This window comes from Oncorhynchus kisutch, linkage group LG26 (genome assembly GCF_002021735.2).
Source record: "Oncorhynchus kisutch isolate 150728-3 linkage group LG26, Okis_V2, whole genome shotgun sequence".
Classification (NCBI taxonomy): domain Eukaryota; kingdom Metazoa; phylum Chordata; class Actinopteri; order Salmoniformes; family Salmonidae; genus Oncorhynchus; species Oncorhynchus kisutch.
In genome coordinates, this window is record NC_034199.2 from 40,737,060 (window position 1) to 40,809,148 (window position 72,089).

Sequence of the window (72,089 nt, forward strand, 5' to 3'; positions counted from 1 at the left end):
TTCACTGTCCCTGAAAGAGGAGAAGGCAAAAAAAGAGAACAAGATATTTTTCTCCCACTGGCTGCCATACATATAGGGCTGTTTCCAGATTAGGACATCACCTAAGAACCCCAGCTACCACTGACGCCACCTCAGAGTGAAACCTAAAGCCTTTAGAATTTTCTACAAAGTCGACTTCATTTTCGCCGCGGAGTCCATATGCGGTCGGAAGTAGGACAAAGGCCCCAGGATATTAACCCCAGACTCCCCTGGAGATCTATCCAACTGGGGTCATGTTCCCAAACAACGCCTCACTATGGGAGCAGTCTGAGTCCACTGGGACCAGACCATAACTCACCATGGAGGACATCACCCAGTCCCAACAGATTTTACTGTTGTATTGTATTTGACCACTTGTTTTGACTGTTTGTTTTGACTGTTTGTTTTGACTGTTTGCTCAAGTAATTTGGATCTGAATTGGAACAAAGCACCACAATTCACTTTATTTTCAATGTTAAACCGTCAATTTGTCATATTTACTCTTGAATGCCTTCTCTTGAATGATGCACTTTTACCTAAAGCCTATTGCTTATACTGTTGCATTCCATCCCTTTGTAGTCCAATACACCAGGTTGAGGAATGGTTGCTATGCTGATCCTCAGGGCAGGGTAGCCCTACTGGTAGTATACAGTATACTACCAGTAGGGCTACCCTGCCCTGAGGATCAGCATAGCGACCATTCCTCAACCAAGGGGGACATAAACACTGTCCAGACTGAAGGGTTGTTTGTTTGCTTTGCCCCCGGGGCGGCAGGGTAGCCTAGTGGTTAGAGCTGACAAGGTACAAATATGTCGTTCTGCCCCTGAACAGGCAGTTAACCCACTGTTCCTAGGCCGTCATTGAAAATAAGAATTTGTTCTTAACTGACTTGCCTAGTTAAATAAAGTATTAGAACGGGGAATCAGGGGCCTGTCAGAGGCACACAGGGGCCCGATCAACACTCCAGAGATGGCTTATCAGGAACTGCTGCCGATTCTACTGATGACATGGGTCTGCTCGGTTCCAAGGAGTCATCCTCAGATGTCCCTTTTATATTTATGACCACTGAAAGTTGGACGGGTAGAAAAACAAACAGATTTATAGGCACCACACTGGGGCTGGGGGCTGGGGCTGGGGGCTGGGGCTGGGGGCTGGGGCTGGGGGCTGGGACTGGGGGCTGGGACTGGGGGCTGGGACTGGGGGCTGGGGATGGGGCTGGGGGCTGGGACTGGGGGCTGGGGCTGGGGCTGGGGGCTGGGGCTGGGGCTGTGGGCTGGGGCTGTGGGCTGGGGCTGGGGCAGGGGCTGGGACTGGGGGCTGGGGCTGGGACGAAGCGTAGTGATTGAATGCTGATTCTCTTGTCTGACTCTGAATGGGTATTCAGGCCTAGTTTGGTCAGACCATTGGTTGAATTGGTATCCAGCACTACAGTAGTATTGTTTTGTTGCTCAAATAACACTTATCTCATACGCCATTGACTAAGTGGTCATGTCTTCATCTTTAATATGAAGTTACAAAGTCATTCACATCTATATATACAGTTATTTACAAAAACATTGCATGTAAAAAAACAGAGATGATATTTACATAATATCAATTGGCACAACATAACATGCAACAGCCACATTATCAATGTTGATAAACTCATGCAAATGCACTTGTACGGTGCTTCTCTAGAGTCAGACTAAGGCAACATCTGGCAAGATATGTTGGCTCTCAGGTCACAATGCAAAAGACCTTGTGAAATATTTTAAAGATAAACTCTAGTATTGCCTGATTGATTTAAAGGGGAACAACATGTTCTAGCCCTTAAAGGGATACTTCGGGATTTTGGCAATAAGGCTCTTTATCTACATACCCAGAGTCAGATGAACTCATGAATACCATTTTTATGACTCTGTGTCCAGTATGAAGGTTAGAGGTTATTTCGCGAGCCAATGTGAAGTAGCTTTAGCACAATGACTGGAAGTCTATGGGTATCTGCTAGCATGCTAACAGCGAAACTACCTCTAACGTCCTTCGTACTTGACACAGAGACATAAAATGGTGTTCATGAGTTCATCTGACTCTAGGGAAATAGATAAAGGGCCTCATTGCCAAAATCCCAAAGAATTCCTTTGTTTACCCCATAAATAGGACCCTGTGTTTTGAGCAATCGCCACATGACCTGGATTTGAACCTTTATTTAAAGCTGCCCCCTTTTTCTGTTTATTTCAGATGGTCCAGAACCCTCCTCAGACAAATGCAAATCGGGTGCAATTCTCATTTCTGGATGAACTCAGAATACAGGATAAAATCTTGCTGTGATAGTGGACAACACAAGGCCCGCCATAAAAAAACTGAATGAAATTTATCAAATGTGAACAGAGCAGACTACAGTAGATAAAAACGTTCGCCATCTGTAATTCACACTTCACTCTTTTCCTCTCAGCATTTGCCTGTAACTGAACAGACAGCAGAGATGGAGGCTTGCACACCTTGGTTCAGGCGGGCGGTCAGCCTAAACAAATCATAAAAATCTGGAGAACAATAACACTGTATCTGCTTACTCTGCATTTGTCTGGGCCAGCCAGGCAGCCACGCCGGCCAACAAAGAGTGATGGATGACAAACATGTCACGAAACACCGTATAAACACCAGAGGTATGTGTCACGAGAACGGAAAACATTAAAACAGGGGTGAGTAAAAGACTGAAGAGCATCCTGTGTGGCTCAGTTGGTTGAGCAACGCCAAGGTTGTGGGTTTGATTCCCACAGGGGACAAGTATGAAAATGTATTCACTTCCTACTGTAAGGAGCTCTGGTTAAGAGCATATGTAATGTAGTATCAGTAAATAATGGTGTCATGCATTGTTTCCTCTCACTAAAACTGCAGTTAAGTGTTAGAATTACAGTACAGCTCCAGCTCCCGAAGCCTAGCCCAAGTGCTGTGCTTAGCTATGGGGGTAGCTTACTGTACTGTGCGGAAAATCAGATTTGTTTTTCATCATCGGAAAATGTTAAGCCAAAATAGACCTGTAATTAACTTGAATCCTTTTTAAGGTTTGAGGAAATAGTTTTTCCACAACAGAAACACCACCTCATGCAAAGCGTTCTCCGTTTGTTTGATGGGCACCAGGCTCTCATTCCGTTGTTAAAAAGACTCTCCACATCTGTTCCACTTGACCTAAATGCTAACATTTCACACATACATATTCACTGTCTAACAACCATGTTCCTTAAAAAAATAAATACTATGTATATGTACATAATGTGTCAAACATACAACATGGGGAACTGACTCACAAACGTGAAAACATAAAAACACAAAAAAGGTTCAAGCAGACTATTCCTCACAGAAGCTGCTGTCTGTCTGTTATTCTTCCTCATCACTGGAAAATATTGCAGCTTTTACAATGACCTATAGCCTACTGACGAGTCCAGACACGCCACCGTTTCACCTCCTTCTGTCCCTGTGCAGAAGACTAGTAGGGGGAGAATGATGCAATGTCATACTGTGATATTTAGTATGTTTGATCCTTCACGATTGACAGCCATATTGCCTATTTCAGAAGCAGTGTCGAGCTCTAAGTGCTTGTTTTATTGAGGCCCTGCATAACGATGAAAGGTATTCAAAACAGGTTTCCTATTGAAATAAATTGTCCAAAACCTGCAGTGAGTCCTATCTCCATCGGGTGTATATTGAGTCCATCTAGTCGTATCAGACTTTCAACTGTTAAATAAAATGCTATATATATATATATATATGTGTGTGTTTCTCTCCACTGGTCAGACATAGGTGGAGATGAGCAGGGTGAAGTAGAGCAGGCTGGATGTTAGTGTGTAGCACTGTGAGAGCCCTGTGGTGCCGCTGAGGGGTGAGGTGGTGGCGAACACAGCCTCCGTCACGTTCCAGGGGAGAGGAAGGTTACAGATATTCCCCTCACAGCATGCTGTGCAAACCTAAGGAGAAAAGTTTCACTATTAGAGACTCTCTCTCTCTCTCTCTCTCTCTCCCTCCTCCCTCTTCCCTCCTCCCAGTGGAATCAATTTCAGTTTTCCATTTTTACTAACAGACATCGGGCCTTTAGCCTTTGACAGACATATAGTCTATAGTATTGAATATGGCGTTTACTTCTAAAGGGAATGCTCCTTATGAAATGATTTACACATCCTTTCATAAAGTTAATGTCCAACTTTTATATAAGGGTCAAGCTCTATCTTTTCCTGTTGCAGGCTTCTCTCTCTGCTCTCTCTCTCCCCTCTCTCTATCTCTCTGCACTCCCTCTCTCCCCCTCTCTCTCTCTCTCTCTCTGCTCTCTCTCCTCTCTGTCTCCCCTCTCTCTCTCTCTCTCCTCTCTGTCTCCCCTCTCTCTCTCTCTCTCCTCTCTCTCTCTCTCTCCTCTCTCCTCTCTCTCTCTCCTCTCTCTCTCCGCTCTGTCTCCCCTCTCTCTCTCTCCTCTCTGTCTCCCCTCTCTCTCTCCTCTCTCTGTCTCCCCTCTCTCTCTCCTCTCTCTCTCTCCTCTCTGTCTCCCCTCTCTCTCTCCTCTCTCTGTCTCCCCTCTCTCTCTCCTCTCTCTGTCTCCCCTCTCTCTCTCCTCTCTGTCTCCCCTCTCTGTCTCTCTCTCTCTCTCCTCTCGGTCTCTCCTCTCTCTCCAGGGGAATCATGCAGACTTCCCAGGTTGTGAGGACACACCTTTCACCAGGGATTAGAATGGCAGTGTACTGGAGTGAGAACTGTGGTGGTGACATGGACTGGGCCGTAACATAAAGGGCCATGTTCACATAGTCTGACCCTGGGTATTGACCCCCCGGCCAATATTAAGTAAATATTATTTAAAGTACTACTTAAGTAGTTTTGGGGGAATCTGTACTTGACTTTACTATTTATATTTTTGACAACTTTTACTTTTACTTTACTATATTCATAAAGAAAATAATGTACTTTTTACTCTTATAAATTTTCCTTGACACAAAAAAGTAGTCGTTACATTTGTAATACTTTGCAGGACAAGAAAATGGTCCAATTCATACACGTATCAAGAGAACATCCCTGGTCACCCCTACTGTCTCTGATCTGGCATACTCACTAAACAGAGAACATCCCTGGTCACCCCTACTGTCTCTGATCTGGCATACTCACTAAACAGAGAACATCCCTGGTCACCCCTACTGTCTCTGATCTGGCATACTCACTAAACAGAGAACATCCCTGGTCACCCCTACTGTCTCTGATCTGGCATACTCACTAAACAGAGAACATCCCTGGTCATCCCTACTGTCTCTGATCTGGCATACTCACTAAACAGAGAACATCCCTGGTCATCCCTACTGTCTCTGATCTGGCATACTCACTAAACAGAGAACATCCCTGGTCACCCCTACTGTCTCTGATCTGGCATACTCACTAAACAGAGAACATCCCTGGTCACCCCTACTGTCTCTGATCTGGCATACTCACTAAACAGAGAACATCCCTGGTCACCCCTACTGTCTCTGATCTGGCAGACTCACTAAACAGAGAACATCCCTGGTCACCCCTACTGTCTCTGATCTGGCATACTCACTAAACAGAGAACATCCCTGGTCACCCCTACTGTCTCTGATCTGGAGGACTCACTAAACAGAGAACATCCCTGGTCATCCCTACTGTCTCTGATCTGGCATACTCACTAAACAGAGAACATCCCTGGTCACCCCTACTGTCTCTGATCTGGTGGACTCACTAAACAGAGAACATCCCTGGTCACCCCTACTGTCTCTGATCTGGAGGACTCACTAAACAGAGAACATCCCTGGTCACCCCTACTGTCTCTGATCTGGCATACTCACTAAACAGAGAACATCCCTGGTCACCCCTACTGTCTCTGATCTGGAGGACTCACTAAACAGAGAACATCCCTGGTCACCCCTACTGTCTCTGATCTGGCATACTCACTAAACAGAGAACATCCCTGGTCACCCCTACTGTCTCTGATCTGGCATACTCACTAAACAGAGAACATCCCTGGTCACCCCTACTGTCTCTGATCTGGCATACTCACTAAACAGAGAACATCCCTGGTCATCCCTACTGTCTCTGATCTGGCATACTCACTAAACAGAGAACATCCCTGGTCATCCCTACTGTCTCTGATCTGGCATACTCACTAAACAGAGAACATCCCTGGTCACCCCTACTGTCTCTGATCTGGCATACTCACTAAACAGAGAACATCCCTGGTCACCCCTACTGTCTCTGATCTGGCATACTCACTAAACAGAGAACATCCCTGGTCACCCCTACTGTCTCTGATCTGGCAGACTCACTAAACAGAGAACATCCCTGGTCACCCCTACTGTCTCTGATCTGGCATACTCACTAAACAGAGAACATCCCTGGTCACCCCTACTGTCTCTGATCTGGCATACTCACTAAACAGAGAACATCCCTGGTCACCCCTACTGTCTCTGATCTGGCATACTCACTAAACAGAGAACATCCCTGGTCACCCCTACTGCCTCTGATCTGGCATACTCACTAAACAGAGAACATCCCTGGTCACCCCTACTGTCTCTGATCTGGCATACTCACTAAACAGAGAACATCCCTGGTCACCCCTACTGCCTCTGATCTGGAGGACTCACTAAACAGAGAACATCCCTGGTCACCCCTACTGTCTCTGATCTGGCATACTCACTAAACAGAGAACATCCCTGGTCACCCCTACTGCCTCTGATCTGGAGGACTCACTAAACAGAGAACATCCCTGGTCACCCCTACTGTCTCTGATCTGGCATACTCACTAAACAGAGAACATCCCTGGTCACCCCTACTGTCTCTGATCTGGCAGACTCACTAAACAGAGAACATCGCTGGTCACCCCTACTGTCTCTGGTCTGGCAGACTCACTAAACAGAGAACATCCCTGGTCACCCCTACTGTCTCTGATCTGGCAGACTCACTAAACAGAGAACATCCCTGGTCACCCCTACTGTCTCTGATCTGGCAGACTCACTAAACAGAGAACATCCCTGGTCATCCCTACTGTCTCTGGTCTGGCAGACTCACTAAACAGAGAACATCCCTGGTCACCCCTACTGTCTCTGATCTGGCAGACTCACTAAACAGAGAACATCCCTGGTCACCCCTACTGTCTCTGATCTGGCATACTCACTAAACAGAGAACATCCCTGGTCACCCCTACTGTCTCTGATCTGGCATACTCACTAAACAGAGAACATCCCTGGTCACCCCTACTGCCTCTGATCTGGCATACTCACTAAACAGAGAACATCCCTGGTCATCCCTACTGCCTCTGATCTGGCATACTCACTAAACAGAGAACATCCCTGGTCACCCCTACTGTCTCTGATCTGGCAGACTCACTAAACAGAGAACATCCCTGGTCACCCCTACTGTCTCTGATCTGGCATACTCACTAAACAGAGAACATCCCTGGTCACCCCTACTGTCTCTGATCTGGCATACTCACTAAACAGAGAACATCCCTGGTCATCCCTACTGCCTCTGATCTGGCATACTCACTAAACAGAGAACATCCCTGGTCACCCCTACTGTCTCTGATCTGGCAGACTCACTAAACAGAGAACATCCCTGGTCACCCCTACTGTCTCTGATCTGGCATACTCACTAAACAGAGAACATCCCTGGTCACCCCTACTGTCTCTGATCTGGCATACTCACTAAACAGAGAACATCCCTGGTCACCCCTACTGTCTCTGATCTGGCAGACTCACTAAACAGAGAACATCCCTGGTCACCCCTACTGTCTCTGATCTGGCATACTCACTAAACAGAGAACATCCCTGGTCACCCCTACTGCCTCTGATCTGGCATACTCACTAAACAGAGAACATCCCTGGCCACCCCTACTGTCTCTGATCTGGCAGACTCACTAAACAGAGAACATCCCTGGTCACCCCTACTGTCTCTGATCTGGCATACTCACTAAACAGAGAACATCCCTGGTCACCCCTACTGTCTCTGATCTGGCATACTCACTAAACAGAGAACATCCCTGGTCACCCCTACTGTCTCTGATCTGGCATACTCACTAAACAGAGAACATCCCTGGTCACCCCTACTGTCTCTGATCTGGCATACTCACTAAACAGAGAACATCCCTGGTCACCCCTACTGTCTCTGATCTGGCATACTCACTAAACAGAGAACATCCCTGGTCACCCCTACTGTCTCTGATCTGGCAGACTCACTAAACAGAGAACATCCCTGGTCATCCCTACTGTCTCTGGTCTGGCAGACTCACTAAACAGAGAACATCCCTGGTCACCCCTACTGTCTCTGATCTGGCAGACTCACTAAACAGAGAACATCCCTGGTCACCCCTACTGTCTCTGATCTGGCATACTCACTAAACAGAGAACATCCCTGGTCACCCCTACTGTCTCTGATCTGGCAGACTCACTAAACAGAGAACATCCCTGGTCACCCCTACTGTCTCTGATCTGGCATACTCACTAAACAGAGAACATCCCTGGTCACCCCTACTGTCTCTGATCTGGCATACTCACTAAACAGAGAACATCCCTGGTCACCCCTACTGTCTCTGATCTGGCATACTCACTAAACAGAGAACATCCCTGGTCACCCCTACTGCCTCTGATCTGGCATACTCACTAAACAGAGAACATCCCTGGTCACCCCTACTGTCTCTGATCTGGCATACTCACTAAACAGAGAACATCCCTGGTCACCCCTACTGCCTCTGATCTGGAGGACTCACTAAACAGAGAACATCCCTGGTCACCCCTACTGCCTCTGATCTGGAGGACTCACTAAACAGAGAACATCCCTGGTCACCCCTACTGTCTCTGATCTGGCATACTCACTAAACAGAGAACATCCCTGGTCACCCCTACTGTCTCTGATCTGGCAGACTCACTAAACAGAGAACATCCCTGGTCACCCCTACTGTCTCTGATCTGGCATACTCACTAAACAGAGAACATCCCTGGTCACCCCTACTGTCTCTGATCTGGCATACTCACTAAACAGAGAACATCCCTGGTCACCCCTACTGTCTCTGATCTGGCAGACTCACTAAACAGAGAACATACCTGGTCACCCCTACTGTCTCTGATCTGGTGGACTCACTAAACAGAGAACATCCCTGGTCACCCCTACTGTCTCTGATCTGGAGGACTCACTAAACAGAGAACATCCCTGGTCACCCCTACTGTCTCTGATCTGGCATACTCACTAAACAGAGAACATCCCTGGTCACCCCTACTGTCTCTGATCTGGAGGACTCACTAAACAGAGAACATCCCTGGTCACCCCTACTGTCTCTGATCTGGCATACTCACTAAACAGAGAACATCCCTGGTCACCCCTACTGTCTCTGATCTGGCATACTCACTAAACAGAGAACATCCCTGGTCACCCCTACTGTCTCTGATCTGGCATACTCACTAAACAGAGAACATCCCTGGTCATCCCTACTGTCTCTGATCTGGCATACTCACTAAACAGAGAACATCCCTGGTCATCCCTACTGTCTCTGATCTGGCATACTCACTAAACAGAGAACATCCCTGGTCACCCCTACTGTCTCTGATCTGGCATACTCACTAAACAGAGAACATCCCTGGTCACCCCTACTGTCTCTGATCTGGCATACTCACTAAACAGAGAACATCCCTGGTCACCCCTACTGTCTCTGATCTGGCAGACTCACTAAACAGAGAACATCCCTGGTCACCCCTACTGTCTCTGATCTGGCATACTCACTAAACAGAGAACATCCCTGGTCACCCCTACTGTCTCTGATCTGGCATACTCACTAAACAGAGAACATCCCTGGTCACCCCTACTGTCTCTGATCTGGCATACTCACTAAACAGAGAACATCCCTGGTCACCCCTACTGCCTCTGATCTGGCATACTCACTAAACAGAGAACATCCCTGGTCACCCCTACTGTCTCTGATCTGGCATACTCACTAAACAGAGAACATCCCTGGTCACCCCTACTGCCTCTGATCTGGAGGACTCACTAAACAGAGAACATCCCTGGTCACCCCTACTGTCTCTGATCTGGCATACTCACTAAACAGAGAACATCCCTGGTCACCCCTACTGCCTCTGATCTGGAGGACTCACTAAACAGAGAACATCCCTGGTCACCCCTACTGTCTCTGATCTGGCATACTCACTAAACAGAGAACATCCCTGGTCACCCCTACTGTCTCTGATCTGGCAGACTCACTAAACAGAGAACATCGCTGGTCACCCCTACTGTCTCTGGTCTGGCAGACTCACTAAACAGAGAACATCCCTGGTCACCCCTACTGTCTCTGATCTGGCAGACTCACTAAACAGAGAACATCCCTGGTCACCCCTACTGTCTCTGATCTGGCAGACTCACTAAACAGAGAACATCCCTGGTCATCCCTACTGTCTCTGGTCTGGCAGACTCACTAAACAGAGAACATCCCTGGTCACCCCTACTGTCTCTGATCTGGCAGACTCACTAAACAGAGAACATCCCTGGTCACCCCTACTGTCTCTGATCTGGCATACTCACTAAACAGAGAACATCCCTGGTCACCCCTACTGTCTCTGATCTGGCATACTCACTAAACAGAGAACATCCCTGGTCACCCCTACTGCCTCTGATCTGGCATACTCACTAAACAGAGAACATCCCTGGTCATCCCCTACTGCCTCTGATCTGGCATACTCACTAAACAGAGAACATCCCTGGTCACCCCTACTGTCTCTGATCTGGCAGACTCACTAAACAGAGAACATCCCTGGTCACCCCTACTGTCTCTGATCTGGCATACTCACTAAACAGAGAACATCCCTGGTCACCCCTACTGTCTCTGATCTGGCATACTCACTAAACAGAGAACATCCCTGGTCACCCCTACTGTCTCTGATCTGGCATACTCACTAAACAGAGAACATCCCTGGTCACCCCTACTGTCTCTGATCTGGCATACTCACTAAACAGAGAACATCCCTGGTCACCCTACTGTCTCTGATCTGGCATACTCACTAAACAGAGAACATCCCTGGTCACCCCTACTGTCTCTGATCTGGCAGACTCACTAAACAGAGAACATCCCTGGTCACCCCTACTGTCTCTGATCTGGCATACTCACTAAACAGAGAACATCCCTGGTCACCCCTACTGTCTCTGATCTGGCATACTCACTAAACAGAGAACATCCCTGGTCACCCCTACTGTCTCTGATCTGGCATACTCACTAAACAGAGAACATCCCTGGTCACCCCTACTGTCTCTGATCTGGCATACTCACTAAACAGAGAACATCCCTGGTCACCCCTACTGTCTCTGATCTGGCATACTCACTAAACAGAGAACATCCCTGGTCACCCCTACTGTCTCTGATCTGGCATACTCACTAAACAGAGAACATCCCTGGTCACCCCTACTGTCTCTGATCTGGCATACTCACTAAACAGAGAACATCCCTGGTCACCCCTACTGTCTCTGATCTGGCAGACTCACTAAACAGAGAACATCCCTGGTCACCCCTACTGTCTCTGATCTGGCATACTCACTAAACAGAGAACATCCCTGGTCACCCCTACTGTCTCTGATCTGGCATACTCACTAAACAGAGAACATCGCTGGTCACCCCTACTGTCTCTGATCTGGCAGACTCACTAAACAGAGAACATCCCTGGTCACCCCTACTGTCTCTGATCTGGCAGACTCACTAAACAGAGAACATCCCTGGTCACCCCTACTGTCTCTGATCTGGCAGACTCACTAAACAGAGAACATCCCTGGTCACCCCTACTGTCTCTGATCTGGCAGACTCACTAAACAGAGAACATCCCTGGTCACCCCTACTGTCTCTGATCTGGCAGACTCACTAAACAGAGAACATCCCTGGTCACCCCTACTGTCTCTGATCTGGCATACTCACTAAACAGAGAACATCCCTGGTCACCCCTACTGTCTCTGATCTGGCATACTCACTAAACAGAGAACATCCCTGGTCACCCCTACTGCCTCTGATCTGGCATACTCACTAAACAGAGAACATCCCTGGTCACCCCTACTGTCCTCTGATCTGGCATACTCACTAAACAGAGAACATCCCTGGTCACCCCTACTGCCTCTGATCTGGAGGACTCACTAAACAGAGAACATCCCTGGTCACCCCTACTGTCTCTGATCTGGCAGGACTCACTAAACAGAGAACATCCCTGGTCACCCCTACTGTCTCTGATCTGGCATACTCACTAAACAGAGAACATCCCTGGTCACCCCTACTGTCTCTGATCTGGCAGACTCACTAAACAGAGAACATCCCTGGTCACCCCTACTGTCTCTGATCTGGCATACTCACTAAACAGAGAACATCCCTGGTCACCCCTACTGTCTCTGATCTGGCAGACTCACTAAACAGAGAACATCCCTGGTCACCCCTACTGTCTCTGATCTGGCAGACTCACTAAACAGAGAACATCCCTGGTCACCCCTACTGTCTCTGATCTGGAGGACTCACTAAACAGAGAACATCCCTGGTCACCCCTACTGTCTCTGATCTGGAGGACTCACTAAACAGAGAACATCCCTGGTCACCCCTACTGTCTCTGATCTGGCATACTCACTAAACAGAGAACATCCCTGGTCACCCCTACTGTCTCTGATCTGGAGGACTCACTAAACAGAGAACATCCCTGGTCACCCCTACTGTCTCTGATCTGGCATACTCACTAAACAGAGAACATCCCTGGTCACCCCTACTGTCTCTGATCTGGCATACTCACTAAACAGAGAACATCCCTGGTCACCCCTACTGTCTCTGATCTGGCATACTCACTAAACAGAGAACATCCCTGGTCACCCCTACTGTCTCTGATCTGGCATACTCACTAAACAGAGAACATCCCTGGTCATCCCTACTGTCTCTGATCTGGCATACTCACTAAACAGAGAACATCCCTGGTCACCCCTACTGTCTCTGATCTGGCATACTCACTAAACAGAGAACATCCCTGGTCACCCCTACTGTCTCTGATCTGGCATACTCACTAAACAGAGAACATCCCTGGTCACCCCTACTGTCTCTGATCTGGCAGACTCACTAAACAGAGAACATCCCTGGTCACCCCTACTGTCTCTGATCTGGCATACTCACTAAACAGAGAACATCCCTGGTCACCCCTACTGTCTCTGATCTGGCATACTCACTAAACAGAGAACATCCCTGGTCACCCCTACTGTCTCTGATCTGGCATACTCACTAAACAGAGAACATCCCTGGTCACCCCTACTGCCTCTGATCTGGCATACTCACTAAACAGAGAACATCCCTGGTCACCCCTACTGTCTCTGATCTGGCATACTCACTAAACAGAGAACATCCCTGGTCACCCCTACTGCCTCTGATCTGGAGGACTCACTAAACAGAGAACATCCCTGGTCACCCCTACTGTCTCTGATCTGGCATACTCACTAAACAGAGAACATCCCTGGTCACCCCTACTGCCTCTGATCTGGAGGACTCACTAAACAGAGAACATCCCTGGTCACCCCTACTGTCTCTGATCTGGCATACTCACTAACAGAGAACATCCCTGGTCACCCCTACTGTCTCTGATCTGGCAGACTCACTAAACAGAGAACATCCCTGGTCACCCCTATGTCCTATGATCTGGCATATCCTAAGGAATCCTGGTCCCCCTACTGCTCTGATCGGACTCACTAAACAGAGAACATCCTGGTCACCCCTACTGTCTCTGATCTGGCAGACTCACTAAACAGAGAACATCCCTGGTCACCCCTACTGTCTCTGATCTGGCAGGACTCACTAAACAGAGAACATCCCTGGTCATCCCCTACTGTCTCTGATCTGGCAGACTCACTAAACAGAGAACATCCCTGGTCACCCCTACTGTCTCTGATCTGGCAGACTCACTAAACAGAGAACATCCCTGGTCACCCCTACTGTCTCTGATCTGGCATACTCCACTAAACAGAGAACATCCCTGGTCACCCCTACTGTCTCTGATCTGGCATACTCACTAAACAGAGAACATCCCTGGTCACCCCTACTGTCTCTGATCTGGCAGACTCACTAAACAGAGAACATCCCTGGTCATCCTACTGTCTCTGTCTGGCAGACTCACTAAACAGAGAACATCCCTGGTCACCCCTACTGTCTCTGATCTGGCATACTCACTAAACAGAGAACATCCCTGGTCACCCCTACTGTCTCTGATCTGGCATACTCACTAAACAGAGAACATCCCTGGTCACCCCTACTGCCTCTGATCTGGCATACTCACTAAACAGAGAACATCCCTGGTCACCCCTACTGTCCTCTGATCTGGCATACTCACTAACAGAGAACATCCCTGGTCACCCCTACTGCCTCTGATCTGGAGGACTCACTAAACAGAGAACATCCCTGGTCACCCCTACTGCCTCTGATCTGGAGGACTCACTAAACAGAGAACATCCCTGGTCACCCCTACTGCCTCTGATCTGGCATACTCACTAAACAGAGAACATCCCTGGTCACCCCTACTGTCTCTGATCTGGCAGACTCACTAAACAGAGAACATCCCTGGTCACCCCTACTGTCTCTGATCTGGCATACTCACTAAACAGAGAACATCCCTGGTCACCCCTACTGTCTCTGATCTGGCATACTCACTAAACAGAGAACATCCCTGGTCACCCCTACTGTCTCTGATCTGGCAGACTCACTAAACAGAGAACATCCCTGGTCACCCCTACTGTCTCTGATCTGGCATACTCACTAAACAGAGAACATCCCTGGTCACCCCTACTGCCTCTGATCTGGCATACTCACTAAACAGAGAACATCCCTGGCCACCCCTACTGTCTCTGATCTGGCAGACTCACTAAACAGAGAACATCCCTGGTCACCCCTACTGTCTCTGATCTGGCATACTCACTAACAGAGAACATCCCTGGTCACCCCTACTGTCTCTGATCTGGCATACTCACTAAACAGAGAACATCCCTGGTCACCCCTACTGTCTCTGATCTGGCATACTCACTAAACAGAGAACATCCCTGGTCACCCCTACTGTCTCTGATCTGGCATACTCACTAAACAGAGAACATCCCTGGTCACCCCTACTGTCTCTGATCTGGCATACTCACTAAACAGAGAACATCCCTGGTCACCCCTACTGTCTCTGATCTGGCAGACTCACTAAACAGAGAACATCCCTGGTCATCCCTACTGTCTCTGGTCTGGCAGACTCACTAAACAGAGAACATCCCTGGTCACCCCTACTGTCTCTGATCTGGCAGACTCACTAAACAGAGAACATCCCTGGTCACCCCTACTGTCTCTGATCTGGCATACTCACTAAACAGAGAACATCCCTGGTCACCCCTACTGTCTCTGATCTGGCAGACTCACTAAACAGAGAACATCCCTGGTCACCCCTACTGTCTCTGATCTGGCATACTCACTAAACAGAGAACATCCCTGGTCACCCCTACTGTCTCTGATCTGGCATACTCACTAAACAGAGAACATCCCTGGTCACCCCTACTGTCTCTGATCTGGCATACTCACTAAACAGAGAACATCCCTGGTCACCCCTACTGCCTCTGATCTGGCATACTCACTAAACAGAGAACATCCCTGGTCACCCCTACTGTCTCTGATCTGGCATACTCACTAAACAGAGAACATCCCTGGTCACCCCTACTGCCTCTGATCTGGAGGACTCACTAAACAGAGAACATCCCTGGTCACCCCTACTGCCTCTGATCTGGAGACTCACTAAACAGAGAACATCCCTGGTCACCCCTACTGTCTCTGATCTGGCATACTCACTAAACAGAGAACATCCCTGGTCACCCCTACTGTCTCTGATCTGGCAGACTCACTAAACAGAGAACATCCCTGGTCACCCCTACTGTCTCTGATCTGGCATACTCACTAAACAGAGAACATCCCTGGTCACCCCTACTGTCTCTGATCTGGCATACTCACTAAACAGAGAACATCCCTGGTCACCCCTACTGTCTCTGATCTGGCATACTCACTAAACAGAGAACATCCCTGGTCACCCCTACTGCCTCTGATCTGGCATACTCACTAAACAGAGAACATCCCTGGTCACCCCTACTGTCTCTGATCTGGCATACTCACTAAACAGAGAACATCCCTGGTCACCCCTACTGCCTCTGATCTGGAGGACTCACTAAACAGAGAACATCCCTGGTCACCCCTACTGTCTCTGATCTGGCAGACTCACTAAACAGAGAACATCCCTGGTCACCCCTACTGTCTCTGATCTGGCATACTCACTAAACAGAGAACATCCCTGGTCACCCCTACTGTCTCTGATCTGGCATACTCACTAAACAGAGAACATCCCTGGTCACCCCTACTGCCTCTGATCTGGCATACTCACTAAACAGAGAACATCCCTGGTCATCCCTACTGCCTCTGATCTGGCATACTCACTAAACAGAGAACATCCCTGGTCACCCCTACTGTCTCTGATCTGGCATACTCACTAAACAGAGAACATCCCTGGTCACCCCTACTGTCTCTGATCTGGCAGACTCACTAAACAGAGAACATCCCTGGTCACCCCTACTGTCTCTGATCTGGCATACTCACTAAACAGAGAACATCCCTGGTCACCCCTACTGTCTCTGATCTGGCATACTCACTAAACAGAGAACATCCCTGGTCACCCCTACTGTCTCTGATCTGGCATACTCACTAAACAGAGAACATCCCTGGTCACCCCTACTGCCTCTGATCTGGCATACTCACTAAACAGAGAACATCCCTGGTCACCCCTACTGTCTCTGATCTGGCATACTCACTAAACAGAGAACATCCCTGGTCACCCCTACTGCCTCTGATCTGGAGGACTCACTAAACAGAGAACATCCCTGGTCACCCCTACTGTCTCTGATCTGGCATACTCACTAAACAGAGAACATCCCTGGTCACCCCTACTGCCTCTGATCTGGAGGACTCACTAAACAGAGAACATCCCTGGTCACCCCTACTGTCTCTGATCTGGCATACTCACTAAACAGAGAACATCCCTGGTCACCCCTACTGTCTCTGATCTGGCATACTCACTAAACAGAGAACATCCCTGGTCACCCCTACTGTCTCTGATCTGGCAGACTCACTAAACAGAGAACATCGCTGGTCACCCCTACTGTCTCTGGTCTGGCAGACTCACTAAACAGAGAACATCCCTGGTCACCCCTACTGTCTCTGATCTGGCAGACTCACTAAACAGAGAACATCCCTGGTCACCCCTACTGTCTCTGATCTGGCAGACTCACTAAACAGAGAACATCCCTGGTCATCCCTACTGTCTCTGGTCTGGCAGACTCACTAAACAGAGAACATCCCTGGTCACCCCTACTGTCTCTGATCTGGCAGACTCACTAAACAGAGAACATCCCTGGTCACCCCTACTGTCTCTGATCTGGCATACTCACTAAACAGAGAACATCCCTGGTCACCCCTACTGTCTCTGATCTGGCATACTCACTAAACAGAGAACATCCCTGGTCACCCCTACTGCCTCTGATCTGGCATACTCACTAAACAGAGAACATCCCTGGTCATCCCTACTGCCTCTGATCTGGCATACTCACTAAACAGAGAACATCCCTGGTCACCCCTACTGTCTCTGATCTGGCAGACTCACTAAACAGAGAACATCCCTGGTCACCCCTACTGTCTCTGATCTGGCAGACTCACTAAACAGAGAACATCCCTGGTCACCCCTACTGTCTCTGATCTGGCATACTCACTAAACAGAGAACATCCCTGGTCACCCCTACTGTCTCTGATCTGGCATACTCACTAAACAGAGAACATCCCTGGTCATCCCTACTGCCTCTGATCTGGCATACTCACTAAACAGAGAACATCCCTGGTCACCCCTACTGTCTCTGATCTGGCAGACTCACTAAACAGAGAACATCCCTGGTCACCCCTACTGTCTCTGATCTGGCATACTCACTAAACAGAGAACATCCCTGGTCACCCCTACTGTCTCTGATCTGGCATACTCACTAAACAGAGAACATCCCTGGTCACCCCTACTGTCTCTGATCTGGCAGACTCACTAAACAGAGAACATCCCTGGTCACCCCTACTGTCTCTGATCTGGCATACTCACTAAACAGAGAACATCCCTGGTCACCCCTACTGCCTCTGATCTGGCATACTCACTAAACAGAGAACATCCCTGGTCACCCCTACTGTCTCTGATCTGGCATACTCACTAAACAGAGAACATCCCTGGTCATCCCTACTGCCTCTGATCTGGCATACTCACTAAACAGAGAACATCCCTGGTCACCCCTACTGTCTCTGATCTGGCATACTCACTAAACAGAGAACATCCCTGGTCATCCCTACTGCCTCTGATCTGGCATACTCACTAAACAGAGAACATCCCTGGTCACCCCTACTGTCTCTGATCTGGCAGACTCACTAAACAGAGAACATCCCTGGTCACCCCTACTGTCTCTGATCTGGCATACTCACTAAACAGAGAACATCCCTGGTCACCCCTACTGTCTCTGATCTGGCATACTCACTAAACAGAGAACATCCCTGGTCACCCCTACTGTCTCTGATCTGGCATACTCACTAAACAGAGAACATCCCTGGTCACCCCTACTGTCTCTGATCTGGCATACTCACTAAACAGAGAACATCCCTGGTCACCCCTACTGCCTCTGATCTGGCATACTCACTAAACAGAGAACATCCCTGGTCACCCCTACTGTCTCTGATCTGGCATACTCACTAAACAGAGAACATCCCTGGTCACCCCTACTGTCTCTGATCTGGCATACTCACTAAACAGAGAACATCCCTGGTCACCCCTACTGTCTCTGATCTGGCATACTCACTAAACAGAGAACATCCCTGGTCACCCCTACTGTCTCTGATCTGGCAGACTCACTAAACAGAGAACATCCCTGGTCACCCCTACTGTCTCTGATCTGGCAGACTCACTAAACAGAGAACATCCCTGGTCACCCCTACTGTCTCTGATCTGGCAGACTCACTAAACAGAGAACATCCCTGGTCACCCCTACTGTCTCTGATCTGGCATACTCACTAAACAGAGAACATCCCTGGTCACCCCTACTGTCTCTGATCTGGCATACTCACTAAACAGAGAACATTCCTGGTCACCCCTACTGTCTCTGATCTGGCATACTCACTAAACAGAGAACATCCCTGGTCACCCCTACTGTCTCTGATCTGGCATACTCACTAAACAGAGAACATCCCTGGTCACCCCTACTGTCTCTGATCTGGCATACTCACTAAGCGCACATTCTTCATTTGTAAATAATGTCTGAGTGTGCCTCCAGTTTATCCATTTAAATGGTGCCTGTCTGGTTTGCTTAATATAAGAATTTTTCTTATTTTCCAAGTAAGAAAATGCCATGCCCTAGGTCAACCAGAATACTTACGCCAGAGAAACCCCTACCCCACATCATTCCATTCTATCCTCCCAACACCAGGCCAAACTATTCCCCTCTTCCCATCTCGAATCTAACCTCCCAACACTATTCCCCTCTTCCCATCTTGAATATAACCTCCCAACACTATTCCCCTTATTGAATACTCCCCACTCCTTACCCTGGTTCCTTCATTGTCTTCTTCAGAGCATCCAGTAGAGAGGCAGTCTCCCAAAGCCACACAACGCTTTGTCACAGAGACACTGTCCCCCTCCATGTCCATCTTGTGCCACGTGTAACAGTATCTAGCCTCTGTTGAGAATAATAAAGATAGTAAATAAGACATATTGACCTGGTAGCTACAATACCACTTTTTGGTTAGCATGGATGGATACTGAGTTAACTCAGGGACTAAGAATTGAGAGAAAAACGGTTGTTATTTTTTTTCTGTTCAGTTTGTGGGATAAAAACACCACAGACTAACTCCATCTAACGCCTCTGCCAAACGGCGTCTAAATTGAAGCCTCTGCCATACGGTATCTGAATTGACACCTTTACCATACGGTATCTGAATTGACACCTCTGCCATACGGTATCTGAATTGACACCTCTGCCATACGGTATCTGAATTGACACCTCTACCATACGGTATCTGAATTGAAGCCTCTACCATACGGTATCTGAATTGACACCTTTACCATACGGTATCTGAATTGACACCTCTGCCATACGGTATCTGAATTGACGCCTCTGCCATACGGTATCTGAATTGAAGCCTCTGCCATACGGTATCTGAATTGAAGCCTCTGCCATACGGTATCTGAATTGACGCCTCTACCATACGGTATCTGAATTGAAGCCTCTGCCATACGGTATCTCAATTGAAGCCTCTGCCATACGGTATCTGAATTGACGCCTCTACCATACGGTATCTGAATTGACACCTCTACCATACGGTATCTGAATTGAAGCCTCTGCCATACGGTATCTGAATTGACGCCTCTACCATACGGTATCTGAATTGACACCTTTACCATACGGTATCTGAATTGAAGCCTCTACCATACGGTATCTGAATTGACACCTCTACCATACGGTATCTGAATTGACACCTCTACCATACGGTATCTGAATTGACACCTCTACCATACGGTATCTGAATTGAAGCCTCTTCCATACGGTATCTGAATTGACACCTCTACCATACGGTATCTGAATTGACACCTCTGCCATACGGTATCTGAATTGACACCTCTGCCATACGGTATCTGAATTGAAGCCTCTGCCATACGGTATCTGAATTGACGCCTCTGCCATACGGTATCTGAATTGACGCCTCTGCCATACGGTATCTGAATTGAAGCCTCTGCCATACGGTATCTGAATTGACGCCTCTGCCATACGGTATCTGAATTGAAGCCTCTACCATACGGTATCTGAATTGACGCCTCTGCCATACGGTATCTGAATTGACGCCTCTACCATACGGTATCTGAATTGACACCTCTACCATACGGTATCTGAATTGACGCCTCTACCATACGGTATCTGAATTGAAGCCTCTGCCATACGGTATCTGAATTGACGCCTCTACCATACGGTATCTGAATTGACGCCTCTACCATACGGTATCTGATATACTCCAAAGTGACACATGACTGTAGGTCACCTTGGTCACTTTTAGTATCAAACCCACTAAAACCTGGAGGAAATGCCAATCATACCATGTTACACAGTGCATTCCAGGCAGTTAAGGTCAAGCACAGCATCTCTCTATCCAACAATCTATGAAGTTGTTATTCATACAAAGAATGTGTCTTGTCTAGGGCTCGGCCACAGTAACTTATTAGTCCTTAAGAGAGTGCTGTAAATCTGGCCTGATTGTGGTCGCGACACGCTAACTCTCTTGATGAGGTTAGCTATTTATGAGCTAAACATGTCAACAGCAGGGTGACATTATACTCAATAATACACAGGTACAGAGGCCTCCATTGAACCAATAGAGTGTTAATTTACAACTTTGTTGGAAGCACTTGGAGAAAGAACACCTCATGAGAACACCTAATCTAAATACAATATAAGAGTAGGCCTATCCGAGAGCAGAGGGAGTGTAGAATTTACACATTGCGTATTACTTCCTGAGCTTAAAGTCATAATGTAATCATCAACAGTGCTGAGAAGAACAATGGTTTGTCCTAGTGGTCTGACTCACCTTGTGGGCAGTACAGGTCTGGCGCCCAGCGATTACACTCATAGTTGTCAGGTGCTTCTTCACAGGTGAAGCACTTGAACCCGCCTGGGAATGGAGTAGCTGCGGAAACATACACACACTTAGAAGGGGTCATGCACAGGGCACTGGGACAGCCATAATGAATCACCTTAACAGACATGAATAAGCTATATACAGAGGTTCTGAAACATTTAATAAGTTATACACTGAGTGTACAAAACATTAGGAACGTGATCGACTGACCAGGTGAATCCAGGTGATCCCTTATTGATGTCACTTGTTAAATCCACCTCAATCAGTGTAGATGAAGGGGAGGAGACAGGTTAAAGAAGGATTTTTTAAGCTTTGAGACAATTGAGACATGGGTTGTGCCATTCAGAGGGTGAATGGGCAAGACAAAATATTTAAGTGCCTTTGGTAGTAAGGGTCAGGCGCACCGGTTTGAGTGTGTCGAGAACTGCAACGTTGCTGGGTTTTTCACGCTCAACAGTTTTCTGTGTGTATCAAGAATGGTCCACCACCCAAAGGACATCCAGCCAACTTGACACAACTGTGGTAAGCATTGGAGTCAACATGGGCCAGCATCCCTGTGGAACACTTGACATCTTGTAGAGTCCATGCCCTGACGAATTGAGGCTGTTGAGAGCAAAAGGGGCTGCCACTCAATAGTAGGAAGATGTTCCTAATGTTTTGTACACTCAGTGTATACAGAGGTTCTGAAATGTTGAATAAAATTTGCGAGTTCATACCATAAACTGTGTTAATAACATTAGTTTAGGAAATCTGGCCAGAAAAACATGAAACATCTGGATAATAAGATGGATAAAAAAGGTTTGGAATGCATCGAAGGCCTTATTTTGGATTGGTTTAATATAGTCACACTTCTAATATGGACTCTGAGAAACCATTGTCTGGGGGAACTCAGTCCTTCCAAACATATACTGTAGTTTAATCTCTCTCTCTTTATAGCTGTTATCACCAGCCAAGCCATTTATCTCTCTCCCACAATTGTTCTCACATAGACCTATAGTGTCAAGTACAGTTTAACCCATCATGCACTCTGCTAATCGAGTAAAACACTAAGAATAAGAGCATGTTGCTCCCTTCCCTTCTCAATTATTGGTCCCCAGAGGGGGTTGGAAAATGTCCATGGAGGCCATATGTTGTGAGCAAACAGACGAGGAAGCTGTTAGTCTTTCCAATTTCGCACCATTACATTCATCTAATTGGCCAGGTCCACACCCTTCTCTAGTGACAGCTGAAGGTCTGCAGAGCAGGCAAACACCATTTAGAACACAAAGTATGTTGCCAATCACCATGGCTACATCTCCAATGGCACCCTATTCCCCATGTAGTGCACTATATATCCTAAAGGGCTCTGCTCAAAAATAGTGCAGTTCATAGGGAATAGGGTCCCCTTTGGGACGCATGCCATGATACTGCCATGTTATGTCTAGCTAGACCATGATACCACCTTGCCATGGTTAGCTAGACCATGATACCGCCTTGCCATGGTTAGCTAGACCATGATACCGCCTTGCCATGTCTAGCTAGACCATGATACCACCTTGCCATGTCTAGCTAGACCATGATACCGCCTTACAATGGCTAGCTAGACCATGATACTGCCTTGCCATGTCTAGCTAGACCATGATACCGCCTTACAATGGCTAGCTAGACCATGATACCGCCTTACAATGGCTAGCTAGACCATGATACCGCCTTGCCATGGCTAGCTAGACCACGATACTGCCTTGCCATGGCTAGCTAGACCATGATATCGCCTTGCCATGGCTAGCTAGACCATGATACTGCCTTGCCATGGCTAGCTACACCATGATACCGCCTTGCCATGGCTAGCTAGACCATGATATCGCCTTGCCATGGCTAGCTAGACCATGATACCGCCTTTGCCATGGCTAGCTAGACCATGATACTGCCTTGCCATGGCTAGCTAGACCATGATACTGACTGGTCATGGCTAGCTAGACCATGATATTGCCTTCCCATGGCTAGCTAGACCATGATACCGCCTTTGCCATGGCTAGCTAGACCATGATACTGCCTTGCCATGGCTAGCTAGACCACGATACTGCCTTGTCATGGCTAGCTAGACCATGATACTGCCTGGTCATGGCTAGCTAGACCATGATATTGCCTTCCCATGGCTAGCTAGACCATGATACTGCCTTGACATGTCTAGCTAGACCATGATATCGCTTTGTCATGGCTAGGTAGACCATGATACCTCCTTGCCATGGCTATCTAGCTAGACTACTCCTTCATCTCCTCAGGAAATCTGTCTCATAACCATATCACTCCCTAGCAGCCCTCACACACACACACACACACACACACACACACACACACACACACACACACACACACACACACACACACACACACACACACACACACACACACACACACACACACACACACACACACACACACACATCTACACAATTACACAATTACCCTTCCACATGCTCACATGTATACACTCACGCACACACACAGCTACCCACACAAGCCAACTAACTTGCGTACACACACACACCAAATCCCCAGTGGGGCTAGAGGGTTGGCCTCGAGCCGACACAGATATCTCCAGTATCCCGGAAACCTGATCCCGGGAGTTCTGTCTCTCTGTGATGAAAGAGACACAGATCTTAAGAGTTTGCTTTCTGGCTATGCAGGGGCCTGTTTCTGAGACGTGGGAGGGCTGACCTCTAACATGCCCGCGCCCTGGGGAGAGTTAGGGTTGTTTCAGACCATAATCTAGCGGCTTATACCTGGCATATGTCCTTCTCAGAGGCCTACAGTATAGTGACCCCGTCTGTTGTTGCACACTGACTGGGGTGAGGGGAGGGCCAGGGGAGAAAGAGAGAGTGAGAGGGAGAGAGACAGATTGACAGAGAGAGATTGACAGAGAGAGCGTGAGAGAGAGCGTGAGAGAGAGAGAGAGAGAGAGAGAAGAGAGACAAAGTTGTGGCTTGGGAACATGATCTAATTGACACTGAGGACCAATTAGTGAGCGTCCACATTCTGGCCACGCTGGAACATTCTGTTTGAGTCATAAGGACAGCCAAAGGACAATAATCAATCAGTTACCCTCAGCTGGGTCTTGTTGATCATCATCACATTGCTGGTTCATGCCACTAGAATTCTAATCCACATGACAGTTATTTGCTGTTAGAATTGTCTTGGATTTGTTGATAATGGAAGTCATAAATATCATACACGATAAGAGACAAAGCCACAGTGCTGTAAAAAAAAAAAATTGTCCCTTTTCAGATTTTCTCTACTTTTGCATATTTTTTATACTGAATGTTATCAGATCTTCAAGCAAAACCTAATTTTAAATAAAGGGAACCTGAGTTTACAAATAACAAATATATATATATATATATATATATATATATATATATATATATATATAAAAATATACTTATTTTATTTAGTCAATAAACAATGTTATGCAACACCCAATTCCCCTGTGTGAAAAAGTAATGACCCCCTCACACTCAGTAACTGGTTGTACCACCTTTAGCTACAATGACTGCAACCAAATGCTTCCTGTAGTTGTTGATCAATCTCTCACGTTGCTGTGGAGAAATTTCGGCCCACTCTTCCATTGCAGAACTGGTTTAACTCAGCGACATTTGTGGGTTTTCAAGCATGAACTGCTTGTTTGAAGTCCTGCCACAACATCTCCATTGGGATTAGGTCTGGACTTTGACAAGACCATTTCAAAACATGACATTTGTTGACCATTTTCATGTCGACTTGATTGTGTGTTTTGGATCGTCTTGCTGCATGACTCAGCTGAGCTTCAGCTCACAGACAGATGGCCTGACATTCTCCTGTAGAATTCTCGGATACAGAGCATAATTCATGGTTCCTTCTATTAAGGCAAGTTGTCCAGGTCCTGAGGCAGCAAAGCATCCCCAAACCATCACACTAGCACCACCATGCTTCAGCGTTGGTATGAGGTTCTTACTGTGGAATGCAGTGTTTGGTTTTCGGCAGACATAATGGAACCCACCTCATCCAAAAAGTTAACTCAAGTTTGCCAAAAAGCACCTGGATGATCATCAAGACTCATGGAAGAATGTTCTATGGGCAGATGAGACAAAAGTATAACTTTTTGGACGACATGGAAATATTAAATAGCCATCAATAACATATAGATGCTAATATACAGTGTGTAAAATGTTGCTAATGGGTGGATGAGACTAAAGAGGGCAGAAAGCATTGACAACATGGGGCGTCTCACTGCCCAGTAGCTATGCACGGAGTCACGTGACCCTACACCTCAGATCAACGAGACGTGCCTGGTGGTGCAGAGGGGTGGGGGGTGGAGAAGGGTGTGGCGGGGTGCAGAGGGGTGGGGAGGCAGCAGACAGTTGCTGTGCCAGCTGTGGATCTGTCTGGTTAGGCTGGGGATCACAAGTTCACTGGATACCCCTAACTGCTATTCATGCATAGCCTCTGACCCACTTTTTCATAACCCTTAAAGAGATTCTCCGGTACTTTTGTTTACTTTTTTTTAGCAAATAGTCCTGAAAGTAGGCTCCCGAGCCAAAGGTGGTCCCCAAAAATATAATAATAAAAACTATTACTTGAGGGATGGAGGTAGATGATATCCTGTTCTGTGAAGTCCTTTGATTGTGTCATTTTCAGCCAATCAGCGAGGACCATCAGCAGTAGGACCCAGGCCACTGCAGGCCAGGGTTCCATTGCTGGCCGCGGCTTCACACATGCAGGTCTCTGATTGGACAACAACACGATGACACCTGCAGAGGAAAAGAGAGCCCACATGTAACCCGATTCTTAGTTAAAGTATCTGTTTGAGTCTATATAAAATCATGCTTCATTTTGCACAATGCAGACAATCCCTTTGGATGTCTAATCAAGACTTCCTGACTGCCTATCCCAACTACATGCCATGGAACAGTGACCCATGGGTGTCTCCAGCCCTATTGGAGAACACAGAGGAAAGCCACTAGACATCCACCAGACCAGAAACAACAGAGTAGTGTTCCTCATTACAGCTGCGTCCGAAATGGCATCCTTTTCCTATGTAGTGCACTACTTTTGACCAGGGCCTGTACGTCTTTAGTCAAAAGTAGTGGACTGCGTATGGAATTGGGTGCCAGTTGGGACGCAACCTACATCTATTATCCCCCCAGTCAAACATCTCCTCACTAGTTCCAAGGACAGTCTGCCAGGGACCAGGCCAGATGCATCATCAGCCCTCATACAGTTTTCATTCTGATCGAGCTCAGTCTTAGCGCAGGGAGAAAAGAGTAACAGAGCTAGACATGGATTAACAGTTGGGAGAGTAATAAACAGTGGATGCACGCAACAATGTCTTGCAGGCCAAGGATGTCACAGATGACACCTAACATATTTTGAATAAGATATTTCAAGGTATCAATTGAGAATAGTCAAATCTTGGGCACATTAAAGACACACCCCTCTACAGAAAGTCATTTTTTCAGTGTTTTTTAAAATGTATTTATTTATTTATCCTTTATTTAACTAGGCAATTCAGTTAAGATAAAAATCTTATTTACCTTTGTCACGTTCTGACCTTTATTTCCTTTGTTACAATCTCCACCCGGCACAGCCAGAAGAGGACTGGCCACCCCACATAGCCTGGTTCCTCTCTAGGGTTCTTCCTAGGTTTTGGCCTTTCTAGGGAGTTTTTCCTAGCCACCGTGCTTCTACACCTGCATTGCTTGCTGTTTGGGGTTTTAGGCTGGGTTTCTGTACAGCACTTTGAGATATCAGCTGATGTACGAAGGGCTATATAAATCAATTTGATTTGATTTGTCTTTATTTAGTATGGTCAGGGCGTGAGTTGGGGTGGGCAGTCTGTGTGTTTTTCTATGTTTTTCCATTTCTATGTTTGGCCTGATATGGTTCTCAATCAGAGGCAGCTGTTTATCGTTGTCCTTGATTGAGAACAATATTTAGGTAGCCTGGGTTTCAATGTTGGTTTGTGGGTGTTTGTTTCTGTGTCTGTCACCACACGGGACTGATTCGGTTTGGTTTTCGGTCATGGTCACAGTTATTGTTTTGTAGTTCTTAGAGTTCAGTTTATGTTTTATAATAAAACGATATTGACACTTACCAAGCTGCATTTTGGTCCGATCCAGACAAAGAGGAGGAATTCTGCCGTTACAACCTTTTATTTAATTTATTTAGGCAAGTAGGTTAAGAACAAATTCCTATTTACAGCCGACAACGGCCAAACCCTAACGATGCTGGGCCAAATGTGCACCACCCTATGGGACTCCCAATCAGAGCCGGTTGTGAAATGGCCTGGAATCGAACCAGGGTGTCTGTAGTGGCATCTCTAGCACTGAGAAGCAGTGCCTTAGACCCCTGCGCCACTCGGAAGCCCCAGTGTGTAGCAGGTGCAGTGTTGATTAGTTATGATACTCAGCTCTAACATTCATGTGTGTGGAAAAAAAGGATTTGACAGCATCTCAAATGATTTTGATTTCGTGGAAAATGAGCAGTTTATTATTTTATCTTGTTCCGTAGAGTAAGAGCAGAAAGCTAATCAGAGGAAAGATTAGAAGACAGCGCTTTCAGAAAGTGTTCACACCCCTTTACTTTTTCCACATTTTGTTGTGTTACAACTTGAATTAAAAATGTATTAAATTGAGATTGTGTCACTGATCTACACACAATACCCCATAATGTAAAATGTTGTTTATAGAAAATGTTAGAAATTAATTTAAAAAATGTAATGCTGAAATGTCTTGAAGCAATAATCCCTTTGTTATGACAATACATTGTTGAGTAAAAATGTGCTTAACAAATTGCTAAAAAGTTGCTTGGACTCAATCCGTGTTCAATAATAGTGGTTAACATGATGACTGCCACATCTCTGTACCCCACACATACAATGATCTGTAAGGTTCCTCAATCGAGTAGGGAATTTGACGCACAGATTCAAGCACAAAGACCAGGGATGTTTTCAATGCCTTGCAAAGAAGAGCACCTATTGATAGATGGGTAAAAAATTAAAGTAGACATTGAATATTTTGAGCATGGTGAAACTATTATTTACACCCCGTCACTACAAAGATACAGGCCAATGGTGATTTTAAAACAGTTACAGAGTTTAATGGCTGTGATGTGAGAAAACTGAGGATGGATCAACAACATTGTTCTTACTCCACAAAATTAACCTAATTGACAGAGTGAAATGAAGGAAGCCTGTACAGAATTTTAAAAAACATGCATCCTGTTTGCAACAAGGAACTTAAGGAATACTGCGAAAAATGTGGCAAATAAATTAACTTTTTGTCCTGAATTTTAAAAAAAGTTAGGTTTTTGGGAAAATCCAACACATCACATCAATGAGTAACACTATTCATATTTTCAAGCATGGGGGAGGCGGCATCATGTATTGGGTATGCTTGACATTGGCAAGGGAGTTTTTAAAAATTAAAATAAATGGAATACAGGTCGCTATAAGCACAGGCAAAATCCTACAGAAAAACCTGGTTCAGTCTGCTTTCGAACAGATACTCGGAGACAAATTCACCTTTCAGCAGGAGAATAACCTAAAACAGGCCAAATCTACACTGGAGTTGCTTAACAAGACAACATTGAATGTTCCTGAGTGGCCTAGTTACAGTTCTGAGTTAAATGTCTTGAAAATCTATGGCGAGACTAGAAAATGGCTGTCTAGCAATGATCAACAACGAACTTGATAGAGCTTGAAGAATTAAACAATAATAATAATAGGGAAATATTGTACAATCCAAGTGTGGAAAGCTCTTAGAGACACCCAAAATCACAGCCAAAGGTGCTTCTACAAAGTATTGACTCAGGGGTGTGAATGCTTAAATGAATAAGATATTTCTGTATTTCATTTTCAATATATTTGCAAAAAATTCTAAACACATGTTTTGACTTTGTCAATATGGGGTATTGTGCGTAGATGCGTGAGAAAAAAATAATCCATTTTGAATTCAGGATGTAACTCAACTACTCTGTCAATCACCACATTCTTATTGGCAGACTCAACAGCTATGGTTTCTCAAATGATTGTCTCGTCTGGTTCACCAACTACTTATCTGATAGAGTTCAGTGTGTAAAATGGGAGGGCCTGTTGTCTGGACCTCTGGCAGTCTCTATGGGGGTGCCATAGGGTTCAATTCTCGGGCCGACTCTCTTCTCTGTATACATCAATGATGTCGCGCTTGCTGGTGGTGATTCTCTGATTCACCTCCACGCAGAGGACACCATTCTGTATACTTCTGGTCCTTATTTGGACACTGTTAACTAACCTCCAGACGAGCTTTAATGCCATACAACTCTACTTCCGTGGCCTCCAACTGCTCTTAAATGCAAGTAAAACCAAATGCATGCTTTTCAACCGATTGCTGCCCACTCCTGCCCGCCTGTCCAGCATCACTACTCTAGACGGTTCTGACCTAGAATATATGGACAACCACAAATACCTAGGTGTCTGGTTAGACTGTAAACTCTCCTTCCAGACTCACATTAAGCATCTCCAATCCAAAATTAAATTTAAAATCGGCTTCCTATATCGCAACAAAGCATCCTTCACTCATGCTGCCAAACATACCCTTGTAAAACTGACCATCCTACCGATCCTCGACGATGTCATTTATAAAACAGCCTCCAACACTCTACTCAACAAATTGTACGCAGTCTATCACAGTGCCATTCGTTTGTCACCAAAGCCCCATACACTACCCACCACAGCAACCTGTACGCTTCGTTGGCTCGCCAAACCCACTGGCTCCAGGTCATCTATAAGTCTCTGCTAGGTAAAGCCCCGCCTTATCTCAGCTCACTAGTCACCATAGCAGCACTCAGCCGTAGCACGCACTCCAGCAGGTATATCTCACTGGTCACCCCCAAAGCCAATTCCTCCTTTGGCCGCCTTCCCTTCCAGTTCAGGAACGAACTGCAAAAATCACTGAAGTTGGAGGCTCATATCTCCCTCACTGGCTTTAAGCACCAGCTGTCAGAGCAGCTCACAGATCACTGCACCTGTACATAGCCCATCTGTAAATAGCCCATCCAACTACCTCATCCCCATTCTGTATTTATTTATTTATCTTGCTCCTTTGCACCCCAGTATTTCTACTTGCACATTCATCTTCTGCACATCTACCATTCCAGTGTTTAATTGCTATATTGTAATTACTTCGCCACCAATGGCCTATTTATTGCCTTACCTCCCTTATCTTACCTCATTTGCACTCACTGTATATAGCCTTTTAAAAATTTTATTTTTGTTATATTGTGTTATTGACTGTATGTTTGTTTATTCCATGTGCAACTCTGTGTTGTTGTATGTGTCGAACTGCTTTGCTTTATCTTGGCCAGGTCGCAGTTGTAAATGAGAACTTGTTCTCAACTAGCCTACCTGGTTAAATAAAGGTTAAATAAATAAAATAAAAAAAATACAACTAAAAGTGAAATAAGTCAAGGGATATTAATACCTTTAAAGGCACCGTATGAGTTTCCAGGTAAGTTATGAGAAAGAAGCAGCATTGCGATTCTCAGCTGACACCCACACAAACATGTTTCCCTAAAAGACATTCCAACTGATACAATCTAACACTGCACATTTCTGGTTGACAAGGTATCAAGAGATGAGCACATAATGGATTTCAACACCACGAGGTCACTAGAGTCATTGAAATGAAATATATTTGAGGGACAGTAGATACCAGAGCATTGGTGTAAGCAACTAGTAGACAAACATCTTCGAACGGAATGGCTCCAATCACAAAGCTAGTCATTCTACTGGTTGTTCTAGACGGGACTTTCCTTGCAGGCCAAGAAACGAATCATATTCTTGTGGAAGGTGATGTTTTGTCATTTGAAACTCCGTCAGAGGTACTGTGTGATCTTTAAATCCACTGGTGAAGAAAGCCTGCTGTTGTGGAACACGTCTAACCCTTCACTTAGTAATTACTAAATTAAAAGCTTGTTCAATCTGGATTGTACAGGGTGGAGTGCTGGACAGCTGGCAATATTTCCCACCAACAATGTATTAGTCTCTCAGTTTTCAGGCATAATAGTCATGGAATAGTCTGCCATTTAGGATGGACAGTAGACCTGTAATGTAAAGGTGCAAGTGGTGGTGACAGCATGACGGTTCAATGGTACACACAGGCAAATTCAAGATACATTAACCCGGAAGCCTCTCACAGGGGACCCAACTGGCTGAATCCAATTCATTGAGAATAACTCCTCTCTCCACATTACCAACTTTACCACGGAGGACATAGGCATTTACATCTGCACTGTAGAGGAAGGATATCATTGTAGTAGTAACCTGATATTGACGTATGTTAAGGATCTGTATATGCATGGCTTTGTGGGAGAGAGGCTTGCACTACCTTGCTTTAATACTGACTCGAATATGACACAGATATGGTGGGACACCTACAAGAAGGGAAAAGGCATCACATCATTGCCATCTGAAAACCATTGGAGTGACCTCGCTGACCTCGGAAAGCAGATGCATGTGGTGGATGGAAGAGAGACTGGGAATTACTCGCTGGTCCCATTCCTGATGCTGAACCACTCTGAGGTTTACTCCTGTCTGAAGCATCACAATCAAGTGAATAATCTCATCCAAAAGGTATATGCTAGTGGTCTGCCCAAAGTCTGACCAGCTCACACAGTTCTTCTCAGAAGGAGAGGAGGTTGCTCTCCGCTGTAACTCTAATTCTAGTCTAACCGGCTTGAGTGGAAAAGAAAGACTGCTGAAGGGGACGATGTCATTCTGGTCAAATCTACTTGACAAATCAGAAAAGCAACCCGTATCGGAGGATTTGAATGGCCAAATAAATGCATCTCAACCTCACATCTCTCTGGTCCTCTCTAACCTGACAGTGGGGAGAACTATGTCTGAACGGGGAGGTGAAGGGGTGTGTGTATGGATAACTACTACCTTCTTAATTCATGAGGAGAAAGACCCCTTTGGCATCGACTACGCTTTCTACACAATGTGGTCTTCATTGATGATCTGTGGTCTGCTGGTGATGGTCTGTGATGTGATCGCTATGAACCTGAAGACCAGGAGAAGAGACCAGGCTTCTCAAAAGAGCAGGAAGGTCCAGCCTTATGGAATGCCTGAAATATTATTGGATTCATGAGAGGGAAATCTGATTTAATCAAAAGTTATTCCGGAAGGCTTATGGAATGCCTGTGGCTGTCTGTCTTCAAAGCCTGAGGCATTGTGACGTACAGTAGGGTGACTGCCATTGGATAGACGTATCAAGACGAGGCTTGTCCATCAACCCCGAGGGAAATGTAGGGGTTGGCTGGTGTAATTGTGTTCTCCTCACCCTGAGAAAGACCTTGGTCCATTCTGTCAGAGAGAGAGCTGACAGGGATACAGAAGAGAGCCTTGTCAGGGGACAGCCCTGTGGTTGTTTTTTATTCTTTAAACATAGATTGAAACTATTTATGTATTTGTCACATACAATTGAATCAAGCCCTAGGTATGGAGGTACAAGACACAGAGAGGGGTACAAAGCAAACTGATTAAGAAACTGTATTTGAGTAAGAAATTGTATTTGGCTCATTCCTGAGATCAATACAAACAAGAAACAACAACAAATACATTCCACTTAACTTCACATTCAGTTCAATTTAATCTGGTAAAAATCTGACACCCCCAGTCATAAGTCAAACTGATTCTTATTAGAAGATTTACCTCTGAGGCTCACTGGGTAATTTTAGGATTACCTCTCAAAGTCAGGTGACCCAAACTGAGCAGTGAATTCACCAAACCAAATCAAATATTGCTCACAAATGGCAGCAACTCCTTGAGACGTTACACTTTAAAGTCTCCTGTAAGCCATCTTTTATACATCCCATTGGCTCTTCAGTTAACCGGTGATGTTATTAAGGACAGGCGTACAGAAACCATTAGCGCTTCTGTCGCCCAGGGCGACCAGGCCGCTGTGGTTGGGGGGTGATAAAGCACTTTAATGTATTTAACCAAGCAGCACCATCTAAGAACACAGCCAAACCACAACTTTTTACTCTGGACTTATAAGCTTTAATATTTGACATTGTTATATCAAAGCTGCTAAACCAAGTTTACTGTGGATTAGGATTTGGATTGTGTATGAACCTAGAGGCAGGTAGCTAAAGTAACATGGGCCAAAGAAATCTAAAAGACTAAGGAAATTATCTTTATCTTATTGACGCACTGTTTGATTTTCAGCATACCAAAACAAAACATCTTTCATTTTCTGGGCTCTGGCTCATAGCGTACTGTGAGTGTTTTCCCTTCTTTACGGCAAGCTGTTGTTGGAAAGATAAGATACGTTTGTTTATCTTATCATGTTAAATCAGATTTATTTTTTTAACTAATGACCCAGAGCAAATATTTTCATTTTAGTCTGAGCTATTGGCAGGGTACCTGATTTATAAAAACAACAGAACCGTTTGGTCTAGGGATGTTTCTGTGACAGAGAAGATAGGGCTGGAGGTTGTGGTTGTGTTCGAAATTGGCATATGAAATATAATAAAGCCTTATGGGAATGCAGAAACCATCGTAATACTCAATGTAAGTCCGCAATAATGGATTTGATTTGAATAGATTAAGCAATAACTAAGAGCACAAAACGTTCCAACAGGGAGCCCTCACGACGGCAGAGCCCTCACGACGGCAGAGCCATCACGACGGCAGAGCCCTCACGACGGCAGAGCCCTCACGACGGCAGAGCCCTCACGACGGCAGAGCCCTCACGACGGCAGAGCCATCACGACGAGAACAAGTGTGTTCAGACAACAGATATGTAATAGTAGAACACTTTATATACATGTAACTACCAAAATAAAGGAAACACTTCAGTAAATGAAGGATACAGATTATATTGAAAGCAGGAGCTTCCACACCGGTGTGGTTCCTGAGTTAATTAAGCAATAAACATCCCATCATGCTTAGGGTCATGTATAAAAACGCATGCATGTCTCCCATTATTTTGACTACCATGGCTAGAAGAAGAGATCTCAGTGACTATGAAAGAGGGGTGTCAAAAGGAGCATAGGGGGTTTAAAGTGTGTGTGTGTGTGTGTGTGTGTGTGTGTGTGTGTGTGTGTGTGTGTGTGTGTGTGTCTCAGTCACCAGATCTCAACCCAATTGAACACTTATGGGAGATTCTGGAGCGGTGCCTGAGACAGCGTTTTCCACCACCATCAACAAAGCACCGAATTTATTGTGGAAGAATGGTGACACATCTCTCCAATAGAGTTCCAGACACTTGTAGAATATATGTCAAGGAGCATTGAGCTGTTCTTGTTCATGGTGGCCCAACACCCTATTAAGACACTTTATGTTGGTGTTTCCTTTATATTGGCAGTTACCTGCAGGTTGTCAAATTTATCAGAAAAAAAGGGGAATTCAAAAAAATTCCTGCATTTGCTGAACGGTGGCATTCAAGCCTGAACTAATCTCTACAATCACACGGACTCTTCCCTTCAGCAGCACACTAACCTGACTGGAGAGAACCATGTAGGATCATTTGTTAAGGTAAAGTACGTCAAGCCCCAAACGATACCAGCACATCAGGTAAGGGTGCTCTCGAGCCAAATGTTCTTTACCATTTGGCCATCAGATTTGCCACCAATGCTCCTTCTAGGACACATCACTGCACTCTATACTTCTCTGTAAACTGGACATCTCTGTATAACCATCGCAAGACCCACTGGTCGATGCTTATTTATGAAACCCTCTTAGGCTTCACTCCCCCCTATCTGAGATATCTACTGCAGCACTCATCCTCCACATACAACACCCGTTCTGCCAGTCACATTCTGTTAAAGGTCCCCAAAGCACACACATCCCTGGGTCACTCATCTTTTCAGTTCGCCGCAGCTAGTTCTAGTTTCAGATCCCTGCAGACTGGAACGAGCTGCAACAAACACTCAAACTGGACAGTTTTATCTCAATCTCTTCATTCAAAGACTCAATCATGGACACTCTTACTGACAGTTTGTGTGATGTATTGTTGTTGCTACCTTCTTGCCCTTTGTGCTGTTGTCTGTGCCCAATAATGTTTGTACCATGTTTAGCGCTGCTACCATGTTGTGTTGCTACCATGCTGTGTTGTCATGTGTTGCTGCCTTGCTATGTTGTTGTCTTAGGTCTCTCTTTATATAGTGTAGTGTTGTCTCTCTCATCATGATGTGTGTTTCGTCCTATATTTTTATTTTCATTTTAATCCCAGCCCCCGTCCCCGCAGGAGGCCTTTTGCCTTCTGGTAGGCCGTCATTGTAAATAAGAATGTGTTCTTAACTGACTTGCCTAGTTAAATAAAGGTAAAATAAAAAAACACAAATAAAATCAGGGTTTGCCATTTGAATGCTATTAAAACATGTTGTTGACTGTGTTACAGTAACTGTGAGTACGATAACATGAGTATTGGCAACGCTCCACTGCAAACTAGCGAGGGAAGTCATGAGGGATGGTTGGTCGAGTCGTTTCTGTAGAAAACGACTTGTTTACATTCAACACCAGAATCAGTGCCTCTCAACTACACTTGTTCATTACAGCTCTCCTGGATACACATACATCATGTAATGCAATTTCTACTTTCAATTTGATGCCAGGAAAACCAACACCCACCTATTTATTGAGCTAAGCATCGCAAAAACAAGAAACACAAAACAACATATACAGGCTATGCGGAGTCACCGCCCTATGTAACACACTGCCTCCTGGCCCGCTGTACACTGGGATGTGGCACTCTGTCGCCACGCTGGACTGCATTGACTTTCCTCCCAGAGATGTTATCATGGTTGAAGGTCCACAGTGTATTCAGGGAGAGACCAAAGAGAGAGGTGTACATATCAACCAGCGGCCACCCTGACCCATTTCCTGTTTCCTGCTTCGGTCTGTCAACAGGGTAGACATTAGCAACTACTGTAGCAGGTAGACAGACACATACATGAAGCATATTGACAGTACAGTAAAATCACTGTCGACACACTAATGAGGGAAAAAAACGATCAATAGAAGTATGAAGTCTGACAAAAGTTCAAATACTTTTCCTTAATCAGTTCGAGAGATGTGGTAAACACTAACTTCAAACCATTTTACTTACCTAAACTTTATGCGAACAGACACATTCTTGCATGACCTTACAGTATAAGCTCTAGGGCAAAGGGCTTTCTTTGTCAGGAGTTTCTTGACCACGAAGTCTGTCTTAGAACAAGTATTTAGAAAATACCAACATTCCAGACCTCCCCCATTTGGAGTGAAGTGATTACCTAATTCCATTATTTCCCCAGATGGAATCACTTTCTCAGTAGCACATTAAGTCCTTAGAGGACTGTTGAGGTTCTAAAACAAGCCAGAGAAACCGTTGACTCGCCACAGAACCGATGCGGCAGATCAGATGTGTGTTTCTGATAGACTAAACTCTGCCTGAACCTCTACAACTCTGGGGAATACAAAAGAATAGCTCCTATATGAATGAGGAGAAAGCTAACGGACACAACCCCACAGGCATCCCATTGACATGGGGAGTGGGGACAAGGGTCTGGTTTCAACCTTCAGGTCTCCACACAGAAGCCTGTGGACATCTTCTTTACCTCCATCTCTCTGCAAGGAGTCTAGATTTACATGTTACATGCTAATGTTTCTGTGTTGGGAGGTGACACTGTGACCTTGTCAGCAGGTGCCTGGCCTGATAAAGACCCCTCCCACTAGGACTTTGGAGCAGACAAATAGACCAGATTCGAACAGAAATGGAGAAGGATTGAGAAAGACACAGGACGACTAACAACATAGTTTATCTACAGAGGTCAAATGGATAACGGAATTACAAAGGAATTGCCTACAAATTGAGATAAAAATGACCACAAACTATGGGTGTTTGCATTTACCCTTTGACATGGTTCTTGAAAATAGATTTCAAATGGCATTTGATGTCGGTCTTCGTCTGTTTTGAGATCAGCACTAGGAATTTCTTTAACAGAGCTTACTCTTTGATTAATTCATTAATAATCTTAACTAGAGGTCGAACGATTATGATTTTTCAACGCCGATACCGATACCGATTATTGGAGGACCAAAAAAAAAAGCGGATACCGATTAATTGGACGATTTTTATATATATATTTGTAATAATGACAATTACAACAATACTGAAATAACACTTTTATTTTAACTTAATATAATACATCAACAAAATCAATTTAGTCTAAAATAAATAATGAAACATCTTCAATTTGGTTTAAATAATGCTAAAACTAAGTGTTGGAGAAGTAAAAGTGTAATATTTGCCATGTAAAAAAACTAAGTTTAAGTTCCTTGCTCAGAACATGAGAACATATGAACATATGAAAGCTTGCAGAAGAAGATGAAGTTTTAGGTTGTAGTTAAGTCTAAATATTGCTGTTACATTGCACAACCTTCAACTTTATGTCATAATTATGTACAATTCTGGCAAATTAATTACGGTCTTTGTTAAGAAGAAATTATCTTCACACAGTTCGCTACGAGCCAGGCGGCCCAAACTGCTGCATATACCCTAACTCTGCTTGCACAGAACGCAAGAGAAGTGACACAATTTCCGTAGTTAAAATAAATTCATGTTAGCAGGCAATATTAACTAAATATCCAAGTTTAAAAATATATACATGTGTATTGATTTTAAGAAAGGCGTTGATGTTCATTTGTTAGGTACACATTGGTGCAACGACAGTGCTTTTTTTCGCAAATGCGCTTGTTAAATCATCACCCATTTGGCGAAGAAGGCTGTGATTCGATGATAAATTAACAGGCACCGCATCAATATGCAATGCAGGACAAGTTAGATAAACTAGTAATATCATCAACCATGTGTAGTTAACTAGTGATTATGTTAAGATTGATTGTTTTTTACAAGATAAGTTTAATGCTAGCTAGCAGCTTACCTTGGCTCCTTGCTGCACTTGCATAACAGGTAGTCAGCCTGCCATGCAGTCTCCTCATGGAGTGCAATGTAATCGGCCATAATCGGTGACCAAAAATACCGATTAGCGGTTGTTATGAAATCGGCCCTAATTAATCGGCCATTCTGATTAATCGGTCGACCTCTAATCTTAACATGCTATCTGAGATAAGCATCGATCCTTGGTCAAACAGAGAGCATTAAAAAAATATTTAAAAAATATATGAGAAACATTTTAATAAGTAATAATAATTAATAGGTGGTTGAGAAGGGCAACCTTTCAGTCAGGAAATTCTTGGAGTGGAACTTCAATGGCACCACCTTCTCTTAACCTCTGCCAGGTCATCTGCCATAAACTACACTTGTCATGAAAACCTCCATACCTGCTGGCACGCGGTGCTAATGGAAGCTGTGGTCACTTGTTTGTATAAGGTTGGAATGTTCCCTTTTGTTTAACAGGTCTGACGGCAGGGGCTGATACACTGTTGGTTGGTGGATCGCACAGCCGTAGACGTTATCACTGTTGGAGAAGAAGAGGAATTCCCTTTTGTTTAACAGGTCTGACGGCAGGGGCTGATACACTGTTGGTTGGTGGATCGCACAGCCGTAGAGGGTTATCACTGTTGGAGAAGAAGAGGAGGAACCCACGGTCTCATATCCTAGGTCTCATTTCATTTACCTGTGTAGTATTTTTCACTCTCTCTTTATCCATTCCACCACACGGACAGGATGAATCTCACTCTGAGGTGACAGGTTAAAGGTCAAAGCATCACACTCCAGCCTTTAACGCATTTTAGAGCGGTTGCATTTCCCCAAACCTCTTCCTTTTAGTTTTTCACCAAAACAAGTGGCTGCTCGGAGCAACAGATCACAGACTCAGGATTGTGGCTTTAAATGCAAATGCATAGGAAAAGGTGTGTGTCTAGGAGTGCTTACGCTTAATTAGCCTAATGTGAGAGGTCAATAGGGAAGCAATGAACCAAAGTGGCCCTTCGTCCTTGTAAGATCCCTCTCAGTGCCCCTCATGGCCCAAGGGGAGTAGTGAATAACTCCAGGTGGTTGTGGACATTGGAGGAGGGAAACATTAACACCACTCATAAACAAACAAACCCCATTCATCACACAACCATTAGTGAAATGTATTCTCTAGTTGTAGATCCACATACTGTAAGTAACAGAATGACATTTGCCTTGCCTCCGTACAACTGGACACAATGTCATCCCATCCCATTCTCCTTTCAAATATGTTGCCAAAGTCAGACCTCACGTTAATATTACTTCAGATATAAAAATCCAAACCCCAACCCAAAACGTTTAGGTTCAGTGCCTGAGCCTTTTTGTGGGTGAGAGCAGTAGAGACCCTTTCTGTAATGCTGCCAGCATTGTAAGGCAATGTGTGGACCGCAACACCATCTCCTGGGCTGAGCAACGACCTGTGATCTGTGGTTCCTCCCTTCTGACTGAGCAGCAGAAATGCAAATCACCAGGAGTCTTGTGACTCCGAGAACTGGTCTGATCAGATTCAGTAAGGGAGGGAGGAATGGAGAAGGGAGGGAGGGAGGGCAGGAGGGAGGGGGAGAGAAGGAGGGGAGAGTGATAAGGTAGTACCTGCAAGCTTTTCTTCCTGTGCTGTGTGCCTTTTACATTTGTGCACATTTCAACCGCGTTGGACCCAGGGAGCAGAAGGGAATCAAATATGATAAAAGTTATTATTATAGCATAATAAGCCCCAGTATATGTTACCGTAGGAGGGGTTTGCCTGAACTTGCCTGCTCTGCTGAAAAAAACCTCAACAAATCTATGCAGTATGAAGACCTTTTGTCCCATAACAAATCCAATTATGCTATTCTCTCAGAGCGATTCAGAGTAACAAAGTAAAGCTGATTAAACGCAGGGCTGACAACCACAGTCGAGACAAACCCCCATTGATCCAAAAGAGCCAGAACAATGCTTCACCAACCACCATCTCTCTTGTCATTTGCCATATGGCAGCAGCCAATGATGCCCCAGCCCCTTGGTAGCCTACCCACAAACCCCGGGGTTGCATTCCACATGGCACCCAGTATTCCCGATAACGTTTACATATTTTGCATTACTTGTCTCATATATACTGTATTCTATCCTATTCTACTGTATCTTAGTCTATGCCGCTCTGACAGTACTCGTCCAAATATTTAAATATTCTTAATTCCATTTCATTACTTGAGATTTTGTGTATTGTTGTGAATTGTTGGATATTACTGCGCCGTTGCAGCTAGAAACACAAGCATATCGATACACCCGCAATAACATCTGCTAAATGCATTGACAAATAAAATGTATACAGTGCACTACTTTTGACCAGGGTTTATAGAGCTCTGGTCAAAAGTAGGGCACTATATAGGGAATAGCGTGCCATTTGGGATGCTTTAACCCGTGCTTATAGAGCTCTGGTCAAAAGTAGGGCACTATATAGGGAATAGGGTGCCATTTGGGACGCAGATTAGGAATCAGATCGGATCAGAATCACTGGCTGCTTAATTGAAATCCTACATGCGACCAGCACAAACCTAATTCAGCAGTGTTCTTTTGAAGTGCTCCAAGTCAGTTGTATAACTTTCTAATCCCCATCTCGACCGCTTGGCGCCTACGAAGACCCAGAGGATTAGCCATGTAGCTGGTACTCATGGAGGGAACAGGCTGCTGGCTACAGCCTACAAATGCCATGGCCAGGAATAAAGGGTGTCCACTCTACAATAATAATGCAGGGGAATGTCGCCTGCCTTGGCCTTACCATGACATGGGATCTGCCTAGGTACTCCTTTTAAACCAGACTTAAGTCACATGATGATAGACACAAGCTATGAGATATGCAGATTTACCACAGTAGGGTGAAACTGTCTGGGCCTGTAATAAAAGAGTGTCAGGAAAGAGACACATTATCAAATGAAGACTTAATTAGGATTGTATGGCTCAACAGTTTGGTAAAATAGTCATTATAGTCAATGCCTGTTTGTGTTGGTGTATACAGTTTCTTAGGTACACCACCCTGTTCACCAAAATGGTTCGCTCCTTTAGATACGTGGCTTGCTATATAAAGCAGGCAGACAGGCATTGAGGCATTCAGTTACTGTTTGATTGAACGTTAGCCTGGGCAAAACTAGTGACCTACATGACTTTAAGCGTGGTATGATCGTCAGTGCCAGACGCGCCGGTTCCAGTATCTCAGAAACGGCTGACCTCCTGGGCTTTTCACGCACGACAGTGTCTAGGGTTTACAGAGAATGGTGCGGCAGACAAAACACATCCAGTCATCGGAAGTCCTGTGGGGGAAAACAGCTTGTTGATGAGAGGTTGAAGGAGAATGGCAATAATCGCCCAAGTTAACAGGCGGGCCACAAACAGACAAATAACGGCGCAGTACAACAGTGGTGTACAGAACGGCATCTCAGAACGCACAACTCGTCAGTCCTTGTCACGAATGGGCTAATGCAGCAGATGACCACACCAAGTTCCACTCCTATCAGCTAAAAACAAGAAGAATCAGCTCCAGTGGGCACACAATCACCAACACTGAACAATTGAGGAGAGAAAAAACATTGCCTGGTCCAACGAATCCCAGTTCCTGTTGTCAGGATTTGGCATAAGCAGCATGAGTCCATGGCCCTATCCTGCCTGGTGTTAACGGTACAAGCTGGAGGCAGTGGTTTAATGGTGTGAGGAATGTTTTCCTGGCACACGTTAGGTCCCTTGATACCAATTGAGCAACGTTTCCATGCCCCGAAGAATTCAGGCTGGTCTGGAGGCAAAGGTGTGTCCGACCCGGTACTAGATGGGTGTACCTAATAAACTGTTCCATTCAATTGCTAGTGAGTAGGCTAGTTATATACTTTAGAAGACAAGACACCACTCCATTTAAAGGAGCAGGGAACTTTCAACTGTGGAGTTAATGTTTTAGGGCCTTCTAGAAAATAAAAGAATGCTCCAAGTGCAATGCGATCAAAGCTTCATTTACATATAACTAGAGGTCGACCGATTAATCGGAATGGCCGATTAATTAGGGCCGATTTCAAGTTTTCATAACAATCGGAAATCGGTATTTTTGGACACCGATTTGGCTGATTTTTAAAACATTTTATATATTTTTTTTTTATTTAATCTTTATTTAACTAGGCAAGTCAGTTAAGAACACATTTTTATTTTCAATGACGGCCTAGGAACGGTGGGTTAACTGCCTCGTTCAGGGGCAGAACGACAGATTTTTACATTGTCAGCTCGGGGGATACAATCTTGCAACCTTACAGTTAACTAGTCCAACGCTCTAACCACCTGATTACATTGCACTCCACGAGGAGACTGCCTGTTACGCGAATGCAGTAAGCCAAGATAAGTTGCTAGCTAGCATTAAACTTATCTTATAAAAAACAATCAATCACTCATAATCACTAGTTACTAGTCACTGCATATAATCGATGCAGTGCGTATCGTTGCTCCAATGTGTACCTAACCATAGACATCAATGCCTTTCTTAAAATCAATACACAAAAGTATAGCTTTTTAAACTTGCATATTTAGCTAAAGGAAATCCAGGTTAGCAGGCAATATTAACCAGGTGAAATTGTGTCACTTCTCTTGCATTCATTGCACGCAGAGTCAGTGTATATGCAAAAGCTTGGGCCTCCTAATTTTCCAGAATTTTACGTAATTATGACATAACATTGAAGGTTGTGCAATGTAACAGGAATATTTAGACTTATGGATGCCACCCGTTAGATAAAATACGGAACGGTTCCGTATTTCACTGAAAGAATAAACGTCTTGTTTTCGAGATGATAGTTTCCGGATTCGGCCATATTAATGACCTAAGGCTCGTATTTCTGTGTGTTATCATGTTATAACTAAGTCTATGATTTGTTAGAGCAGTCTGACTGAGCGATGGTAGGCAGCAGCAGGCTGGTAAGCATTCATTCAAACAACACTTTAGTGCGTTTGCCAGCAGCTGTTTATGACTTCAAGCCTATCAACTCCCGAGATTAGGCTGGTGTAACCGATGTGAAATGGCTAGCTATTTCACATCGCTAATAGCGTTTCAAACGTCACTCGCTCTGAGACTTGGAGTAGTTGTTCCCCTTGCTCAGCAAGGGCCGCGACTTTTGTCGAGCGATGGGTAACGCTGCTTCGAGGGTGGCGGTTGTCGTTGTGTTCCTGGTTCGAGCTCAGGTAGGAGCGAGGAGAGGGACGGGAGCTATACTGTTACACTGGCAATACTAAAGTGCCTATAAGAACATCCAATAGTCAAAGGTTAATGAAGTACAAATGGTATAGAGAGAAATAGTCCTATAATTCCTATAATAACTACAACCTAAAACTTCTTACCTGGAAATATTGAAGACTCATGTTCTGAGCAAGGAATTTAAACGTTAGCTTTCTTACGTGGCACATATTGCACTTTTACTTTCTTCTCCAACACTTTGTTTTTGCATTATTTAAACCAAATTGTACATGTATCATTATTTATTTGAGACTAAATTGATTTTATTGATGTATTATATTAAGTTAAAATAAGTGTTCATTCAGTATTGTTGTAATTGTCATTATTACAAATAAATATAAAAAAATCGGTATCGGCTTTTTTTGGTCCTCCAATAATCGGTATCGGCGTTGAAAAATCATAATCGGTCGACCTCTACTTTTAACTTCATCCCATTAAAATATGATCAGTATTTAATTGAAGCATTTAGGCCTACATAAATCGCATTAACTCAAATGCTGTCGTGACATCGCACAACAAAGACCAGGCGAGCAATCCTCTTAATCACAGGGTCATTTCCCAAATGTCTAAATAATGACCTTTATCCCGACATTCTGCGTTTTCTGGCCTGTAGCTGTAGCTTTTTTTTTTCTCAAACAAAGCTTGTAAATTTGCCTGAATTTGGGTGTCCTTTAGTATTGAATCATGTTTACGACCTACACATAACCTATGAATATGAAGACAGTAAATATATTATGATCATTAAAAAAAATACACGTTCATTTCAAAGCAAACATGAGCAGGATTAAACAAAGTTCTATAGGAATGTGAACATTGATCATAACATCAAAAGAGGGTGAAACAGAATACTTTTTAAGATCTCACATGTGACTGTGACTGGGGTTTGGATGGGAAACAGAGGGGCTGAGGTGGGGGTAATGTACCCTGTAACAGCTGTAGAAGGTTTGGACACAGCTGTAGAAGGTTCAGACACAGCTGCAGAAGGTTCGGACACAGCTGCAGAAGGTTCGGACACAGTTGCAGAAGGTTCGGACACAGTTGCAGAAGGTTCAGACACAGCTGCAGAAGCTTCGGACACAGCTGTAGAAGGTTCAGACACAGCTGCAGAAGGTTCGGACACAGCTGTAGAAGGTTCAGACACAGCTGCAGAAGGTTCGGACACAGCTGTAGAAGGTTCAGACACAGCTGCAGAAGGTTCGGACACAGCTGCAGAGGTTCAGACACAGCTGTAGAAGGTTCGGACACAGCTGTAGAAGGTTCGGACACAGCTGTAGAAGGTTCGGACACAGCTGTAGAAGGTTCGGACACAGCTGTAGAAGGTTCAGACACAGCTGTAGAAGGTTCGGACACAGCTGCAGAAGGTTCAGACACAGCTGTAGAAGGTTCGGACACAGCTGTAGAAGGTTCGGACACAGCTGTAGAAGGTTCGGACACAGCTGTAGAAGGTTCGGAGAGAGGGTATGCAGGGGAGGACCTGATCCCTGTGAACTTGATGGCAACATGAAGCCATGGGTCCAGTTGAAAGTCAACATAGGAGCTAATTGGGATTTATCCCTTTTGTTTAAATAGAGGTACAGTACACAGGACGGGACAAACCTCCCTGCTCAGTGACAAAATAATTTCACACCACATGTGCAGGGATTGGACTGGTGACTTTAAAGGTTTAATGAGGAAAGCTCCTCTTTGGTGTTCCCCAGGTGGATGGATAAATGTACAGTACAGCGTTTCAGTTTCAGCAAGCTGAACAGCTATAAAACTGGACTGGTTCTGATTTTGTTTGAGATTGATTGAACATTTGAGGCCAACAGTGCTGAGGCTGGGCCTGCAGTAACGAGACAGACGACAAGACCCATATAAACAACTCGTCAACTGTCGATAAAAGACAGTTGGCACCCCCCCTGAATATATTGTTATTTTTTACTGCTGCTCTTTAACTACTTGTTACTTTTATCTCTTATTCTTATCCATATTTTTTTGAAACTGCACTGTTGGTTAGGGGCTCGTAAGTAAGCATTTCACTGTAAGGTCTACACCTGTTGTATTCGGCACATGTGACTAATACAATTTGATTTGATCTTTCCAACCAGAACTCAACAAATCTCTGCTTCTCCGATTTACTCCATAGCAGCCCGTGGAAGTGACACTGAAGTTACAGGAGATCTTACAATGTCTGCTCGCCTTGTGACGATCTCATTGCTCTCAGTAAATATGAGACCACATTTGAACATGAACTCCTTTCTTCCCAACAACAAGAGTCTGTCAAAAAAAAGCACACAATTAGACACAGTGCTTCAGCTTTAAACAATATGTTCTGTAAAGGCCTGACTTCAAAGTCAGAATGACTGGCCACTTCGTTTGGAAGAAAATGACCATGTAACCCGAGGAAAATTGGTCTGATCGATTCACAGTCAGAAAATATAGTTTCAAGCGTTAAATTGAAGATGGGCTTAGGTCTTAGGCAACAACAAAAAACGTTGAATGTTACATTTGACTAATTGGAAATGCTCAGGTCATGGAAGGAAATTATTATTTTACTCACGGGAAGAACAACTGTGATTATTATAGTATATCCAAGCTTAGGAATTCAATAAACAGAATGTAAAACAGGAAATGGCTTCATAGAAAGGAAATGAATGATCCTCTAATTTATTTGACTGAGTTGTATTGCTTGCTTTCCCTTTGCATGCCAGAAAAATGTGTAACTTTGCAGAAAAAAAACCATGGATACTCCTAGTACTAGTACAAAGCATGATTTATGCATAAGACACCATCCAATCACATTCGTGGCATAAAAGTGCTGAACTTCAAAGAAATATCATCAAACGACATTTCTCAAGGGACGTGCTTGTATCTCTGGTTGTGGATAGAGGAACCGTGCCCCTTTACGCTCTCTTCCATTCAAAGGGTTGAGCAGGGTGCCGAACTTGCCTGCACACTAAAATGGAGGTTAATCAGAGGTTCTTCATACTTCACTGCAATGCAAATGAACACCGCAACACTCTGTGATGAGAAAATACACAGCATGAAACCACCCAGATATCAAAACACAGAAGATTCATATCAGTTGAATATTTAGGATCTGCCACTTGGGTCGATACAGCAGATTATGGTAATCAAGCATCCTTAACTCCAATATACCAGGACAATAAGAGACAGCAGATTATGGTAATCGAGCATCCTTAACCCCAATATACCAGGACAATAAGAGACAGCAGATTATGGTAATCAAGCATCCTTAACCCCAATATACCAGGACAATAAGAGACAGCAGATTATGGTAATCGAGCATCCTTAACCCCAATATACCAGGACAATAAGAGACAGCAGATTATGGTAATCGAGCATCCTTAACCCCAATATACCAGGACAATAAGAGACAGCAGATTATGGTAATCGAGCATCCTTAACCCCAATATACCAGGACAATAAGAGACAGCAGATTATGGTAATCGAGCATCCTTAACCCCAATATACCAGGACAATAAGAGACAGCAGATTATGGTAATCGAGCATCCTTAACCCCAATATACCAGGACAATAAGATACAGCAGGTTCACCCCAAGATGGAAGCCTCTTCCAGGCACACAGTGACTTGAGGGAAATGGTGTGGACAAATCAAATACATCTGTTTTCACGAAACCATTTGGAAAGATGCCAAGGGGTGGTAATTAGAATCTGAACTGGATTCTACAAGGACACATCCCTCTGCAGCCATGGGAAATCCTAGGAGAACCCTGCCAGTGGTCTGGTAACTAATATACTGACTACACACGTGCGTCCACCATCGCGGTCATGACTACGCAGGTTAAAATACCAAAATTACATTAATTTCGGGGACAGGTGAAAACACATGAAACATTGGTGTTGCTAGTTAGTTACTCCTGGGAGATGAACATTGGTGTTGCTAGTTAGTTACTCCTGGGAGATGAACATTGGTGTTGCTAGTTAGTTACTCCTGGGAGATGAACATTGGTGTTGCTAGTTAGTTACTCCTGGGAGATGAACATTGGTGTTGCTAGTTAGTTACTCCTGGGAGATGAACATTGGTGTTGCTAGTTAGTTACTCCTGGGAGATGAACATTGGTGTTGCTAGTTAGTTACTCCTGGGAGATGAACATTGGTGTTGCTAGTTAGTTACTCCTGGAAGATGAACATTGGTGTTGCTAGTTAGTTACTCCTGGAAGATGAACATTGGTGTTGCTAGTTAGTTACTCCTGGGAGATGCACATTGGTGTTGCTAGTTAGTTACTCCTGGAAGATGAACATTGGTGTTGCTAGTTAGTTACTCCTGGTAGATGCACATTGGTGTTGCTAGTTAGTTACTCCTGGAAGATGAACATTGGTGTTGCTAGTTAGTTACTCCTGGTAGATGCACATTGGTGTTGCTAGTTAGTTACTCCTGGGAGATGAACATTGGTGTTGCTAGTTAGTTACTCCTGGAAGATGAACATTGGTGTTGCTAGTTAGTTACTCCTGGAAGATGAACATTGGGTTTGTAATTTACCTGACATTCATATGGACCTCTTTGTATCTGGTTCCTTTTTGTATTCGGAACTAGAAGCACAAGCATTTCGCTACACTCACATTAACATCTGCTAACCATGTGTATGTGACCAATAACATTTGATTTGATTTTGTTATTTGTAGAATCATTATCTAGAGTCATACAAAATCATGTGTTTCTCTTGTCCAATGATTAATCCACAGACAAAAAAAGTAAACCTAGTTAGTTTTTACGTTAATACTTCATTATAAAGTGGGTGTTTCAAGCCCTGAATGCTGATTGGCTGACAGCCAAGGCGTTTGACAAAACATTTATTTTTACTGCTCTAATTACATTGGTAACCAGTTTATAATAGTTTATAATAAGGAACCTCAGGGGTTTGTGATATATGGCCAATATTCCACGGCTAAGGGCTGTGTCCAGGCACTCTGCATTGCGTTGTGCTTGAGAACAGCCCCTAGCCGTGGTAAATTGGCCTATATACCACACCCCCTTGGGTATTATTGCTTAATTAAAGGGTGTCCACCCACGCTGCCCAGTGTGGGTGAGAACGCGCTTTGGTAATTACATTTCCCTTCCTTATGTTATAAAATACATTTCACCAAGACAAATAGGATTATGTTCTGATTATGTTCTGAATCGTCCAGTGGGGTCTTTCTCTCACATATCATTAACATTAAATCCCAAAAGTCAGATTTCATAATATATCCTACATTATAACTGGGTGGTTCGAGCCTTCAATACTTTTTGTAGTCGTCTTCAAAGTTGTTCCCGGCGGGTCGCAAAAAAACAAATTAGCATGACCTGATAAGGTTCGCTTGTTTTTGTGCGAAATCAAAAATATGAACGTCTCAAAATCACCATCCCTCTTATCTCTTATATTGTTTTATGTCCTGAAGAAAGATGAGTTCGACAGGAAAGTGAGCCGGTCAGGTAGCTAGTAGCCCAGAATCAAGCCGACACCATTAGACAAAAGGGCTCCAAAAGGGTTATTCAGCTGTCCCCATAGGAGGCCTCTTTGTGGTTCCAGGTACAACCCCATTTTGGTTCCATGTAGAACCCTCTGTGGAAAGGGTTCTAAATGGAACTCAAAGGGGTTCTACCTGGAACCAAAAGAGTTCTACCTGGAACCAAAAAGGGTTCTTCAAATGGTTCTCTTATGAGGACAGCCAAAGCGCCCTTTGAGGGTCTAGATAGTGCCTTTTTTCCTGAAAAATGTAGCTGACACGATGCAGTTTTCCTGATTTCAAACCACTTTTTTTTTCTCTGGCCTCCATTGATTTAGTCACCCTAATTCTGGCCATTCACAAGGATAAAAACTGATTATGATGACAGACATGATAACAGACTGATTATAACAGACATGAGGTTTGGACCATTGGGTTTCTTATGCACACACCCATGCCCTTATGATTCCACTAGAGGTTAGAAGGGTTTCTACCCTGCAGTACGGAGCGGTAGTTAAAGTCATCCATGCGGTCAAACTTTGCTGAATAATTCGCAGAGAGCAACATTATCAGTATGTCAGACTACAGGAACATACAACAGCTAATGGAAACCACATCATCTACAGTAATCGTTGTTTAACACGCGTAGGCTACAGATTACAATTAAAGTACTGTCCTCAAAAATACAGTAACCGTATGCATAATTTGATTGAGAATAATCAAAAGAGCCATCTTAAACCTGATTGGACTCATTTGTGAATGTTTGGAGTATTACAGATGCCCTGGGGGAAAACCCAGACCTAGCTATGTGGCAGGCCATCTCATCTCTGATCCTGTTGACAGCCTCTCCTCAGTGACACTCCGACTGGAGAGTAGGGAGTACCCTACATTACACGCCCCGCCTCTTAGGTAATGGAGACAGAAAGCCTCTCTCTCTCTCTGCCCATGGGGCTGGGTGAAGGGTTAATACAGGTTTGAATTGGTTTAAACATTACTATCATAGCTCGGAACTCAGATCTCGACCACCACTAACCTCCGCTTTGAGCTGTGACCCAATTGAACATCATGGCGATGACAAGTGTGCACCTTTGATTTGAGAGGACTGTGTGAGGGCAGCTGAGAAGTTCCCGAGTCTCCTCGTGGAGTATTTCTGTATACTGTTTTTCAGTCCAGAGAGAGAAAGAGAGAACACAAACATACCCCACAGAGCCCCAGGACAGCAACACAATTACACCCAACCAAATCATGAGAAAACAAAAAGATAATTACTTGACACATTGGAAAGAATTAACAAAAAAACAGAGCTAACTAGAACGCTATGTGGCTCCAAACAGAGAGAACACAGTGGCAGAATACCTGACCACTGTGACTGACCCAAACTTAAGGAAAGCTTTGACTATGTACAGACTCAGTGAGAATAGCCTTGTTATTAAGAAAGGCTGCCATAGGCAGACATGGCTCTCAAGAGAAGACAGGCTATGTGCTCACTGCCACAAAATGAGGTGGAAACTGAGCTGCACTTCCTAACCTCCTGCCAAATAAATGTATGACCATACTAGAGACATACATTTCCCTCAAATTACACAGACCCACAAAGAATTTTAAAAAACAAATCCAAATTTGAAACAAACAAACACCATTGTAAATACAACCCATATTTATGTTTATTTATTTTCACTTTTGTACATCGTTACAACACTGTATAGAGACATAAGGTGACATTTGAAATGTCTTTATTCTTTGGAACTTGTGTGAGTGTAATATTTACTGATCACTTTTTATAGTTTATTTCACATTTGTTTCTCTATTTCACTTGCTTTGGCAATGTAAACATGTTTCCCATGCCAATAAAGACCCTTGAAATGAATTGAAAGAGAGAAAGATAGAGCAGAGAGAGGAGGAGAGAGAGAGACCTATCCTAAACGAATGTGTGTGTGTGTGTGTGTGTGTGTGTGTGTGTGTGTGTGTGTGTGTGTGTATAGAAAAAGGGAGACAGAAAGACATGGCTACCCAAAGAGGAGGGTCTATGTGGTCACTGCACGACATGGGAGGTAGAGACAGATGGTGCACTTTCCCTCTACTGTGATAAATACTCCTCAATATGATCATATTTTTTTCAAGAAATATCTAAATCAATTCCCAACTCCTGTCCATTTACTAATGACATAATGCTGGGAATTATTCTGGGTGAGGGAGGATCTGCAAATATTACAAACACAGACGATGCTGGGCAAAATGTACATAGCCCTATAGGACTCCCAATCACAGCCAGATGTGATAGAGCCTGGATTTGAACCAGGGATTGTAGTGATGCCTCTTGCACTGAGATGCGCCACTCAGGAGGCCTTGTATATATGTATATCATTGCCATAGCCTGAGGGACATCCCATGACCAGTAATTCCCTGAAGTATTTACATTGTATTTAACTTACTAGTGGAACCATCATCATGTTGTTGTTTATTTATATTTACATTGTATATAACTGACAGTAATACATAGTGGAACCATCATTCATGTTGTTGTTTATTTATTAGCCATTATTTATTTTTAGAATCATATTTTCTTTAATTACATTTATCGAGCGAAGATTACAGAATACAACAGCAGTAGTGTTATATCCTGTATACATGATTATATGTACTATTATTACTACTACTGAAATGAACTAGATTTCATTATACTTTATATATTATATATTGCATTGTACTTTATTCACTGAAATACTGTACCACTATACTACTTTGGCAATATCTACAAATTGTATTTCATGCCAATTAAGCAATCTGAATTCAAATTCAAGACAGGGAGGAGGAGAAAGCAGACAGAGAGAGCAAGAGAAGGAGAGAGCAGAGAGAAAGAGCAGAGAGAGAGAGAGAGAGAGAGAGAGAGCGAAAGAGAGAGAGAGAAAGAGAGAGAGAAAGAGAGAGAGAGAAAGAGAGAGAGAGAAAGAGAGAGAGAGAAAGAGAGAAAGAGAGAAAGAGAGAAAGAGAGAGAGAGAAAGAGAAAGAGAGAGAAAGAGAGAAAGAAAGAGAGAGAGAGAGAGAAAGAGAGAGAAAGAGAAAGAGAGAGAAAGAGAAAGAGAGAAAGAGAGAGAGAGAGAGAGAGAAAAAGAAAAAAAGAGAAAGAGAAAGAGAAAGAGAAAGAGAAAGAGAAAGAGAGAGAGAGAGAGAGAGAGAGATCTAATAGTGAAACTTTTCTCCTTAGGTTTGCACAGCATGCTGTGAGGGGAATATCTGTAACCTTCCTCTCCCCTGGAACGTGACGGAAAGGCTAGAGGCCCGACGTCTGTTAGTAAAAATGGAGAACTGCAGTTTCTTGATCTGTCTGCTGATTAACTACCAGACATGCTCTGGTCTGCCATCCAGGTCTACACCAGGAAACAGGGTGGCATATTCCACCACGACTTCCTGTGTCCGTGCGTGCGAAAGAGAGAGAACGCACTATCACCATTCTCATGTTTTTTTCTCCAACAGCATCTCGTTACTGGGACTAAATTACTGCAGCTAACTCAGATACTGTAAACGGCAGGCAGAACCAGTTTATCGCTGAGAAAACAGTCAACACAGCATTCTAGCAAGACCAACACAGAGTTGAAAGCTCTTAGACTTTAACAGGCCTAGTTTATCATGTGTTTGAAAGCAAAGAGGGACGGACGAAAGACCATCAGGCACGTTACACAAGCCATCCATCAACCTGGCAGGGAGGCTCAGCAGCAGACCTGTCTGTCCCAGGACATGACTGAGTGAGGGTTCCTACAGCAGTCCATTACCATCCTCCACCAGCACCATACCTGCATCTTCCAGCCAGGTAACAGCCCCCATCCCCCTGCCAGGAGCCACCGAGGATAACGACCAGACAGCCTGCATCTTGCCTCCACATCCTTGTTGTTATTAACCACGTCTCAATTACACCCGGGGGTGTCTCACCGTCCCCCATTCCTGGTCCATCACACCGCCACCTACAACTACACCCCCGGGTGTAATTGAAGGAATAGAGGAATAGTATGGACAGAGGTATAATGTAGACAGAGGAATAGTATGGACAGAGGTATAATGTAGACAGAGGAATAGTATGGACAGAGGAATAGTATGGACAGAGGTATAATGTAGATAGAGGAATAGTATGGACAGAGGAATAGTATGGACAGAGGTATAATGTAGATAGAGGAATAGTATGGACAGAGGTATAATGTAGATAGAGGAATAGTGCAGATAGAGGAATAGTGCAGATAGAGGAATAGGGTGGATAGAGGAATAGGGTGGATAGAGGAATAGGGTGGATAGAGGAATAGAGTGAGTGCACACACTTAGTGTGTTGTGAAATCTGTTGTGAAATATATTGTCATATTTTTCAAATTGTATAACTGCCTTAATTTTGCTGGACCCCAGGAAGAGTACCTGCTGCCTTGGCAGGAACTAATGGGGATCCATAATAGACACAAATACAACATTCGGGCACTATGAAGGGAATAGGGTGCTCTTTGGGATGCATACTCCGTTTACTGGAGGACCTTTCATCTCAAAAAACGAATGAGTCATCCTCTGTAGTTTTGTTGATGGCCTCCCAAACAAAAGCATGCAGAGCCCCAACTCACAAGCCACACGGCTATAAATATAAGCCAGACTACAGATGGTTCTTCACACTGAATTAAACACACTTATCCTCTATTCTGATCACATATCAGTTCATTTACTCCTCTTATTCTGATCACATATCAGTTCATTTACTCCTCTTATTCTGATCACATATCAGTTCATTTACTCCTCTTATTCTGATCACATATCAGTTCATTTACTCCTCTATTCTGATCACATATCAGTTCATTTACTCCTCTTATTCTGATCACATATCAGTTCCTAAGTAAGGTCGTCATCGGTGATGATGTGCTAGGGATTTCAACTAGTTGCACAGATTGACTAGAAATGTGTTTTTTCACATTTTTTCCTTCCATGTATCGGTGTCCTTATCTAACCTTTGACACAGATGAAACCTCAGGGAAAATATCATACCCGGTGATAAAGTGGTCTATGCTACTATAGGAGGACAACAACATCTCATAGTTTCCCTTCTAAAATCTGCGTATTTTGGATAAACGTCTATTTTTGACACATTAATTCTGCTTTTTTACAGGGTTAATTCCATGTAGTGACAGGGTTAAAACAGAAGCAACTCAAAAGGTTAACAGTTTAGACACGAATTCCAAGTGGTTAAGGTTAGGACTATGGTTTGGGGAAGGGCTTTAAAAAAGTATTATTAAAAAAAACAACTCGCTATTACCATCAAGTACTCTCACGGCTTGCTAGATCATTGTGAACTGCAGTGGCACAGTGGTCTGAGCAGCGCACGTCGGCTCTGAGCATCACGAGCTCGTACCCAGTGTTGGTCAATCGTTTTCCTTTTCTTTTTTGTGTGTGAGTGCTGAGCAGGACGTTCTCAGGACCTTTTCAAACGTCCGAAATCAAAGTATATTTCTAGTGATCAGGCTGAGGAGGGACCCTCTTGTCATCAACAGACATTTTTCTCTGACCACCAGATTTTAGTGGCACTCATACATGGTATACTTAGGTACAGGGATGCACAGCAAAGTGATCTGAGCCAACCTGACAGGACTACCACCACAGTATGAGCACTCAGGGGGGAGCAGCCTAGCAGGAGGAAAGAGGAGGGGTGACCGGGGGGGGGGGGGGGGTAACCTCTGACTGCAGAATAAGGAGCAACGAGAGAGACCACTCCCAAACAGATGCACTAAAATCCACATAGCAACAGCAGCAACCCCCCCGTGAACAAAGCCCCCTTCTCTCCACCACTGAGGGTGTTACGTACAACCTCTGGCCTCCGTGGATGCATCTGTCTGGGGGTAGGGAAAACACTGTACATGGACAAGACAAGGGTATGGGAGCCTCCATGCTCATGTTAGTCTACATTAACATCCATTGCAATATTGAACAGTGGATCAGGACCCTGTAATACTGACCAAACGTGTGAAATTGAAGCTGCATGCATGGCATAGCACTGCACACAGAGGGTGGTATGTATTTAGTACAATCTAACAGGGGTGTGTTCTGTTCCAAATGGAGCTCATAGTTTCTACTCCTTGAATAAACCAACCTCTTGATTTAGGAATATAACAAAACCTACAAAACATAGAAATTAGGTCATTATTGTGTAAAAATAACAGTAACTAGTCATCTGTAGCATAATAATTATCTTGTGGAGAATCAAACAGTCCTCTTTTGTTCGGGGAGTATCATTTGTTAATATCAAACACAAAAACACATTTTCAAATATATATTTCACATTATAATCAATTTGAACGTCTCATTTTACTCAAATGACAGGCTACATTTTCTCCACCCATATAGGTAGTATTATTCATATAGTCATTAGATCATATTTTCTCTCTCTATTCTGGTTATCATGTTATAGTCCTGACTCCTGACACAGGAGGATGGGGGTCAAAGTGGGTCAACAAGAAGCGCATTACTACAGAAACTCAACACAAAAACAGTACGCACTACATATAGTATCATATTGCACTCGGTTTTTCTATTCCTGTTGTACTATGCATTTTCTTTCTCAAATAATGAATCATGTAAATGTATCCAAAGCCTTCTTGATGGGGGGGGGGGGGCTCCGTTCGCATTATATGCCACGGCATAACCACTCGTATTGTCGCTTATTGATCCCATGTGTATTTGCGGTTACTAAATAAACGAAACACTTTACTCACCAGGAATTCCTCCTGCAGCCTTCAAACTTCGCCTCGGGTCCAAGCTTTAGAATAGTCCAAAAACAAACATACACTCCTCCGTTTGTTAGCTTTTCGCGTTAGGTCGGTGTATTAGCTACGGATGTGACTCTTTGAACGTCTTTGAAATGGAATAGGCTGCATTAGTTGACGGGTTATTGGGATGATTTGCAACGACGATCCTATCAGAGGTTGCGGGAGGCGTGTTCAGTACCGACTGGGACGGTCCCAATAGGCTGCGCACCTCGATATTAGGAATACATTGAATTGAGGTAGACAGACAACACACTTTCACTTATCTTTATTTTTCCAGTAAAATAATATTGCTGTCGTCTTTGAAGTGCAAACAATACTTTTCTTTCAAAAATATAGGCCAATCCACATTTCTGTGTCCATCTTCTCCAGTTTGTCGGCAACATCAGAACTTGAGTGAAGGCTATTGTTCATTGCAGCCATATTAGCATGTAAATTTCATTTTAAATGGTGTATTTTACTATTGATTAAAAAAAACGTTGATGACTCATTATTTTGTGGATCAAATCAAATCAAATATTTTTTGTCATGTATTTCGTAAACAACAGTGAAATGCTTACTTATGGGCCCTTCCCAACAATGCAGAGAAAATATAGAAACAATTGTATCACGAGGAATAAATCCACAATGTGTAACGATAACTTGGCTACGGGGTGCAAGAGTGCGAGGTAATTGAGGTTGATACACTACACGACCAAAGGTATGTGGACACCTGCTCATCAAACAACTCATGGGTATTAATATGGAGTTAGTCCCCCCTTTGCTGCTATAGCAGCATCCATTTTTCTGGGAAGGCTTTTCATTAGATATTGGAACTTTGCTGCAAGGACTTGCCACTTGCTCCTGAGTGGTGCAGCGGTCTAAGGCACTGCATCTGAGTGCTAGAGAAGTCACTACAGAGTTCAATTCCAGGCTGAATCACAACCGGCCGGGATTGGGAGTCCAATAGGGCGGTGCACAATTGGCCCAGCGTCGTTCGGGTTTGGCCGGGGTAGGACATCATTGTAAACCAGAATTTGTTCATAACTGACTTGCCTAGTTAAACAAAAGTTTATTTATTTTTTAACAATAAAAAAAAACAAGAGCATTAGTGAGGTTAGGCGCTGATGCTGGGCGATTAGGCCTGGCCTGCAGTCAGTGTTCCAATTCAATCCAAAATTATTCGATGGAGTTGAGGTCAGGGCTCTGTGCAGGCCAGTAAAGTTCTTCCACACCAATCTCGACAAACCATTTCTGTATGGACCTCGCTTTGTGCAGTGGGGCATTGTCATGCTGAAACAAGAAAGGACCTTCCCCAAACTGTTGCCACAAAGTTGGAAGCATAGAATTGTCTAGAATGTCATTGCATGATGTAATGTTAAGATTTCCCTTCCCTGGAACTAAGGGGCCTAGCCCGAACCATGAAAAACAGCTACAGACCATTATTCCTCCTCCACCAAATGTTCTACTGCCAATGTTTGTCTATGGAGATCGCATGGCTGTATGCTAGATGTTATACACCTGTCAGCAATGGGTGTGTCTGAAATAGCCGAAACCACTAACTTGAAGAGGTGTCCACATACTTTTGTATATATAGTGCATGTACATATACTGTAGGTAGTGGTCAATTGACTAGGCGACAGGATAGATAATAAACAGTAGCAGCAGCGTATGCGATGAGTCCAAAGAGTTAGTGCAAGAGGGTCATTGCAGATAGTCCAGGTAGCGATTTGGTAGTCTTCTGGCTTGGGGGTAGAAGCTGTTCAGGGTCCTGTTGGTTCCAGACTTGGTGCATCTGTACAAAGAGAACAGTCTGTGACTTGGGCGGCTGGAGTCTTTGACAATTCTTAGGTCCTTCCTCTGACACCGACTGGCATAGATGTATTGGATGGTAGGGAGCTCGGCCCCAGTGATGTACTGGGCCATATGCACTGCCCTCTGTAGCTCCTTGCGGTTGGATGCCAAACTAAGCCTTACTAAGTGGTGATGCAGCCAGTCAAGATGCTCTCAATGATGTAGCTGTAGAACTTGTTGAGGATCTGAGGGCCCATGACAGATATATTCAGCCTCATGAGGGGGAAGAGGCGCTGACGTGCCCTCTTCACAACTGTGTGGGTGTCTGTGGACCATGTTAATTATTGAGTGATGTGGACACAGAGGAACTTGAAGCTCTCGACCCGCTCCACTACTGCCCCGTCGATGTGGATGGGGGCGTGCTCTGCTCTCCATTTCCTGTAGTTACCGATCAGCTCCCTCCACTGGTCGAACTTTAATAGGAGGGAGAGCAAACAAACAAAACATCACTCATGCTGACTACTTACAGGGTAGGCTAATACTTTTTTTAAAAATTGTACAGTGTGTGTGTTTGTTCTTGTGTGAATCCAGCTGTGTGTGTGTCAGGGTTGGAGTCAATTCGAATTGAAGTCAGTCAATTGAGGAAGTGATTTAAATTTAATTGAAAAAAAGCTAAAATGTACTTTCTGAACTGACTGACTTAATTTCAAATTGACCCCAACCCTGGTGTGTGTGTGTGTGTGTGTGTGTGTGTGTGTGTGTGTGTGTGTGTGTGTGTTTGTGTGTGTGTGTGTGTGTGTGTGTGTGTGTGTGTGTGTGTGTGTGTGTGTGTGTGTGTGTGTGTGTGTGTGTGTGTGTGTGTGTGTGTGTGTGTGTGTGTGTGTGCATACGATAACTGTTGAACGACAGGTAGGCCTATATGACATTTGATGACACTTCACAGTACCAACAAATCACAGTACCAACATGTACTAACACTGTAGGCCTGTATGCGAATCGTCTCTCACTGACGCCATAACAGATTTACCACAGAGACATACATGGGGCCATGATTTACGTGCTGATTATGTATTTAAAGATCTCTGCTTCCTTTGCTGAAACCAAATGGGAGGGTTGTTCGCTCTTGATAAGTAAATAAATCAAGGACACATTAAACGATCTGCCTAAAGTTACACCTCAAATGGAATGTGCCCAGGTTCTACAGTATGTCTGGATGTTGAGTTTGATTTGTGTTGTGCGGATCTGAGAGTCAGCGGAACGGAACTGCTTGTGGATGAAAGTCATGTTATTTGGTGGAAGCGTTGATAGATATATGGCTGGTGCATTGTCCCATGAGGAGAGAAGGGATCCTTTTCTCTGGTGCTTCTTGTGATCTCGGTCTAGTCTTAACTCTAGAGTTAAGAGTTCTGTTGTTATTAGTAAATGTTGGGATTCAGCTGTTGAACGGTTTTGAAGCAGGCTTTCTAGCTCAACTATTTGTTTATCTTGTATAAGGGCAACTATTATGTAATTAATACATTTTTTAAAACAGGAATTCATCATTATATTTCAAATCACGGCTTCAATATTTCTTTTCAAATTCTGATTCATTCGGGCGGCCGAATGAATCAGTTGGACGGGCCTTTGATTTGCATAGGGACCCCCTCCTGTGTGTTCACGCGCTTGCCGGTTCACAATTTTTTGGGGTGTTATGGTAAAGAAACGACCAGAGAGTTTCAATTTTGGGGAAGCTTACAATTTAGCCTACCATTTCTACCGATCTGTGTGCCAGTTGAGATTATTTTATATGCGCATTTTCGTGGAACAGTTTAATTTCAATAATAACATTTTCGTTTCTCAAATTCATTGTCACATGGTTAATCATAAAAATCTGAATTTAAAAAATATAAATGTTAAAATGTAACTATGGCGATAGTACCAGCCTCTGCCATATGGACACTTTGATAGACTACACTGTGATCCATTGGCGGCTAAAGAAATGAGCGCATGGAACTCAGAGATAGCCTATAATAGGCAGTAGGCCTGTAACGTCCATCATCAACTAAGTAAAATACATAGGCCTAAAGCCTTCATATATCCTGATGAAAATAAGATTTCTTTCAAATGATCATGAATCTCTCTACTCCGCATGTCTGCCTAGAATTTCTTGCACCTGTAAACTTGGGACAGACAGCTGTTTTTTTGTGACGTTTCCTCTGGATATAGGGGATCATCAGATCCTGATACTGTATGTTTCTCTTTCACACCGAGGCTTGGCGATTATCGAGGCCGGGAGAGTATGTTGAAAATATGTTTCAAATACTGTGAAGAACAATTATTATTCACAAAGATGTAAAAAAAAAAAAAATGTAAAGACTTCCAGTGTGAGGCGAAAAAAAAGAATGATTAGTGGTGGGCGTGGTGAGTTAAGACAATCAGAAATCCCAAATGGGAACTTTCCTACATATGCACGCAGCAGGCCAGGTAGGCCTACTTCTGTGGGTGCTCAGGCGCGCGCTTTTGAGAGAAACCAGACACATGCTCATTGCTCACATGCAGCACTCCAAACAAAAGACAGTTTAAAAAAATTGACAAAACTCATAAATTATGGTTATGAAATAAACCAAGACTTGTTTCTCACAAGTGTAGCAGGTTGTGAACTCTGCAAACAAAGTTTCCACTCCGATAACGTGAATTGTAGACCAATGGTAAATTTACAAGTCCTACAGGTGACATGTAATGTAATGGGTAATTTATACAACATATACAAATGGCAAACCATTCACACAATGAATGCGCCCTAATTGGCGGGAGACAGCTGAGCGCATTCTGGGAGAGCTGAGTGCATGTATGCTGGAAAGAGAAGCGCTATATCTTCTCCACACCCTTCCCCTTCTTCTTGTTGCAACATTTTCTATTATACTCAAGACACATATTTCAGATGCTTTTCGCTGACAGCAGCAACTCAATCAGCTAGGCCGCTTAAATGCGTGTTTCTCATAATAGGCATAGGCTTATCTATGCACTTGGGATTTGAAACAATCCACAGTTATTTTTTTAAGAAGCTAATGATCCTCTGTGGCTAATTCGTGCTCTCTGGTGAAGTATTTTGAATGATTTTATTTAGACAGGAGTAATTGTATACTTTTGGCAAGACATCCATTTGCAATACAGCAGCCGAACAGAGCACTGTGCTATCGCCAACTTTCCTTTCCATTTCGCAAGAGGCTAAAATCAGAGATCTGTATAATGATGAGATGCTCATGTCTCCGCCCTAACAATGGGAGTCGTTGTCCCAAAGGCGGGAAGACAGTCTAGAAGCTTAGTTCTGCTTAACATGCCCATAAAAAACGCATTCGGCGTTTTCTGGACAGACTTTGGCGAGAGTGAGCCCTCTCGCTTTGTTTCTTCCTCTCTGCTAAAACTATCACCGGAGAAGGAGTCAGAGCGAGCCACACATGGGATAATCAAACGTACAGTAAATAACACAATAGAAAAATCTATATACAGTGTGTGCAAATGTAGTAAGATTAGGGAGGTAAGGCAATAAATAGGCCATAGTGGCGAAATAATTACAATTTAGCATTAACACTGGAGTGGTAGATGTGCAGATGATGTGCAAGAAGAGATACTGGGGTGCAAAATAGCAAAAAAACAATATGGGGATGAGGTAGTTGGGTGGGCTAATTACAGATGGGCTGTGTACAGGTGCAGTGATCGGTAAACTGCTCTGACAGATGATGCTTAAAGTTAGTGAGAGAGATTTAAGTTTCCAGCTTCAGTGATTTTTGCAATTAGTAACAGTCATTGGCAGCAGATAACTGTTAGGAAAGGCGGCCAAATTCTGTGTTGGCTTTGGGGATGACCAGTTGAGATATACCTGCTGGAGCGTGTGCTACGGGTGGGTGTTGCTATGGTGACCAGTGAGCTGAGATAAGGCAGAGCTTCAGCTAGCAAAGACTTATAGATGACCTGGAGCCAGTGGGTTCGGTGACGAATATGTAGCGAGGGCCAGACAATGAGAGCATACATTTTGTAAATGACATCGCCAAAGTCAAGGATCGGGAGGATAGTCCTTTTTACGAGGGTATGTTTGGCAGCATGAGTGAAGGAGGTGTTGTTGCGAAATATGAAGCCGATTTTATATTTAATTTTGGATTGGAGATACTTAATGTGAGTCTGTAAGGATAGTTTACAGTCTAACCAGACACCTAGGTATTTGTAGTTGTCCACATACTCTAAGTCAGAACCGTCCAGAGTAGTGACGCTAGTCGGGCTGGCGGGTGCGGGCAGCAATCGGTTGAAGAGCATGCATTTAGTTTTAGTAGCATTTAAGAGCAGTTGGAGGCCATGGAAGGAGTGTTGTATGGCATTGAAGCTCATTTGGGGGCCAGAAGTATACAGAATGGTGTTGTCTGCATAGAGGTGGATCAGAGAATCACCAGCAGCAAGAGTGACATCATTGATATATACAGAGAAAAGAGTTGGCCCGAGAATTGAACCCTGTGGCACCCCCATAGAGACTGCCAGAGGTCCGGACAACAGGCCCTCCGATTTGACACACTGAAATCTATCTGAGAAGTACAGTCGTGGCCAAAAGTTTTGAGAATGACACAAATATTAATTTCTACAAAGTTTGCTGCTTCAGTGTCTTTAGATATTTTTGTCAGATGTTACTATGGAATACTAAAGTATAATTACAAGCATTTCATAAGTGTCAAAGACTTTTATTGACAATTACATGAAGTTGATGCAGAGTCAATATTTGCAGTGTTGATCCTTCTTTTTCAAGACCTCTGCAATCTGCCCTGACATGCTGTCAATGAACTTCTGGGCCACATCTGATGGCAGCTCATTCTTGCATAATCAATGCTTGGAGTTTGTCAGAATTTGTGTGTTTTTGTTTGTCCGCCCGCCTCTTGAGGATTAACCACAAGTTCTCAATGGGATTAAGGTCTGGGGAGTTTCCTTGCCATGGACCCAAAATATCAATGTTTTGTTCCCCGAGCCACTTAGTTATCACTTTTGCCTTATGGCAAAGTGCTGCATCATGCTGGAAAATGCATTGTTTGTCACCAAACTGTTCCTGGATGGTTGGGAGAAGTTGCTCTCGGAGGATGTGTTGGTACCATTCTTTATTCATGGCTTTGTTCTTAGGCAAAATAGTGAGTGAGCCCACTCCCTTGGCTGAGAAGCAACCCTACACATGAATAGTCTCATGATGCTTTACCTTTGGCATGACATAGGACTGATGGTAGCACTAACCTTGTTTTCTCCGTAAGTTTTTTTCCGGATGCCCCAAACAATCGGAAAGGGGATTCATCAGAGAAAATGACTTTACCCCAGTCCTCTGCAGTCCAATCCCTGTGCCTTTTGCAGAATATCAGTCTGTCCCTGATGTTTTTCCTGGAGAGAAGTGGTTTCTTTGCTGCCCTTCTTGACACCAGGCCAACCTCCAAAAGTCTTCGCCTCACTGTGCGTGCAGATGCACTCACACCTGCCTGCTGCCATTCCTGAGCAAGCTCTGTACTGGTGGTGCCCCGATCCCGCAGCTGAATCAACTTTAGGAGACGGTCCTGGCGCTTGCTGGACTTTCTTGGGCGCCCTGAAGCCTTCTTTACAACAATTGAACCGCTCTACTTGAAGTTCTTGATGATCCAATAAATGGTTGATTTAGTTGCAATCTTACTGGCAGCAATATCCTTGCCTGTGAAGCCCTTTTTGTGCAAAGCAATGATGACGGCACGTGTTTCCTTGCAGGTAATCATGACTGACAGAAGAAGAACAATGATTCCAAGCACCACCCTCCTTTTGAAGCTTCCAGTCTGTTATTCAAAACTCAATCAGCATGACAGAGTGATCTCCAGCATTGTCCTTGTCAACACTCACAGCTGTGTTAACGAGAGAATCACTGACATGATGTCAGCTGGTCCTTTTGTGGCAGAGCTGAAATGCAGTGGAAATGTTTTTGGGGGATTCAGTTCATTTGCATGGCAAGAGGGACTTTGCAATTAATTGCAATTCATCGGTTCACTCATCATAACATGCTGGAGTATATGCAAATTGCCATCATACAAACTGAGGCAGCAGACTTCGGAACATTAATATTTGTGTCATTCTCAAAACTTTAGTCCACGACTGTAGTTGGTGAACCAGGTGAGGTAGTCATTTGAGAAACCAAGGCTATTGAGTCTGCCGAAAAGAATGCGGTGATTGACAGAGTTGAAAGCCTTGACCAGGTCGATGAATATGGCTGCACAGTACTGTCTTTTATCGATGGCGGTTATGATATCGTTTAGGACCTTGAGCGTGGCTGAGGTGCACCCATGACCAGCTCGGAAACCAGATTGCATAGCAGAGAAGGTATGGTGGGATTCGAAATGGTTGGTGATCTGTTTGTTAACTTGGCTTTCGATGACTTTAGAAAGGCAGGGCAGGATGGATATAGGTCTGTAACAGTTTGAGTCTAGAGTGTGGTTCTGATTCTGTCTGGCTAAAAATAGGATGACATGCCATGCTATTTTTGTCCAGACAGCATCAGCTGCATGGTCTACACATACTGGGACAGAGGGGCGCTGTTTGGCTCGATCGGATGCTTTATCTGAGAATGATGCATCTTTCTGTCGGTGTGCAACTCGGTCAAATGAATTATAAATATTTCAATATTTTATTTGGATGGACAAGGAGGTACGGTAGGGCAGGCAGGCCCCCCAATGCCATCCGTAACACTGTCCCTGGTCATCTTCCAGAGCAGTTATTCATTGGCCTACATATGTTTTCCAAGCATATAAACTCAATTAGGCTCTGGGGAACCAAGCTAGAGATGGTATCCTTTAAGAAAGTTGGCATGATGCAAATTTAATTCATGACCAAGTGACCTCAACTTGCAGTTTGAATGAGAAACATACATGTTTCAGAGTAGAGGTCTGTAGCCTATGCAAAAATGTGTTTGATATGCACAATGTCTCACTGATGAAATTAAGACAAACATTTTGTCATTATCATTTTGGGATCTCAGTGCAGGAAAAAACTAAATGGACTAGACGCTCATTTAAAAATACCCAGAATTTCATTGATTTAATTAAGTTATGCGTCTTGTGAACACATTTTTACTACATGAATCAAATAATTATATTACCCAACTGCGTGCTTATTAAAATTTTGACTTATTTTCCCTCCTTCCGTACACTGCCTCCTATTCATGTAATCCAACTGTCGTGAAAAGATCATCGGTTCCATGTACAGATTTCAAGCATGACTGGATTCCACGTGCAGTTAAGCTAAAAACAACAACAGTCATTTGCCATAATTACAACCTCATCCTCCCTGAGGATCAGGTGTCTTCTAATGGTGGAGTGAGAATGTCAGAGGGCCCATCCTCAACATAAGGATGATTTCACTTCAGGATAAAAGAGGAAAGAGAGAGAGAGTAGGTAGAGAACAGGGTGAGGGGGTGTCTGGAGAAGAATAGGGATACCTAAGGAATGGAAGCTGAGAGAGAGGTGACCATAGGTTCACATATTAACACTCAATAACATATAAAGGGATGAGAAAGAGAGAGAGAGAGAGAGAGAGTGAGAGCACGCAACACACACTCCTTTGGCCTAATCACGTCACTCAGCCTGACGTGTCATAACTAGATTTATCTGGGATGGTGTGTGTACAAAATGCCTACAGAAAACCCATTGCAAGTACAGCTCAGGCAGAGCATCAAAGCATATTCATATTTCAATATTTCTTGTGTCTATTTATAGGCATTGTATTAAAATTCCATTAATTAATCATCTGAAAATCTTCCCTCCGCCAACTATGCTCGACCATATCTTGTTTTCATTCCATTTTTTTCTGAAAAATAACATGTTTAAGTTATAAGCCTACCTCTTCCTTCTGACAGGGCATGCTGTCCGCAATGCAATCTGGGATATCACATCCTTTAACGTTATCAGAGTTGGTCCTGTCAATCAGGAGAGACAATGGTTACAGTGAGGAGGACAAGTCTGCAGACAGAGGCCCATTCATATAGTGGTGAACATCAACTCTGCAGTCGTACAGAGGAGACAGGAGAGAGGCCAGGGCTCAGATCTACCGCTCCACTGCAAGACAAGACCTGAGAGCATTTTCTGGATGTCCGATATTGGCCTTTACACCCATTATTTATCAGTATATCAGACACAAGAGCTGGGCTCATCCCATCTCACAAGCCTGTTTGAAGTGCACTTTGGAAATGGCTGCATGATGAAGCAAAACGGAAACTTTTCCTCTAGAACTCTCTGGTATTTGTCATGTGGAAATACAGTGAGCAAAATCTGACCACAAATATAGCTGGGATTAAAACCCTGGATAGCAGAAATGATTAACACTGTACTGTATCTATTTGTGACATTGTCTTTAAAAGGGAATGGAAAGACTTCAGGAAGTACATGTAAATCTCTCTCCTGCCAGTGATGCAACCACACCAACATGGCGATTTACAGTTCTAGTTTTCTGGCGTTGTAAATCCTAGTGTTTCCATTCCCCGTATAAAAGAGCCATTGAAGTGACCTTCACTGTACCTTCTGTTTGATTTTTCACAGCTTTCTAATACATTTAAACCCAACTAAATCTCCTTCAGCCCAGAGGGGTGTGTTACTGTGTGCATGTCGAGTCTAAGTGTTTTGTCCACACATCAGAGCAGAGCTGTAGAGACAAGGCCCTGGGCAAGGGAAGCTACTGACAACACCCTTGGCCTCCTCTGTTAGCACCCCAGACAGGGTAGCATGTTTGGACTAAATGCAACCATCTGTATCCTAAACAGGGTTGGGGAGTAACTGATTACATGTAATCTTATTACAAAAAAACATCTGTAATCAGTTACAGATACTTAATAAAAACTAGATTCATCTTTTACTTTTAGATTTGTGTGTATTGTTGTGAATTGTTAGATATTCCTGCATTGTCCGAGCTAGGAACACAAGCATTTTGCTACACCTGCAATAACATCAGCTAAATATGTGTATGTAACCAATAACATTAGATCTGATTACTTATTGGAATACTTTTAAATTCAGGAAGAATGTTACCGATAAAGTATCTAATATCTTGATACCTCCTGGTTCAGTATGTCTGACATGCTATGAACAATCTACAGAATCTCATTAAAATAACATTAGATTAATTATTTTAGGAAACAGTTATCAACAATCTAATCTGTATATAGAGATTCCATATATTTATGTCTGTGAAATAAAGGATATATACTTCAGACACCCTAGAAAGGTTGCTGGTTCGAATACCCGAGCTGACAAGATGAAAACTCTGACGATGTGCCCTTGAGCAAGGCACTTAACCCTACTTTTCTCCAGGGGCACCGTACCACTATGGCTGACCCTGTAAAACAACATATTTTTCACTGCACCTATCCGGTGTATGTGACAATGAAACATAATTTATTTTATCTAAGGAAACAAGTCACCCTCTCTGTGAATGATAGGAGCCACCTGTCCTGTGACCCGGGTCAGAGGCAGAGTCATTCCATCCCATGGTCCCTACAAGGGGACCTTAGTCTGTGGCCAACACCTGACACCCTGTTCATGGCCGTCAAATGACATCTCCTAAAACACAGGGGAGATGGACAGAGACAGAAAGATAACGTGAGACAGGACATCTCCTAAAACACAGGGGAGATGGACAGAGACAGAAAGATAACGTGAGACAGGACATCTCCTAAAACACAGGGGAGATGGACAGAGACAGAAAGATAACGTGAGACAGGACATCTCCTAAAACACAGGGGAGATGGACAGAGACAGAAAGATAACGTGAGACAGGACATCTCCTAAAACACAGGGGAGATGGACAGAGACAGAAAGATAACGTGAGACAGGACATCTCCTAAAACACAGGGGAGATGGACAGAGACAGAAAGATAACGTGAGACAGGACATCTCCTAAAACACAGGGGAGATGGACAGAGACAGAAAGATAACGTGAGACAGGACATCTCCTAAAACACAGGGGAGATGGACAGAGACAGAAAGATAACGTGAGACAGGACATCTCCTAAAACACAGGGGAGATGGACAGAGACAGAAAGATAACGTGAGACAGGACATCTCCTAAAACACAGGGGAGATGGACAGAGACAGAAAGATAACGTGAGACAGGACATCTCCTAAAACACAGGGGAGATGGACAGAGACAGAAAGATAACGTGAGACAGGACATCTCCTAAAACACAGGGGAGATGGACAGAGACAGAAAGATGACGTGAGACAGAACATCTCCTAAAACACAGGGGAGATGGACAGAGACAGAAAGATAACGTGAGACAGGACATCTCCTAAAACACAGGGGAGATGGACAGAGACAGAAAGATAACGTGAGACAGGACATCTCCTAAAACCTGGGAGAGATAGAGACAGAAAGATGATGTGAGACAGGACATCTCCTAAAACCTGGGAGAGATAGAGACAGAAAGATGATGTGAGACAGAGTTACTGTTTCAGTCCCAATGCTTGTTGCTGGTTATCAACATAAAAATTATAATTAATAATAAATACGTCATAATAACAGACAATACATTTTATTGAATTAATTGAACATTTCCCAAACTGCACAAGGACAAGAGGCTGAGAACAACTAGCGAGAGTATCGACATCTCTGATGTGAGACCAATAAGCAATCTCTGACTGTTCATAATTGGATATCTCAGCTCAGTCAACCTGAAAGACTAAATACAGGTCTTCAAGTAACTGCTCTGACAGGTTTCAGCTTATGTTCTGTGGAGGCTTGACAGCATGTTGAGGAGTTTCCCTCTGTAGCGTCTTAGTTATTGCACCTGGACATTCCCGGACTCTCAACTGTCCTTTAGACTTAGAACGTAAATCATAGACCACAGACGCCGAGACGCGATAGTCCGGCTTTCCATCGTGACATAGCTTCGTGGCTCTGAGGCCAGCCCAGAACACACCCCGTACCACAATTTGCAACCAACTGTGGCTCCAGTACGCGCCCTCTATTAATTTGAATGTGTTGACAGTTGGAGAAATAGCAGACTCTGCGCCCTCAAACTCAAAAAGTATGAATGCCAATCGTCTAATATTTTCAAAAACACTGCTGTGTGTACACATACACATTTGGTACTCTGATAGACGGTTAACAGACTCTTATGGGTTAACAGCGTCTCTGTACAATACACAGAGAGAGAGTAAACAGGCCAGGAGTCTCTTTAAGATTAATTAAAGGGTTGGCTTTGAGGGGATATTATGAGGAAGACAAGAAAAAGTTGGCCGCCTCAAGATACGATCTATCCATCAACACATTTCTTCAAAAAAGAGGCAGGCCACATTTGGAACCTCATTCATACCATATAAAAAATGGACTGCCAAGACCATCTGAATACAGCAGTCAGCTGATAGCAACTAATCTTTTCTCTTTTTTCAGTTTACCGCCTTTCTTTTCAATCATCAACTCCTCCTCCTGTTTTGCACCTCTTCCCCTTCAGAAGGTTGAAAAGGTTTGGCATGGGCCCTCAAATCCTCAAAAAGTCCTACAGCTGCACCACTGAGAGCATCTTGATTGGCTGCATTACTGCTTGGTATGGCAATAGACCCGCCTTCGATCGCATGGCACTACAGAGGATGGTGCGGACAGCCCAGTACATCAATGGGGCAGAGCTTCCTGCCATCCAGGACCTCTATACCAGGTGGTGTCAGAGGAAAGCCTGAAAAATCGTTTAAGACTCCAGCCACCCAAGCCAGAGACTGTTCTCTCTGATTTCGTACCGCAAGCGGTACCAGTGCATCTAGTTTGACACCTGAACAGCTTCTATCCCCGAGCCAGAAGACTGCTAAATAGATAACAAAATGGCTACACAGACAATCTGAGTTGTATTTTATTTTGCATTGTCTCTATGCACACTCACAGGACTCTACACACTCTCACACACACACACTCACAGGACTCTACACACTCTCACACACACACACACTCACAGGACTCTACACACTCTCACAAGACTCTACACACTCACACACACACACACTCACAGGACTCTACACACTCTCACACTCACAGGACTCTACACACTCTCACACACACACACACACACACACACACACACACACACACTCACAGGACTCTACACACACACACACACACACACACACACACACACACACTGACGCTGCTGCTACTCTCTATCATATATATCATGATGCCTAGTCACCTTACACCTATACATATCTACCTCTATCGCTCCAGTATCTCTGCACATTGTAAATATGGTAAATGCTCTTCTTATTTCTATTTCTCATGTGTTTCTGCTCTACTTATAAGGGCACAAGGCGAGACCCAGATGCAGACACGGGAGGCAGATGGTTTGAGTCTTTTATATTATATCCAAAAGGGGTAGGCAAGAGAATGGTCATGGACAGGCAAAAAGTCCAAACCAGTTCAGAGTCCAGGAGGTACAATGTGGCAGACAGGCTCGAGGTCAGGGCAGGCAGAATGGTCAGGCAGGTGGGTACAGAGTCCAGGAGGTACAGAGTGGCAGGCAGGCTCGAGGTCAGGGCAGGCAGAGTGGTCAGGCAGGTGGGTACAGAGTCCAGGAGGTACAGAGTGGCAGGCAGGCTCGAGGTCAGGGCAGGCAGAGTGGTCAGGCAGGTGGGTACAGAGTCCAGAAAACAGGCAAGGGTCAAAACCAGGTGGCCTAGTAAAAGAGAACAGAAAAGGCAGGCGCACTGGAAAAACACGCTGGTTGACTTGGAACGTACAAGACCTACTGGCACAGAGAGACAGGAAACACAGGGATATATACACCAGGCATAACAAGCGACACCTGGAGGGGGTGGAGATAATAACAGGACAGGTGAAATTGATCAGGGTGTGATTACTTGATTTTATAGTACTACTGATATTGATTACTGCATTGTTGGGTTTAGAGGTGGCAAAAAAGGCCTTTCACTGTACTTGTGCACGTGACATTAAAACTTTAAACTTGTTTCAACCTCTATCTTAGTCTTTAAAAGTCACCCTTATTAAGAGAGAGAGAGAGAGAGAGAGACTGATGTATGGCTGAGTTGCTACTGTCTCTCTTTTCCACACCTAAAGCCACAGCCACCTACTCAGCTCTGACTGGATCCCCAGTAGCATAACCAGTCTTTGTGTAAACAGGAGTAGTGAGATCCCAGCAGGGTCTCTGGCATCATACAGGAGGAGTGAGATCCCAGTAGGGTTTCTGGCATCATACAGGAGGAGTGAGATCCCAGCAGCGTCTCTGAAATCATACAGGAGGAGTGAGATCCCAGCAGGGTCTCTGGCATCATACAGGAGGAGTGAGATCCCAGCAGGGTCTCTGAAATCATACAGGAGGAGTGAGATCCCAGCAGGGTCTCTGGCATCATACAGGAGGAGTGAGATCCCAGCAGGGTCTCTGGCATCATACAGGAGGAGTGAGATCCCAGCAGGGTCTCTGAAATCATACAGGAGGAGTGAGATCCCAGCAGGGTCTCTGGCATCATACAGGAGGAGTGAGATCCCAGTAGGGTCACTGGCATCATACAGGACGAGTGAGATCCTACCAGGGTCTCTGGCATCATAGGGCCTCTCCTGCTGGGACAGAGTGATGGGATGTGGAAAGCAGGTCACAGGGCTGGTCTGAGGAGCCTTGAGTTCAGTGTTTTCACTACACTAAAGGCAAGGGCCTGACCTGCCATTAAAACTCCAGACGTGAAGGGGTGTCTGTGGGGTGGGCTGGAGGGCCGGGACTCTCTCTGCAGGATCCTCTAAGCACTGGGCCTCAAGTCTGAAAGGGCATAATGACTAACCCAGACAACATGTGTTGACACCTGGCAGGGGATGAGGCTGGTGACACATGATGAGAGGACCTGTAGAACCAAATCAAAAATGCCAGTCTAGCAAATCAGTATCACTGATGTTGAGAGCCAAATCATTGACAACATGGTGGCTCCAATTCTTCCCATAAGTATGTATATACAGTGCCTTCGGAAAGTAGACACCTGGACTTTTTCCACATTTTGTTACGTTACAGCCTTCTTCTAAAATCAACTTATTTACATAAGTATTCAGACCCTTTGCTATGAGAGTCGAACTTGAGCTCAGGTGCATCCTGTTTCCATTGATCATCCTTGGAGATGTTTCTACAACTTGATTGGAGTCCACCTGTGGTAAATTCAACTGATTGGACATTA

General features: G+C 44.2%; 1 protein-coding gene across 1 annotated transcript; it reads right to left on the reverse strand.

The window, feature by feature from the left end:
* Positions 1 to 1,497: 1,497 nt before the first annotated feature.
* LOC109870677 (ly6/PLAUR domain-containing protein 6) lies at positions 1,498 to 56,275 on the reverse strand. The gene is made up of 5 exons (XM_031805401.1): positions 56,098 to 56,275; positions 26,320 to 26,493; positions 21,677 to 21,775; positions 19,646 to 19,776; positions 1,498 to 3,959 (listed from the first exon to the last, which is right to left on the reverse strand). The coding sequence occupies exons 2-5, from the start codon at positions 26,435 to 26,437 to the stop codon at positions 3,786 to 3,788; spliced, it is 522 nt and encodes a 173-aa protein (XP_031661261.1). The 5' UTR covers positions 26,438 to 26,493; positions 56,098 to 56,275; the 3' UTR covers positions 1,498 to 3,785.
* Positions 56,276 to 72,089: the final 15,814 nt, after the last annotated feature.

Bases quoted from the DNA above. Each gene is read 5' to 3' on its own strand.
- LOC109870677 (XM_031805401.1), bottom strand. From the start codon at position 26,437: ATGGAACCCTGGCCTGCAGTGGCCTGGGTCCTACTGCTGATGGTCCTC. The intron at 19,777-21,676 runs GTGAGTCAGACC...TATTCTCAACAG, and splicing joins AGACCTGTACTGCCCACAAG to AGGCTAGATACTGTTACACG. The intron at 3,960-19,645 runs GTAAGGAGTGGG...TTTTCTCCTTAG, and splicing joins AAGACAATGAAGGAACCAGG to GTTTGCACAGCATGCTGTGA.